The sequence below is a fragment of the Nicotiana sylvestris genome, chromosome 4 (genome assembly GCF_000393655.2).
Source record: "Nicotiana sylvestris chromosome 4, ASM39365v2, whole genome shotgun sequence".
NCBI classification, from domain to species: domain Eukaryota; kingdom Viridiplantae; phylum Streptophyta; class Magnoliopsida; order Solanales; family Solanaceae; genus Nicotiana; species Nicotiana sylvestris.
In genome coordinates this window covers 21,974,260-22,046,348 of record NC_091060.1, presented here as the reverse complement: position 1 = coordinate 22,046,348, position 72,089 = coordinate 21,974,260, and the positions used below count along the sequence as shown (strand labels likewise).

The window sequence follows — 72,089 nt, the reverse complement described above, 5'->3', positions numbered from 1 at the left end:
GTTCCGACTACGGTCAACTTTCCAACACTTAAGCTCTCATTTAGGGACTAAGTGTCCCAAAACTCTCCGAAAACTTAAAATCGAACATCCCGGCAAATCAAAATAGCAGAATTAAACTTGGGGAAATCAATTAATAAGGGATTGAGGCGTAAATTCTTAAGACGACCGGCTGGGTCGTCACATCAAAGTCAGTTTTTTGTATAATTATGTATAATCTTGTATAATAGTGTATATGAGTGTATAATTACATCTTATACACTATTATACACCTTTATACAAGCGTATATAGATGAACTTCTTCCTCGATTTTCAGTTGCAATTCTTGTTCAAAACCAGTCCAAATCTCCATTAAATGACTTCAAATTTTATATACAATCTCCTTATATTATTTCTAACAAGTCTAAATAACACTCACTCCCAATTTCTCACAAAATCAAATTCAAAATTTAAACCCACATGTTTAAGCTTGTTGAAAATTTAATTTTCACCATCCAAATGAATTTGGTTTGTTGAACTAATGTTTGAGTCACAGTTGCTGATTCGAAAATTAACTTAAAAGCTTGAGAAATCTTTTTTTAAAAATTAAATAGTAATTTCTAAAACCTATTGGAGTTGGATCTTGAATCTTAGCCTATTATTTTTTGGCTAGTTGGTTGTAAATTGAAATATAGACTATAAAATTAAAAAGTAGGGAGCTCAATTGTTGTTATGTGAAATTTATAAATATATTTTTATTATAACATTGTTTGCTAGATTTGATATTTCAAAAGGACAAAGTACAAATATTAAAATACTACAATATGAATAGAGTGCATCGTCTTATCATTGAAAAACCATATGTACTTCTCAACAACAGTGGGGTATTCCAATCTTCTTCAAAATCAACTTCTTGCTCAATATGAGAGATTCTGGTGCCTATCTTATGGATATTATACATCTTTCACTTTTAAATTTTTATTCTAAGAATATTTGTATTATGTGTATTGGTTCTTAAGTGGGTAATTTTCCAACTTTCCAATCCTATGTCTTCTTCCTCTTCATTAATCGTCATGGTGGAATTCGTGTCTTTTTAATCTAACAGCAAGAACTTTCCAATCCTATGTCTTATTATACAGTATAATTTTTGTTGAGGCATCTTTTGTTAGTGCCACTTTAATTTGTTGATCTATGGTTATGATAAGCATTGTGTTCTACAGTCCTTTGACTCACTTTTCTTTGTTTGATTTCTAGTAAAGAATGGCTGGAAGTTAGCTTTCATCTAGAAGCAGCAACACCACAAAAGATTGTCCTAAGGATTTTAGTCACACTCCTATATTTAATCAAGATTAGTTAATGTGTAAACAAAATCAAGAATAAACAAGAGTTGTTTTTTCAAAAGAAGAAGAAGAAAAAGAAAGCTAATCGGAAAAAGAATACACAAGGGTGTTCCCGCTCCCACAAAAGGTAAGGGGTATCCTTTCCAACTTATAATGATTAAGGAGGTAAACTGACTTTTATTCTGTCATATATAACTACATATTACCATTCATAACAACCTGAAAAAATAAGGCAAGCTATTACAACAAGTTACAGCCAACAACAACAACCCTTACATACTTAGTGTGATACCACAAGTCGGGTCTGGAAAGATTAGATGCATACAGACCTTATCCAACCTTGTGTGAAGTAGAAAAGTTATTTCTGATAGACCTTCAGCTGAAGAAAAACGTATTTTGATTGTTGTTTTTTCAAAATAGATTTAAAAGATATAAAAGTAAACGATGAAAATAGTGAAAAAAAGAAAAATATTGCTAGAAAAAATAGTACAAAAAGTTACACTCATAGTATACAAAACCAATTGCCATGCCTGTGGGGAAAAATTCATCTGTTGTCGTCCGAGTAAAGGTTTATCACACAAAAATCACTATTTTAATTTTGTCACTTAAAAGATCATCCTACTAAATCCCTATTAACTCAAAAATAAAATAGGAATTTTGGAATATGGTGAGCACAACCATTACAGATTACAATTCAAAAGTGCATCATGTAGCCTAACCCCCCTCCCCCCTCCAAACCCAAAACCCACCTCCAAAGTGCATTATGTTCTCGCAACACTACTATATATTCGTGTGGCATATTGTCAGGCTTCTCAATTCTACTTATCAATAACAGCAGGTCCAATTGCAGGCAAGGGCGGAGGTAGAACACATATTACGGGTTTAGTCGAATGCAGTCACTTTAATCCAAACTCTATATTGTCTTAAAAAATCTATTGAATATGTGCAAGTCATTAATCTAGAACCCAGGCTTCTCAAGGCCGCGTCCGAAAGCTTTGTTTGTAGAGTCTCTTTTAGCTCAGGTCTTGAATCATTCGATTTGAAAAAAAAAAAATTGGACGGAAAAAAAACCTTTCCGCAAGGTTCGGAGAGCACTGAATTAGAACGAGAGGTTTACCACCACATCATTGCATGGAAAGGGAGCTCGCTCGATTCGCAGATTGGTCCGACTCATAATTCATTTCTGCCCCGTGTTCGATAGCCCGACTGTAGCGCAACAATTTAAACGGACTAGATTCTCTAACTCATAAACTTCAAATTTTAGCTCTGTTTTTTATTGCAGGCCTTCGCTCTTAGCTTCTTCTGACAAAATAGCCTTCTGTAGTGACAAAGCAAGAAAGTGAAAAAATAGAAGCCATCACAGAAGTACTTGCAATTAGTTGTAGAAGATAAGTTTGAGTTTTGCCACCAGACATCCTTGAATAGGAGTACATATTCTACCAATTTTGTAACTTCCGCTTTTTATATTGTTCATTTCTTGATTGTTTTTTTTTTTTAAAAAAAATCCATTGAGACGAGAAAGGAATAAAAAAAGAAAGAGGAAACTAAAGACCGTAACACATTATTGAAAAAAAATGATGCATCTATCATCTATGAGCTTTAAATCTAAGATTCTCAAATGATCTTATATCAAAATTTTAAAATACTAAGCTTTATCGAGTCAATTACGCAAATGGTCACTCAAATATTCCAAATTATCTCCTAAAGTCACTTTTCTTTCGTTTGTAACAACAAAGTCATTGAACTATGCCTATTGCACTCAGAAGGTCACTCAACTAGATTTTTCAAATTTTGGATTGCTAAATACCTATTTTACCCTCTAAATTATAAACATCTATCTTCTTTTTATTTTTTATAAAACTTTTTAGTATTAACAATAAAATTCAATAATTTATTTACACAATTCAGAATGAAAGAAAATAAAGGTTGGAAAATTTACATCTCATGCACATAATATAAAAATAATTATTTAAATAAAGGTATTTTTTATAATATACATTATATATTCTTAAAAATTATGCTAAATTATATTATTATTGGACAAAAGGGGTTGCTTTGATGGTAAGCAACCTCCACTTCCAACCAAGAGGTTGTGAGTTCGAGTCTCTCCAAGAGCAAAGTGGGAAGTTCTTGGAGGCAAGGATACCGAGGGTCTATTTGGAAACAACCTCTCTATCCCAAGGTTGGGGTAAGGTCTGTGTACACACTACCTTCTCAGACCCTACTAAGTGGGATTATACTGGGTTGTTGTTGTTATTGTTGTATATTATTATGTTTCTACCAACTTTCCGACGACACAAAGTATGTCACGGGAAAGTAGAGGGACAATCTGTATAGGGTAAAATATGTTATGTTAAGTCGTTCATGGAATATATATAATATAATTGAGCATAATTTTCAAGAATGCATAATATATTATAAAATACCTTTATTTAAATAATTATTTATATATTACGTGCATGAAATATATATTTTACAACCTCTATTTTCTTTCATTCTACAACAACAATAACTAACCCAGTTTGATCCCATAAATAGGGTCTGGGGAGGATAGTGTGTACACAGACCTTACCCTTACCTCATTTTTTTCATGAATTGTGTAAATATATTTTTGAATTTTTGTTGTTAATACTAGAATTATTATTACTAACAAATTATTCTAATTAATTTTTTTACTATGCTCATTATTTTGTTATACCAGCATCATGTATGCTTAAATACTTTTTATTGTTTAATTTATAAATAATATTTATTATTCTATAGTAAGTCAATAATGTAAAAAGGGAAAATCATAATATTAAAAAGTTTTAAAAAATAAAAAGAAGATAAATATTTATAATTTAGAGGGTAAAATAGGTATTTGGCAATCCAAAAATTGAAAAATCTAGTTGAGCGACCTTCTGAGTACAATAGACATAGTTCAGTGACTTTGTTGTTACAAACGAAAGAAAAATAACTTTAGGTAATAATTTGGGATAATTGAGTGACCATTTGAGTAATGGACTCAAGCTTTATCTCATTTAATAAATTGGCAAGAGAAAAGGAACCACTTTTAAAATTGTGAAAAGATCATTCAAGATGTGTGGAAAAGGAGACAATTTGAAAATGACGGGGTTATCTCTCCCAAAGAAAACAAGTTTGTTGTAATATCCTTAGTAAAGTGTTAACAAAACAATAAAATTGTAATCATTAGTCTGCAATCTCAACTCAATCAATATTTGGAATTTTTTTATTTTGCGTCTCACACACAACTGACATTAGTTGTGTGAGACCTTCTTTTTGTCTCATAATTTTGTGGATTCAGAAATTTGTGGAATCAAATAGGTAAGATACAGGTCCACTTTGTGAGACAAAAAGAAGCCTCACACAATTAATGTCAGTTGTGTCAAGCGCATCATAAAACTTTTCCAATATTCGTATTGAAACCCCCAATATATAGAGTGTTTCCTATCCGATGTTTGATATTTGTATTGAGACTGAACTAAAAGTTGAATTTACACCAGAAGGTTTCATATTTGAGGGTAAAGTAATCCATAATAAAGGCGACTTTACACCAAAAACTCAACCTCGAATTTAAGGATGAATGAGTACTTACCACTCTATCACAATTCATATTGTTATGCATGTTCACGTGTATATATCTAGCAAGTAGTAACATAAGAGAGCACGGGACTCATCCCCCAAGCCTCCAAAGTCGAAAAAATAATAATTATAAAATCTATTAAATTATGAATTAATAACTATCTCCTGTGACACTTCTGTATCTCTATTCTCGTTTTGTACATAATAGATGTTTATTTCATATTATTTCAAGTTTTGAGTAACTTACACATTCGATAAAAGTTTCACCAACTAGCTTGTTGGATAACACATAATTCGAAAAAACAAATCCAAACACATGGCAAAACATTAAAAGTACTTTTAAAATAACTTATTAATTATTCCGAAGAAGCGTAGGAAAATGCATCAGAAAATATAATTATTTTTTGTGCATAAAGTTCATCTTTAAATACTTTTTGTTTCTTTAGATTCTTCAAATTATTGTCGGGTGGATCAGCACAATAACTACGGGTTTCCGCAAACTCAATAATTTTTGTCTAGATCCTGTATTTGTATTGAAAAATTCATTAAATGTATAAGAATATTATTTAGCTTGGAACCGAACCCGATAATTCAGTTATTATTATATATTAACTTAAGATTTCTATAGAAACTCATAAACTTAAATTCTGAATTTCGTCCAAAGGCAAAAGTTGGTTAAATTACGAAGCATTACTCAAAAATTTCAAATCATTTGTCATGCGTACGTGGTGTGTTCAACATAAAGTCAGCGTAAAATGGCCTACAGATCTGCCTTTACACCTCAAGATGAGATGAAAAAAAAGGCAAGATAAGGTAACTGAATGCCTTAAAAGAGAAGTTAATATAATCCAGACAAGCACAAGATCTGGTGGCCCTATGCACAGATTGAAATCTTTGAATAGCTACTTTGAGGTAAGGATAAGGATTAACGATCACAAATACGTGTCATGTATTCATCGGATTGTTGTAAATACTTAAGTTTTGCCGGATAAAATAACTAGGGGTGTATTTATGTATTGGAGCATGGGATGCGTACGTGAACCCATGCTCCTTTCTCTATACTATGTATACTAATGTTACAGGTGTGCATTAATTAACTAAGATTTAACGATCACAACGTATGTGAAGACATGTATTATATATTCATTAGATTGTTATAAATACGGTGTGTGGATAAGTTTTACCGGATAAAATAACATCCAAATTGTAACAATCCAACAAGAACAACTTGCTTCTCAGTAAAGACAGTTCTTCCTACTAGCACTGTATGAAGTTAAACTTAGCTTTTTTGAGCCGAGAATTTATCGGAGATAACCTCTCTACATTTACAAGGTGAGATAAGATTTGCGTACATACTACTTTCCCAAGAACCTATTTGTGAAATTTCACTAGATTTTTTGTTGTTGTTGTAAATGCTTATTCAATCCTTTTACATATTAAAAATTATTAACTCGGAACCATAATTTTAAATTTTAGAAGAAACTAAATAAGATTATGGAAAAAGAGAGGCTTTTTTCACTTTTAGCCCGCGTTAGAAACTATTTACATTCGGCAGTTAAAAAAATAACAAAATTTGTATAATTTTTGTATATAACATACATAATGTATATATATACAAAAACAAATATATATTTTTTCGGCTTTTATTTTGAAAGCGGCCATATAATATCATTTTCTCAAAAAAATATTACATGCGACTGTAGAGAAATGGGTCCCATGAATGGAATTTACAAGTCGATTTGCATAAAAAGGTAAAAAGGGCGCTCATGTTTTGACAAGATGACATCAAAATGCATAGCTTTCTCTTACTTTTATTCAACTTACAAAAGTAGGTTGCATCACAAAGCAAATTTGCCTAATCAAAAGTTATAAACAGCACATGTGCACCCAAATCTTGATAACAAAATAAGTCAGATTAGTTTACTGTAATTGACCAGACAACTAAAAGAAAGACATCTTCAAAACCTTTGCACTAATAGTAAGACATATATAGGTTGAAACTAGTGGCGGCTAAGTGGATTAAAAAAATAGTTATCCACTTCAAAATAGGTTGGATAATGAAATTTTTAAAAATGTGTTCAAGATAAGAATATATTATCTATTTAAAAAATGAATGACAAATGTGCGTAACTTACTAACGCCGACACCACTGTTATTTGGGGGGGGGGGGAGACATAGATTAATGGACAGAAAGCAAAGGGAAAACAAAGAAAAGAAAGGAGAGGTTGAACATGCACTGCACTTAGATTTTTGAATATTTCCAATTACAATTAACAAAAAGATTATGGAAGACACTGAAACTTTTGAAAATCTCAGCCGACACCCCATCTCCCTGACAACCTTTTCTTCTTGGTACAAAAGAAAATTCTAAAAAAGCACATACATTATCTTTTATGGTTGTTGATGACCCAAAGGTGACTCATGCAACAATTAGTTAAAAGATTCATCAACTTCTCCTCAAACCCCTATATATAATGATACAAGAAATGTTTTTAAACCATCAACCAAAACTAAAAATATTTCTCACCATCACAATTCACAATACAACAATAATCTACTGCAGAATCAGAATCACAATGAAGAACTTACCCAGTGGAAATGTGGTGAATATTCCAACAAATTCAGCTGTATGCTCATTTGAAAAGCAGCCAAAAAAACTATTATTCCTATCTCCTTGCCAAGACCATATTCCATCTGCAACTTCAAAGATTTTATCTAAATTAAAGCAAAGTGAGTATTTCCGCAGTCTCTTGACGAAGAATAATCAACTTGCTCTTGTACTAATACTGAGTATTAATGACCCTTGAATGAAGAAATCTTAAAGATAAAAATACTCTTGAATATGCAGGAAAATCTGTGATTGGTAAGATGACCAAACTGGGAGAAAGGATGGAATGTCTTGCACAAGGCATTCGCGAACATGGTAAGCACTTATATAGTTATATTTTTTATATACAACATTCAAAAAAAGGGTTTGAAATTGAAGATGAAAAAGAGTATTTGATTCAGTTGTGTTTGGACATGAACGAACTTGGAAAAAAAAATGATGTTTAGGGTCTTAAAACCAATTTTCACTTGACATACTCATCAAACAAGTTTTTCAATATTGGAAATACTGGCAATCAAATTTCAATTTGCATATAATGATTTCAGTAGTTGGAAGTAAAGCATGGCCAAACGCAAAGAATGTAAATCTAAAGAACACAGATAAGTGAGTCATGATGTACAAAACCATGCAAAAAAGCACTATTTACATGTATATACGATAGAAAGTATTGATTGTAATGAAGTTAATGTTTCAACTTTAACTGTGCAGTGAGCCTTAGCCCGAAGCTAACAGAAACTGTGAAGGGAAAATTGAGCCTCGGGGCAAAAATACTTCAAGTAGGAGGGTTGGAGAGAATATTCAAGCAGAAGTTTAGTGTTAGAGATGATGAAAAGCTATTGAAAGTTTCTCAATGCTATTTATCGACGACAGCTGGTCCAATGGCAGGGCTTCTCTTCATCTCTACTGATAAGATTGCTTTCTGCAGCGATCGATCGATAAAGCTCTTATCTCCAACTGGAAAGTTGCTTAGAATCAGTTACAAGGTACCCCTCTGCTCTGGTTTTCTTTCATCTCTAATTTTCTAGCCATGTAAAGCATAATCTAATAGGCCGGTTAACAATTGCAGGTATTGATCCCAATAAGTAAGACAAAGAAAGCAAAAGAAAGTGGAAATATGGAAAAGCCATCACAGAAGTATATACAAGTAGTCACAGAGGATGATTTTGAGTTCTGGTTTATGGGATTCCTTAATCATCAAAAGACACTGAAATATCTACAGCAGGCAATTTTAAGTTCTTCAAGCAAGCTAAGAAGATAGTTTTTTCTCCTTTTTTTTCCTCATTTTGTTTCAAATTCGCCCAGTCATCAATGTAAAATGTTGATGCGGAAACGAATTACAGATCTGTTCAAACTTGTAACTAGCTCCATTGCTCAAAGGAGGTTTTAGGTTTTGTAGGCTTTGAGCCGTGGGAGTTAATACTGATGTACAGATTTATTGTAAAACTAATGTAAACAGAAGACTAATTCATGTCTTGGCCACAATTGTCCAACCAAAATTCTAAGATTTCAGAGTTAAATCATGTGTTATTATAGTAGTAATAGCTTAAATCAAGTTAAATACGACTTACCTTGAAATCGAGAAGAAGTGAGGAGTGATTTCATCTTCTTGGACCGAGTTTGAGGTGTGGGAGTTGAGAAATGTGATAAACTGTTATAGTTGCACATCTGAATAGCTTTGCTGCGATCGCAAGCCTTGTGCAGGGAACGCAGCACTGAAGATTTGGGAGCACAGGAAGAAAACCGTGATCCCGGTCCTTGGCGCACATTCGTAATTTTTTGAAGCTGAGCTCAATACCTCAACAGCCACATAGAGTGGTGGTTGCAGCAACTGGGCCCACGATCGCCATTTTTGAGCATGGGCTTACTGCCTCGCAGACTTGCCTTGCTGCGATCGTGAGCCATGTGTTGTGATCGCAACTTCCTTTGTTACAATGCAGAAATCACTAATGTTGTGATCGCGGCTCCCTTATTGCGATCATAGCACCAGTTCATTTTGAACAGTGTTTCGCCTTTCTCACCCACAGTATATTTTATCCCCATATCGAGCGAGTGAACAGCCTTAAGGCGACACTTACAGCCATGTTTTAAACACCCACACCACCTAACTAACTCAATTTAGTCCCAAGCATGCATTCCATCTCAAATGCCTCCTACATAGACATATACAATTAGCAACAAATACAGTTAATGCTTTTACACATCATAGGCATTAATTGAATGCACATAAGAAATAAAAAAGAAACAATTTCATTAAAATAGTAACATCCTGATGAAGGTATAACAATGGAGTAGGAAGCAACCTCAATCAAATCAAATTATCAAATTGAATTCACTGCTTCACGTGCTTCACATATGTATGTTCATATATATAGTCCTACAATCCAAAAAAAAAAAAACATAAGCCTTATTATATTTTTATTTAATTATAATACCTTTCTTGAGATTTTTTTTCCTGTAACATTTATGCTCTTCGTTTTGCACATAACAGGGGTTCATTTCATTTTGTTACTGTTTATGGGGAGATTATTCTTTCAATAATTTTTATATTTTCTTTTATATTAGTTTTATCATATATAGGTCAACTGACCAAAACACATTATAATATTCTCTTTAGAATAATTTTTTTTGTCGTCTGATTATCGTCACCAAGTGTCACGACCAGGATTTTTCACTCTCGGGAGTCGTGATGGCGCCTACTCATAGAAGCTAGGCAAGCCACAAAATGCGGAAAATTCAACCTCTTTCATGTTAGCCCTTTTTTTTAACCAATTAAATTAGCAAGTAATCAACGTTTAAATAATGACGAAAGATGAAATTTAAGCGGAAGACTTAGATAAATATTATACCAAAACCGATACGAATAAAAAATCCAACATATATCTCTACCCAGAAACTGGTGTCACAACATTCACGGACTGTCTAGGAATGCTACATACAAGTGTCTGAAAAAGAAAATAAGTCTATCTCGGATACAAAAGAAAACAGAACATCTAAATGGATAGAAGAGACGTCGGGCCTGCGAACGCCTGCAGGGCTACCTCGGTATCTCGGTGGACTGAAGGTTGGCTCCCCTACCGCTGCTAACCAAGCGTTGCTCATATATCTGCACATAAGTGCAGAGTGTAGCATCAGCACAACCGACTCCATGTGCTGGTAAGTGTTTGGCCTAACCCTGGCGAAGTAGTGACGAGGCTAGGACCAGACTCCAAATAAACCTGTGCAGTTATGTATATATATACAGCGGAAAGATAGATGGAAACAAACAATTAAAACTGAGGAGGGGAAACATGCTTCGAGAAATAACAGATAAGGCAGAATCTCAATAAAATTATAAGGAAACCAAAATTTAACTTTTAACAAGGATAAGAAAAATAAAGGCAAATTTCACTTTCAGTTTACATCTTGTTGCAGGCGTCCAACCCGATACCATTTCTCATATCTTGTGGTAGGCGTACCACCCGCTCCCATTTTATTAAATTTCGTGGTAGGCGTACCACCCGCTCCAATTTCATCAAACCTCGTGGTAGGCGTACCACCCGCTCCCATTTCATCATATATTGTGGTAGGTGTACCACCCGCTCCCATTTCATCATATCTTGTGGTAGGCGTACCACCCGCTCCCATTTACAAGCCATCACAAAATCACAAAGAATCCTGGCAAAGGAACAAAAACAATATAATAATTTCCCGGCAAGGAAGCAGCAATATCGAAACAATCATCCCGGCAAGGGGGAATCAGCTATAATCAATCCTAACTCAACTTCTACTCAGCTCAATTAATACAAATACTCAATCATAAAAAAAATCTACGAGGATAAACAAAATCTTTGCTCAATATCGAGAATCATCAATTAAAGCATCTGTAGTAACATTTAAGAATGCAACAACTATCAATTTAAGACTACGGTCATGCTCGAAACGTATAGATACCCGTCGCCATGCCTATACGTCGTACTCAACAAGAAGCAATTAACAAATAGGACTCAACTCCTAATCTTTCAAGCTAAGGTTAGACCGAACACTTACCTCGATGCTTCGAACACAACTCAAGTTTCAATTATAGCTTTACCCCTTGATTCCTACGCCAATTCGCTCGTACCTAGATACAAGTTACTTAATTACATCAATAAACGCTAAATGAATCAATTTGAATGCATGAAAATGAGTTTTCCAAAGTTTTACCCAAAAAGTCAAAATCGCCCCCGGGCCCACGTGGTCAAAACCCGAGGTTCGAACCAAAACCCGATTATCCATTCCCCCACGAACTCAAATATATAATTTGTTTTGAAATCGGACCTCAAATTGAGGTTCAAATCCCCAATTTTTGAAAAACCTAGGTTCTACCCAAAGCACTCAATTTCCCCCATGAACATCATTGATTTGAAGTTGAAATCATGTTAAAAGATATTAATGATTGAAGAAAACTAGTTAAAAATGACTTACAATTGATTTGGAGTAGAAATATTGTTTGAAAAATCGCCTCTTATGTTTTTGGGGTTTTGAAAAAAGATTGAAAATCCCGTCTATTTATACCCCTCTCATACCTCCTATGCGGACCACACAAAATGGACTGCGGCCGCACAGGCCTTCCTGAGGGTACTGCGGTCCAGTTCCCTGTACGGACCGCACGAAATGGAATGTGGCCGCACAGGCCTCCACCGCGCACCGCACAAAGCCGATCGCGGACCCCACTGACCCCCTTCCGCAGTCGCACAAATTTTGTGCGGACCGCACTGGCGGGTTCAGAGACCTGCAAGTTCTTTGAACCTGCAACAATTGTGTTTTTAGGCCTAAGGCAACCCGGAACCTACCCGAAACTCACCCGAGCCCTCGGGGCTCCAAACAAAATATACACAAAATCCTCAAAAACATCCTACAGACTTATTCGTGCAATCAAATCGTCAAAATAACATCATGAACATCAAATTAAATCTCGAGATCAATGAAATTTTTTCAAAATTCTTTATACATCAACTTTGCGATTTACGTCTGAATCACGTCATATGACATCCGATTTTCACCAAATTCCACAGAAACGTCTTAAATCATATATAAGACCTGTTCCGGGTGCCGGAACCAAAATACGGGCCCGATAACATCATGTTCTAAGCAAATTTCATTTTAATTTTCCTTAAACATTTTCAGAAAATAATTTCCTTTAAAAATTCATTTCTTAGCTTGGGACCTCGGAATTCGATTCCGGGAATACGCCCAAGTCCCATATTTTCCTACAGACCCTTCGGGAATGTCAAATCACAGGTCTGAGTCCGTTTACCCAAAACGTTGACCGAAGTCAAATTTATTCATTTTACAGTCAAAGCTTATCATTTTTCATAGATTTTCACATTTAAACTTTCCGGTTACGCGCCTGGACTGCGTACGCAAATCGAGGTGACTCTAAATGAGGTTTTTAAGGCCTCAGAAACACAGAATTTAATTTAAAGCAAGTGATGACCTTTTAGGTCATCACATTCTCCACCTCTAAAATAATTGTTCGTCCTCGAACGGACAGAAGAAGGAAGTACCTGAGTCGGGGAAAAGATGGGGATAATGGCTCCACATATCGGACTCAGACTCCTATGTCGATGCCTTAGGAGGATGACCTCTCCAATGAACACGAACAAAAAGAAAACTCTTCGACCTCAACTGACGAACTTGTCGGTCAAGAATAGTTACCGGCTCTTCCTTATAAGACAAGTCCTTGTCCAACTGGACAGTGCTGAATCTAACACGGGGAATGGATCGTCGTGATACTTCCGAAGCATGGACACATGAAACACTAGATGCACGACTGATAAGCTCGGCGGCAATGCAAGTTTATAAGCCACCTCTCCCACTCGATCAAGAATCTCAAACGGACCAATGAACCTAGGGCTAAGCTTGCCCTTCTTCCCAAATCTCATCACGCCCTTCATAGGCGACACTCGAAGCAACACCCGCTCACCGACCATAAAAGCCACATCTCGAACCTTGCGATCTGCATAATTCTTTTGCCTGGACTGAGCTGTACGAAGCCTATCCTGAATAATCCTGAACTTGTCCAAGGCCTCCTAAACCAGATCCGTACCCAACAACCGAGCCTCTCCCGACTCAAACCATCCAACCGGAGATCGACACCGCCATATAAAGCTCATAAGGAGCCATCTGGATACTAGACTGCTAGCTGTTGTTGTAGATAAACTCTGCTAAAGGCAAGAAATGATCCCACGAACCTCCAAAATCGATGACACAGGCTCGGAGCATATCCTCCAAAATCTAAATAGTTCGCTCGGACTGCTCGTCCGTTTGAGGATGAAATGTTGTACTCAACTCAACATGAGTGGCCAACTCTCGCTGAACTGCTCTCCAGAAATGTGAGGTAAATTATGTACCTTGATCTGAGATGATAGACACACGAACACCATGAAGACGAACAATCTCCCGGATATAGATCTCAGCTAACCTCTCGGATGAATAGGAGACTTCCACAGGAATGAAATGCGCTGACTTGGTCAACCTATCAACAATGACCCATACTGCGTCACACTTCTTTCGAGTCTGTGGGAGTCCAACAACGAAATCCATAGTAACCCGCTCCCACTTCCACCCGGGAAGCTCAATCCTCTAAAATAAACCACCAGGCCTCTGATGCTCATACTTAACCTGCTGACAATTCAAACACCAAGACACATTTGCAACGATGTCCTTCTTCATTCTACGCCACCAATAATGATGCCGCAAATCCTGATACATTTTTGCGGCGCCCGGATGAATAGAGTACCGAGAACTATGGGCCTCCTCTAAGATCAACTCTCAGAGTCCATCCACATTAGGCACACAAACTCGACCCTGCAATCTCAAAACTCCATCATCATATAAGGCAACCTGCTTGTCACCTCCGCGCTACACCGTGTGTCTAAGGACACACAAATGGGGATCATCATACTACCGATCAAGGATACGCTCCAATAACGTAGAACGAGCGACTGTGCAAACTAGAACACGGATGGGCTCAGAGACAACCAACCTCACAAGCTGATTGGCCAAGGACTAAATATCCAAAGCAAGCGGCCTATCACTGACCGGAATATAAGCAAGACTATCCATACTGGCTGACTTCCTACTCAAGGCATCGGCCACCACATTGGCCATTCCCGGGTGATATAAGATAGTGATATCATAATCCTTCAACAACTCCAACCACCTCCTCTACCTCAAATTCAACTCCTTTTGCTTGAACAAATACTGAAGACTTGTGATCCGTGAACACCTCACATGCCACTCCATACAGATAATGCCTCCAAATCTTCAATGCGTGAACAATGGATGCCAACTCCAAATCATGAACCGGATAGTTCTGCTCATGAATCTTCAACTGCCACGAAGCATAGGTAATGACCCTGCCCTCCTACATCAACACTACCCCAAGTCCAATACGTGATGCATCACAATAAACTGTATAAGGTCCTGAACCTATGGGCAAAACCAACACCGGTGCCGTAGTTAGAGCTGTCTTGAGCTTCTGAATGCTCGCCTCACACTCGTCCGACCATCTAAACTGGGCACCCTTCTGGGTCAACCTGCTCATCGGGGCTGCAATGGATGAAAACCCTTCCACGAACCGACGATAATAACCTGCCAATCCCAAGAAACTCTGAATCTTTGTAGCTGATGCTAGTCTAGGCCAGTTCTTGACTGCCTCAATCTTCTTTAGATCCACCTGAATACCCTCTGCTGATACAACATGACCCAGGAATGCAACTGAACTCAGTCAGAACTCACACTTTGAGAACTTAGCATATAGCTGACTATCCCTCAGAGTCTGAAGAACCACTCTGAGGTTCTGCTAGTGCTTCTCCGGGCTGCGAGAATATATCAAAATATCATCAATGAAGACTATCACGAACGAATTCAAATAAGGTCTGAACACTCGGTTCATCAAATTCATAAAAGTTGTTGGGGAATTTGTCAACCCGAATGACATAACCAAGAACTCATAATGTCCGTACCGAGTGCAGAAAGTTGTCTTAAGGACATCGGATGCCCTAATCCTCAACTGATGGTAGCCAGATCTCAAGTCAATCTTTGAAAATACCTTGGCACCCTGAAGCTGATCAAACAAATCATCAATCCTCGGCAATGGATACTTATTCTTGATCGTAACCTTGTTCAACTGCCGGTAATCAATACACATTCTCATCGACCCATCCTTCTTCTTAACAAACAACACCGGCGCACCCCAATGTGAAACTCTAGGTCTAATGAAACCCTTCTCAAGCAAGTCTTGCAACTGTTCCTTCAACTCTTTCAACTCAGGAGGGGCCATACGATACGGCGGAATAGAAATGGGTTGAGTGCCCGAAGCCAAATCAATGCAAAAGTCAATATCCCTGTTGGGTAGCATACCCAGCAGGTCTGAAGGAAATACCTCAGGGAACTTACGAACAACGGGCACAGAATCAATAGATGAAACCTCAGCACTGGAATCACGAACATATGCCAAATAGGACAAACACCCCTTCTAGACCATACACCGAGCCTTCACATACGAGATAACACTGCGGGTAGAATGACCAGGAGTCCCTCTCCGCTCTAAACGAGGCATACCTGGTAAAGCTAAGGTCAGAGTCTTGGCATGGCAGTCCAAGATAGCGTGGTAAGGTGATAACCAGTCCATCCCCAATATAACATCGAAATTGACCATGTCTAAAACAATAATTCTACACGAGTCTCAAGACCCCCAATCACCACAACACAAGAACGATGGACTCGATCGACCACAATAGAATCACCCACCGATGTAGACACATAAATAGGAACACTCAATGAATCACTAGGCATGATCAAATATAGTGCAAAATAAGATGACACATACGAGTATGTAGACCCTAGATCAAACAACATTGAAGCATCTCTATCACAAACCAGAATCGTACCTGTAATAACTGCATCTGAAGCCTCAGCCTTGGGCCTGGATGGGAGATCATAACATTGGGCTGGGCCCCACCACCCTGAACTACATCTCTGGGACGGCCTGCAGCTGGCTGGCCTCCACCTCTAGCACCTCTACCCCCACCTCTAGCTGGTTGGGCGGCCTGTGGGACACCTAGTGCCTGAACCATAGCACGGGAACCTTGATGCAGAGAAATTCTCGAAGCTCGAGGGCAATACCTAGCAATGTGCATCGTGTCGCCACAAGTAAAACAAGCCCTCGGCTGCTGGGGCTGATGACCCTGGAAACTCTGAAGCGGTGGTGCACTGATAGGTGTTGGTGGCGCATTGTAGGATTGCTGATCAGAATACTACATCTGAGGACCACGGCTATCTGATGCACCGTGAGAAACCTGGAGTGCTGACTGGAAAGGCCTACGGGGATGGCCTCTACCATATGAATCTCTACCTCCAAACGAGGTACCACTGAATCTGCCTGAATAACGGGGCCTCTTATCTGACCCATGACCACCTCCCTGTGAAAGGACCATCTTCACTCTCCTGGCCACATTGGCCGCCTCCTGGAAAGATATCTCACTACTAGTCTCCCTAGCCATATGAAGACGAATCGGCTGAATAAGATCATCAATAAAACTCCTCACCATCTCTCTCTCTCTCGGTAGGTAGTATGACAAGAGCATGGCGAGCTAAGTCGATGGACCTGGTCTCATACTGGGTAACAGTCAGGGAACCCTGCTGGAGGCGCTCAAACTGCCTTCGATAGGCCTCTCTCTGAGTAATGGGGAGAAACTTCTCCAGAAATAGCTGTGTGAACTGCTCCCAAGTCAAGGCTGGCGATCTAGCTGGTCTAGCTAACCAATAATCCCTCCACCAAGGCTTGGCGGATCTAGACAAGCGAAATGTAGCAAAATCGACCCCATTGGTCTCAACAATACCCATGTTCCTAAGGACCTCGTGGCAGTTGTCTAGATAATTCCGGGGATCCTCAGTAGATGCACCGCTGAAAGTAGAGGTGAAGAGCTTGGTGAACCTGCCCAGCCTCCAAAAAGCATTGGCAGACATAGCTGCTTCATCGCCGGTCTGAGCTACCACACCCGGCTAAACTGCTCCAACTGGCTAAACCGCTGGAGTCTGAATCTGGGGAGCTACCTTCTCCAGAGTGCGGGTAGCAGGAGTCTGGGCCCCTCCTCCAGCCTAAGAGACGGCTGGTACCACAGGAAGCAAGCCTGCTCGGGTGACACTCTCCATGAGACCCACTAATCGGACCAGAGCATCCTGAAGAACTAGGGTAGCAATAAACCCATCTGGGACCTGAGATAGGCCCACCAGAATTGCTGGGGCCGGAACCTCCTCATCAAAATCAACCTAAAGCTCGGTCACTGGTGCTGCTGCTCGGGGCTGAGCTCTGCCCCTACCTCGGCCTCTAGCACAGCATCGGCCTCGCCCTCTGCCCCTCGTGGAAGCTACTGTTGGTGGTTCGGGCTGTTGAGCGGTAGATGAGGAAGCACGTGTTCTCGTCATCTGCAAAAGAACAGAGTAGAAGTTCAATTATCATTGAGAAACAAAACCGCACGACAAGAAAGAACAAATGTGAAGTTTTCCCAACTCTGTAGCCTCTGGGGATAAATACAGCATCTCCGTATCGATCCCTCAGACTCTACTGAGTTTGTCCGTGAATTGTGAGACCTAGTAACCTAGAGCTCTGGTACCAACTTGTCACGACCCGTATTTCCACCCTCGGTAGTCTTTATGGCGCCTACTCATAGAAGCTAGGCAAGCCACGAAATGCGGAAAATTCAGCCTCTTTCATTTTAGCCATTTTTAACCAATTAAATTAACAGGTAATCATCGTTTAAATAATGACGAAAGATGAAATTTAAGCGGAAGACTTAGATAAATATTATACCAAAACCGATACGAATAAAAAATCCAACATATATCTCTACCCAGAAACTGGTATCACAATATTCACGGACTGTCTAGGAATGCTATATACAAGTGTCTGAAAAAGGAAATATAGTCTGTCTCGAATACAAAAAAAATAGAACATCTAAATGGATAGAAAAGATGCCGGGCCTGCGGATGCCTGCAGGTCTACCTCGGTGGACTAAAGGCTGGCTCCCCTACCGCTGCTGACCAAGCGCTGCTCCTGTATTTGCAAATAAGTACAGAGTGTAACATCAACACAACCGACCCCATGTGTTGGTAAGTGTCTGGCCTAACCCCGGCGAGGTAGTGATGAGGCTAGGACCAGACTCCAGATAAACCTGTGCAGTTATGTATATATATACAACGGAAAGATAGACGAAAACAAACAATTAAAATTGGGGACGGGAAACATGTTCAGGGAATAACAGATAAGGAAGAATCTCAATAAAATTATAAAGAAACAAAAATTTAACTTCTAACAAGGATAAGGAAAATAAAGGCAAATTTCACTTTCAGTTTACATCTTGTTGCAGGCGTGCAACCCGATCCCGTTTCTCATATCTTGTGGTAGGCGTACCACTCGTTCCATTTCATTAAACCTTGTGGTAAGCGTACCACCCGCCCTCATTTCATCAAACCTCGTGGTAGGTGTACCACCCGCTCCCATTTCATCTTATCTTGTGGTAGGCGTACCACCCGCTCCCATTTTATCATATCTTGTGGTAGGCGTACCACCCGCTCCCATTTCATCATATCTTATGGTAGGCATACCACCCGCTCCCATTTACAAGCCAACATAAAATCACAAGGAATCCAGCAAAGGAACAAAAGCAATATAATAACTTCCCGGCAAGGGAGCAATAATATCGAAACAATCATCCCGGCAAGGGAGAATCAACTATAACCAATCCTAACTCAACTTCTACTCATCTCAATTAATACCAATACTCAATCATAAGTAAAATTCACGAGGATAAACTAAATCTTTGCTCAATATCGAGAATCATCAATTAAAGCATTCGTAGTAACATTTAAGAACGCAATAACTATCAATTTAAGACTAACGGTCATGCTCGACTCCAACGTATAGATACCCGTCATCATGGCTATACGTCGTACTCAACAAGAAGCAATTAAAAAATAGGACTCAACTCCTAATCCCTCAAGCTAAGGTTAGACCGAACACTTACCTCGATGCCTCGAACACAACTCAAGTTTCAATTACAGCTTTACCCCTTGAGTCATCCGCCAATTCGCTCGTATCTAGCCACAAGTTACTTAATTACATCAATAAACGCTAAATGAATCAATTTGAATGCATGAAAATGAATTTTCCAAAGTTTTACCCAAAAAGTCAAAATTGCCCCCGGGCCCACGTGGTCAAAACCCGAATATCCATTCCCCCAAGAACTCAAATATATAATTTGTTTTAAAATCGGACCTCAAGCTTCGCAATCACGAACGCGTACCCTCTGTTTCCTAAAGCTTCGCAATCGCGACCAATACCACACGAACGCGTAGAACAATCCATAAGAGACCTTGTTGCTCCATTTCCTCTAAGCGAACACAATGCCATTCACGCGTTCCCGATATACTGATGGCCACCCCTTCGCGAATGCGTCCCATAATCGCGAACGTGAAGAGAAATTTATCTTCCTAACCCAGCTCTTCTTTGCGAACTCGAGCTCCTCTTCGCGAATGCGAAGAACAAACGTTGGCAACAAAAACCAGCAAAATCTGCTATCTCTCTAAGTCAAAAATGACCCGTTGAGCATTCGAAACACACCCCGAAGCCCACCGGACCTCAACCAAATATACCAACCAATACTAAAATATCATACGAACTTAATCGGGTGCTTAAATCATATCAAACAACGCTAAAATACAAATCACCCTCCAATCCAAACTTAATGAACTAGAAACTTCCAAATTCGACAATTGATGTCGAAACCAGCCAAACCACGTTCGATTGACCCCAAATTTTGCATACGAGTCATATTCAATACTACGGACCTACTCCAACGTTCGAAATCGGATTCCAACCCCAATATAAAAAATTCCACTACCGGCCCAAAACTCCAAAAATTTGACTGTCGCCATTTCAAGTCTAAATGAGCTACGGACTTCAAAAATACAATCCAGACACACCCTTAAGCCCAAAATTACCCAACGGATCTAACGGAATTGACGAAATTCCATTCCGGAGTCGTCTTCATACTGTTCTGACTACGGTCCAAATTCTAAGACTTAAGCTTCCATTTAGGGTATAAATGTCCCAAAACACTTTAAAATGCAAAATGAATCTTCCGGGAAAGTCACAATAGCAGAAAAAGATACAAGAAAAGCAGTTAATATGGGATCATGGCTCTAACTCTCAAAACGACCGGCCGTCATTAAATGAAATTTCTGACTTAATTAAAGAAGAAAATTCTAGAATTGATAAGTGAACTTAATAAAACCAATATTATATGAGAAAATAAACAAAAGAAAATTTAAAAAGAAACTTAAATTATCACATGGCCGACTAAATGCATCAAATACTAATTGTGCATTCTAGCCCTACAATTGATCTAGAATTAAATTGTTTTAATTTGAATTTAATTTTTTTGTAATATCTAGAACTTTAGTACAACTAAAAAACTTGTTCTTTGCCTGCAATTTGAAATGAGAATCCTGCTAATCTTTTTTCTCTAAGAAAGCATAAAAGACTTTTAAAACTTATAATTTAAAACAAATCATAAATATTTATATGACTATAGATTATTTCATTAAGGGTAATTTAAAGTTTAAAGTTACATTATTTCTAAATTTAGGAAGAGATTAATCTTTTCGAAAAGGACTAAAAAAGAAAGTGAATTCATTCTTTTTACTTTATTAATTTTTGATACATTTTTTCCCTTCTATTCTTGCTTCACCTTTTCTTTGTCCATTCTCTTTAAGTATAAATTAATAAAAATTTCTTTCCTACAAATTTTCTCTCTCATTTATTTATCAACTTAATACTTTCATGATGTAGTGCAAGGTGGTGTCCCAAATTTCCCAACTTGCCAAGGATTAGTGATTTGCCAAAAATATTGATTTACACAATTTTTTTTGGATATAAGTACTCACTTGTGAATAATGTTGTATTCTTGCCCGGGCCCGGGCCTTAGTGGGCCTAACGGGCCGGGCCTCGCGGTCCCGGGCTTCGTGGTCCTGGGCTCTGGCGGTCCCGGTCTTCGTGGGCTCAATGGGTGGAACCGGCCCGTGACGGGCCTAAGCCCACATGGTCCTGTGCTTAACGGGCCGGGCTCATGGGCTTCGCGGGCCTTGCGGGCTTTTTTTAAAAGGCAATTTCTTGTAGTATCATGGCTATATTAAATATATATATGTAGTATATATGTAGATCTAATTATTAAAGTGCTTGACGAAAAAGAAAATAACAAAACAATAGTAAAACACTAAATTGTCATGCATAATATATTTTCTTGTAGTATATTATATTGTATCTTATGTATATATATTCTCTTATATATTTTCTTGTAGTATATATATTGTATCTTATGTATATATATTCGCATAATATATTTTCTTGTAGTATATATATTGTATCTTATGTATATATGTTCGCATAATATATAATATATATTGTATATTATGTATATATTTTCGCATAATATATTGTCTTGTAGTATATATATTGTATCTTATGTATATATATTCGCATAATATATTTTCTTGTAGTATATATATTGTATCTTATGTATATATATTCGCATAATATATTTTCTTGTAGTATATATATTGTATCTTATGTATATATATTCGCATAATATATTTTCTTGTATATTATGTATATATTTTCCCATAATATATTGTCTTGTAGTATATATATATTGTATCTTATGTATATATATTCGCATAATATATTTTCTTGTAGTATATATATTGTATATTATGTATATATTTTCGCATAATATATTGTCTTGTAGTATATATATTGTATCTTATGTATATATATTCGCATAATATATTTTCTTGTAGTATATATATTGTATCTTATGTATATATATTCGCATAATATATTGTCTTGTAGTATATATATTGTATCTTATGTATATATATTCGCATAATATATTTTCTTGTAGTATATATATTGTATCTTATGTATATATATTCGCATAATATATTGTCTTGTAGTATATATATTGTATCTTATGTATATATATTCGCATAATATATTTTCTTGTAGTATATATATTGTATATTATGTATATATATTGGCGTAATATATTGTCTTGTAGTATATATATTGTATCTTATGTATATATATTCGCATAATATATTGTCTTGTAGTATATATATTGTATATTATGTATATATTTTCGCATAATATATTTTCTTGTAGTATATTATATTGTATCTTATGTATATATATTCTCTTATATATTTTCTTGTAGTATATATATTGTATATTATGTATATATTGTAGCTTATAAATAATTCTAAGTATAGACAAAGAAATATTGCGAAAAGAAGCTCATGGGTAGAAGCAATAAATTTTATTACCAAAAATGGCATATCTTTCTTAGTCATCCTTCCCCCAATGGAATGAGCACAACAAGGTACTAATACCACCATTAGAAGGAAAAAAAACTAAGGAAGATGTGCCAAAATACAAGTTACATATTAGTCTATGTATTATCTCTAACAAATCTCATAAATCCTTCAAGGTTCGGAGGAGGTTGCGTTGGTGGTGGTGGAAAAGAAGCTTGTTCATCACCACTTCCGGGCGAAGCCGAATCCTCCGCAAGTTCCGCTATCATTTCTTCATAAGCTTCATCTATCGCCGGTCCTACCCGAGAATTAAACGTTGCATTAATTGGGTTTCTATATTCATATGCTACTACTAAACTTTCGTACATACAATTCCATCTAGTCGGGCAAGGTTTAGGAACCTTTCTTTCTCTAAGGCCATATTCATCACATTTTTTAAAATACTCTCTAAGTCTACTTCTACGGTTTGAATAAAAAAGCCAATTAAGAGCCATTCTAACCTTTTCAATTTCTATGTTTAATATTCGCATACCATCACCGACAATTAAATGATAAATATGACAAATACATCTAACATGGAAAATATTAGTAAATGCAGGATTTAGTGTTGTTGTAAGCATGCCTATAGCACTGGTGTTACTACATATTCATGTTTGAATTTATAAATATCACTCTTAACTGTTGCGCGAGGCCAACCTTTATAAGTAGGATTAAAAACTCTTCTAATATAATGAACCCAATTAGGATTAGATGCAAAAGTATAAGGTAAGCACATAACAGTAATCATCTTTGCTAATTCTTCACGATCTCTATTTGGATCGTAATATAAAATACCTCCGGTGACAGTGTTAATTCCTGGTTGAACTAGATTTGAACCTGTACTAGGGTTAACCGCAGAATCTACACTTGTCCCCTCTAGTTGCGCTTTCATTTGAAAAAATCTAGCCTTATCTCTAGGGTGTGTTTTTATGTGCCTAGTCAAACTACCCGTGCCGCTACGGTCTCCAGTATATTTATGCACCATTAATTTCCCACAAGTTTTACACTTAGCCTTATTTTGTTCTCTTACTTGAGTAAAAAAATTCCAAACTAATGATGTTTCTAGGCGTTTAGCAGGTTCTCTATTAAAAGTAGGAGTTTCTACAGGTGGGTCGACCGGTGCATCAGTTGGGTTATTAAGAGGACTAGTAGGTGTATCATCTAAATCCGGTGCTTGGGTTTCATCATCATCCTCATTTTCCTCATTATTTTCTAAGATGGTTTCATTAGGATAAAGAGCATTCATAATTTCATCATCTAATCTTTCACCTGGTGCAACATTATGATAAAATTCACTATCGGTAAATTGAAAACAAGGGTGATCACTATCAAGAATTACGGAAGGAGGAGGACGTCTAGGTTGGCGACTACTTTCAACTTGCTTATCTTTTCTAGGTCGGGGAGCCGGGGGAAGGGTAGTTGGTTGGCCACTACTTTCACCGGTTTTATCTTTTCCTTTACCAAACATTTTTTTCAAAGTAAATGCCATATTAATTATAATTATGCAAACTAAACCACACAAAAATATATTCTAAAAACGTAAGAGTTGAAACGAGTTTACCGGATTGCCGAACAACTTCTTGAAAATTGAAAATCGTTGAACACTTGAAAACTTCAATTCAACAACTTCACAATTTTTAACGAAATTTCAACAATAAATTAAGTAATTGTGTAGAGAGATTGAGAGATATTGATGAATTGGTGAATAAAAATGAAAGAATGAGGGGGTATTTATAGTTGAGAAATGGGGAAAAGTGTAATTATATAAAGTTTGGGGGCCAAATGGCCATTTTTTAAACTTAAAAACGGTCATATTTTCAGCCCAAACGGCTAGATTTTAAATATGGCCGTTGGAGAATTTTAATTTTTTTAAAAAAAAATAGCCGTTGGGCCCGCCAGGCCCGGCCCAGGCCCGCCTGATGGTCCCGGGCTAAACGGTCCCGGGCTCGTGGGCTCATTTTAGAAGACCGGACCGTGACGGGCTTTGGAGGACCACCAGGATCGGCCCACCAGGCCCACCAGGCCCGTTAGGACCGCAGGCCCGGTCCGGTCCGATTCAGGCCCGGCCCACCGAGCAGCCTTACTTGTGAAGTTGACTGTAGGTTTATCCATTACTAATGAAAATGTAGAAAAAACATCATTATCAATGAAGCAGGAAAATAAATCGTGGAATAACACTAGTGTTAAGTATTTAAAGCATATTAATTCGAGTTAACCTATAAAACCTCCTTAATTTTTAAATTTTTTTTTTTATTATTTACTTTGCATTCACTTTTCTTCCTCATTTTTTTTCACTCGTCCTCATTTTTTCACATTTGTTCTTCATTTTTTCATCTTTCTTCAATTCTCCATATGGGTTCCCCCTGAATGTTTTCTCCCTCTCTTGTTTCTTTTGAAATAATTATTCTTTCTTGTTTTATATGTCTTTGTTAGGATCAAAAATCGGGTAGTGCAGAATTTAGCCAAATAATATTATAATAACAATAAGAAAGACAATGTAAGTTGATAACAACGACAATTAAAGCATATAAATAAGACGCAAATTTAATGTGGTTCGATCAAAGTGACCTACGTCCACAAGCGGAGATGAGAAAATTGTAATGACCCGACCGGTCATTTTGCTTTCTAGAACCCTGTTCCCCTAAATAAGACTTTCTGCACTTGCTTTTACTGATTTATGACTTGCGGGGATGGTCGGTTCGGGATTCTAAAGAGTTGAGGTATCAGAATCGGGATTTGACAGTTTCAATAGGTTCGTATGATGATTTCGGACTTGGGCGTATGTCCGGATTTGTTTTGGATGACCCGGTAGTGTTTTGGCGCCTAATAGTGAAAGTTGGTTCTTGAAGAACTTTAAAGTTCTTTAAATTTGGTTTGGAGCAGGTTTTGGTGATATCGAGGTCCGAATTGAATTCCGAGATCAGAAATAGTTCCATAATATCATTTAAGATTTTCACGCAAAATTTGGTGTCAGTCCGAGTAGTATAAGTACGTTTTGGCGCATTGGGAGTAAATTGAAGAACTTGAAGTTCATAAGTTTGATTCAATTGGTTTTAGGGTGTGATTCTTAGTTTTAATGTTGTTTCAGGCGTTCCGAGAGTTTGAGTGAGTCCGTTTTATGATTCCAAACTTGTTGGTATGTTCGGGCGGGCCCCAAGGGCCTCGAGCGTCAATCGGACGAGGCCAGAACTAAGTTGAACGTTTGAGCAAGAGCTGAAGCTCCGGCTGCTATCATAATCGCACCTGCAGTTGGTCGGCTGAAAGTGCGAGACCGCAGAAGCGGACAAAGCCTCGCAGATGCGGCCCAAGGATAGGAGGCCAGGTTCTGCAGATACGACTCCTTTTTCACAGAAGCGGGACTAGAGAAGTGGGAGCCCGTTCGCATAAGTGATCCCAATCGGACCAGCCCATACCACAGAAGCGGACACCCGGTCCGCAGAAGCAGAACCGCAGGTGCAACCCACACAGCATAGGTGCAAAAATTGTTGGGGCAGTGAGGTTCATTTAATACGGGAGTTAAGCCATTTGTACTCATTTTCTCTCATCACTCTTTGGGCGATTATTGGAGCTTTTTGAGAGAGATTTCCACCTAGATTTTGGAGGTAAGTATTTTCTACTTATTGTGAGTTAAATACATAAATTTCGGGTAGATTCCAACATGAAAATTGGTAGAAATCATGGGTTAGATGAAAAACCTAGGGTTTGATATGAATGAGATTTTTACCATGAAATTGGCCATGAAACTTAGTGATAATCATATATTCATGTTCCTTAGGTTATGGGTAACAACTTCCTTCGAAATGTTTTTCGGAGTTCGGGCACGTGGGCCTGGGGGTGAATTTTAGGAATCTTGCTTTTGGGGGTAAGTAATTACTTTAATAGTTAGAATATGAACTTTTGAACCTATAATGATTGGTTTTTATGCTATTGGAATAGTTTTGGATTGTTCGTCTCCGATTTGAAGGTTTGAGCGCATTCTTGAGATTGGAAGTAGGCTTTGAAGCAAGGTAAGTCTCTTTTCTAACCTTGTAAGAGGAAAATTTTCCCTATAGGTGAACTTAATTGATATGTGATTATTTGTGGGGGCTACATACGCACGCAGTGACGGGAGTCCGTACGTAGCTACTATTAGTGTTATGTACGGTTAGTTTTAGGTTTATACCATGCTTTGTGGACACCATTATTTGATTATATGTGCTAATTGTAACCAAAGGAATTAAGTTGAGGATTTTTAAGGATTTAAAGGCTTCGAGTTGAGTTGTCTTCATTTTTTTTAAGAATCAAGAAAGGGTTATGATTTAAATGATAAAATTATGTTTGACCGCATCACACATATGATCCGCGAGCGGGGTTATGTTTTGACCGCGTCGCATGTATGATTCATGAGCGGGGTGAATAGATGCATCTATGGTTTGCGCCTTTCGACCCTCGACAGTGCACAATTTATATTTATGTTGGATTTGGCTGAAAGTCCTCGGTAGTATTTGTGTGTTATAATAGAACTGGAACTCTTTATAGTTTGTATAATTTGCTGCTTGAAAGGCCACCCGTTGTTAAATGAAGAAAGTGCCTTGAATTCTCAAATATGATGGAAGGAATATCCAATTAAATTTCTTGTTTTGAGCTTATTGTTATCTACATACATTATGATTTAAAATTGGAACTTCATATTATTTATATTGTTGGCCTGTCACGACCCCAACCCTGGTCGTGATGGCGCCCAACACATTGCGAGGAAAGCTTGACCAACTAACCCCAATCCATTTTCTAATAAAAATCATTATCAGCTAACATAGTTAAATTGCTAAATTACCATAACAAGAGTTTAAGACAACGAGTTAAATATGCGGAAAATTCAGATGATAATACCCCTCCATAACCCATACAGATTCAGGTGTTCCAGAGGCTGAGTGAGGGTTTTTAGTCGATTAGTTCATATTCGGGAGCATTGAGGTAGCTGCACGGTGTCCACAACCTGAATCTCTCCTTTCTATCCTTTCATTTTATCTGTATTTCCTAGACTAATGATGTATTAGGCTGTTAAACTTGTACTAGACTTGTCACGACCCGAACCCCGATCCGGTCGTGATGGCACCTCTCGTGAAGACAAGGCTAGCCAACCAGCCCATTTCACTGGGCCCCAACAACCTGAACTAGATCTCTGGGACGGCCTGCAGCTGGCTGGCCTCCACCTCTAGCACCTCTACCCCCACCTCTAGCTGGTTGGGCGGCCTGTGGGACACCTGGTGCCTGAACCATAGCACGGGAACCTTGATGCAGAGAAATTCTCGAAGCTCGGGGGCAATACCTAGCAATGTGCATCGTGTCGCCACAAGTAAAACAAGCCCTCGGCTGCTGGGGCTGATGACCCTGGAAACTCTGAAGCGGTGGTGCACTGATAGGTGTTGGTGGCGCATTGTAGGATTGCTGATCAGAATACTATATTTGAGGACCACGGCTACCTGATGCACCGTGAGAAACCTGGAGTGCTGACTGGAAAGGCCTACGGGGATGGACTCTACCATATGAATCTCTACCTCCAAACGAGGTACCACTGAATCTGCCTGAATAACGGGGCCTCTTATCTGACCCATGACCACCTCCCTGTGAAAGGACCATCTTCACTCTCCTGGCCACATTGGCCGCCTCCTGGAAAGATATCTCACTCCCAGTCTCCCTAGCCATCTGAAGACGAATCGGCTGAATAAGATCATCAATAAAACTCCTCACCATCTCTCTCTCTCGGTAGGTAGTATGACAAGAGCATGGCGAGCTAAGTCGATGAACCTGGTCTCATACTGGGTAACAGTCATGGAACCCTGCTGGAGGCGCTCAAACTGCCTCCGATAGGCCTCTCTCTGAGTAATGGGGAGAAAATTCTCCAGAAATAGCTGTGTGAACTGCTCCCAAGTCAAGGCTGGCGATCTAGCTGGTCTAGCTAACCAATAATCCCTCCACCAAGTCTTGGCAGATCCACACAAGCGAAACGTAGCAAAATCGACCCCATTGGTCTCAACAATACCCATGTTCCTAAGGACCTTGCGGCAGCTGTCTAGATAATCCCGGGGATCCTCAGTAGATGTACCGTTGGAAGTAGAGGTGAAGAGCTTGGTGAACCTGTCCAACCTCCACAAAGCATTGACAGACATAGCTGCTTCATCGCCGGTCTGAGCTACCACACCCGGCTGAACTGCTCCAACTGGCTAAACCGTTGGAGTCTGAATCTAGGGAGCTACCTGCTCCGGAGTGCGGGTAGCAGGAGTCTGGGCCCCTCCTCCAGCCTAAGAGACGGATGGTACCATAGGAAGCAAGCCTGCTCGGGTGACACTCTCCATGAGACCCACTAATCGGACCAGAGCATTCTGAAGAACTGGGGTAGCAATAAACCCCTCTGGGACCTGAGCTGGGCCCACTGGAATTGCTGGGGCCGGAACCTCCTCATCAAAATCAACCTGAAGCTCTGTCACTGGTGCTGTTGCTCGGGGCTGAGCTCTGCCCCTACCTCGGCCTCTAGCACGGCATCGACCTCGCCCTTTGCCCCTCGTGGAAGCAGCTGTTGGGGGTTCGGGCTGTTGAGCGGTAGATGAGGAAGCGCGTGTTCTCGTCATCTGCAAAAGAACAGAGTAGAAGTTCAATTATCATTGAGAAACAAAACCACACGACAGGAAAGAACAAATGTGAACTTTTCCCAACTCTGTAGCCTCTGGGATAAATACAGCATCTCTGTATCGATCCCTCAGACTCTACTGAGCTTGTCCATGAATTTTGAGACCTATGTAACCTAGAGCTCTGGTACCAACTTGTCACGACCCGAATTTCCACCCTCGGGAGTCGTGATGACGCCTACTCATAGAAGCTAGGCAAGCCACAAAATGCGGAAAATTCAACCTCTTTCATTTTAGCCCTTTTTAACCAATTAAATTAGTAGGTAATCAACGTTTAAATAATGACGAAATATGAAATTTAAACGGAAGACTTAGATAAATATTATACCAAAACTGATACGAATAAAAAATCCAACATATATCTCTACCCAGAAATTAGTGTCATAACATTCACGGACTGTCTAGGAATGCTACATACAAGTGTTTGAAAAAGGAAATATAGTATGTCTCGAATACAAAAGAAAAACAGAACATCTAAATGGATAGAAGAGACGCTGAGCCTGCGGACGCCTGCAGGGCTACCTCGGTGGACTAAAGGCTGGCTCCCCTACCACTGCTGACCAAGCGTTGCTCCTGTATCTGCACATAAGTGCAGAATGTAGCATCAGCACAACCGACCCCATGTGCTGGTAAGTATCTGGCCTAACCCGGCAAGGTAGTGACGAGGCTAGGACCAGTCTCCAGATAAACCTGTGCAGTTATGTATATATATACAACGAAAAGATAGACGAAAACAAACAATTAAAATTGGGGAGGGGAAACATGCTTCGGGGAATAACAGATAAGGCAGAATCTCAATAAAATTATAAGGAAACAAAAATTTAACTTCTAACAAGGATAAGGAAAATAAAGGCAAATTTCACTTTCAGTTTACATCTTTTTGCAGGCGTGCAACCTGATCCCATTTCTCATATCTTGTGGTAGGCGTACCACTCGTTCCATATCATTAAATCTCTTGGTAGGCGTACCACCCACTCCCATTTCATCAAACCTCGTGGTAGGCGTACCACCCGCTCCCATTTCATCTTATCTTGTGGTAGGCGTACCACCCGCTACCATTTCATCATATCTTATGGTAGGCATACCACCCGCTCCCATTTACAAGCCAGCACAAAATCACAAGGAATTCCGCAAGGGAACAAAAGCAATATAATAACTTCCCAGCAAGGGAGCAATAATATCGAAACAATCATCCCGGCAAGGGAGAATCAGCAATAACCAATCCTAACTCAACTTCAACTCAGCTCAATTAATACTAATACTCAATCATAAATAAAATTCACGAGGATCTAAATCTTTGCTCAATATCGAGAATCATCAATTAAAGCATCCGTAGTAACATTTAATAACACAACAACTATCAATTTAAGACTCACGGTCATGCTCGACTCCAACGTATAGATACCCGTCACCATGCCTATACGTCGTACTCAACAAGAAGCAATTAACAAATAGGACTCAACTCTTAATCCCTCAAGCTAAGGTTAGACCGAACACTTACCTCGATGCCTCGAACACAACTCAAGTTTCAATTACAGCTTTACCCCTTGAGTCCTCCGCCAATTCGCTCGTATCTAGCCACAAGTTACTTAATTACATCAGTAAACGCTAAATAAATCAATTTGAATGCATGAAAATGAGTTTTCCAAAGTTTTACCCAAAAAGTCAAAAGCGTCCCCGGACCCACGTGGTCAAAATTCGAGGTTCGAACCAAAACCCGAATATATATTCCCCCAAGAACTCAAATATATAATTTGTTTTAAAATCGGACCTCAAATCGAGGTCCAAATCCCCAATTTTTGAAAAATCTAGGTTCTACCCAAAACATCCAATTTTCCCTATGAAAATCATTGATTTGAAGTTGAAATCATATTAAAAGATGTTAATGATTGAAGAAAACTAGTTAAAAATGACTTATAATTGATTTGGATAAGAAAGGTTGTTTGAAAAATTGCCTCTTATGTTTTTGGGGTTTTGAAAAATGACTGAAAATCCCATCTATTTATACCTCTCTCAGACCCCCTGTGCGGACCGCACAAAATGGACTGCGGCCGCACAGGAAGTCCTGAGGGTACTGCGGTCCAGTGCCCTATGTGGACCGCACGAAATGGACTGCTGCCGCACATGCCTCCACCGCGTACCGCACAAAGCCGACCGCGGACCGCACTGGCGGGTTCAAAGACCTGCAACAACTGTGTTTTTAGGCCTAATGCATCCCAGAACCTACCTTAAACTCACCTGAGCCATCGGGACTCCAAATCAAATATACACATAATCCTCAAAAACATTCTACGAACTTATTCGTGCAATCAAATCGTCAAAATAACATCATGAACATCAAATTAAATCTCGAGATCAATGAAATTTTCTCAAAACTTCTTTAAACATCAACTTTGCGATTTACGTCCGAATCATGTCATATGACATCCGTTTTCACCAAATTCCACAGAAACGTCTTAAATCATATATAAGACCTGTACCGGGTGCCGAAACCAAAATACGGGCCCGATACCATCATGTTCTAAGCAAATTTTATTTCAATTTTCCTTAAACAATTTCAGAAAACAATTTCCTTTAAAATTTCATTTCTCGGGCTTGGGACCTCGGAATTCGATTCCGGGCATATGCCCAAGTCCCATAGTTTCCTACGGACCCTCCGAAACCGTTAAATTACGGGTCTGAGTCCGTTTACCTAAAATGTTGACCGAAGTCTTTTCATTTTACAGTCAAAGCTTATCATTTTTCACAGATTTTCACATTTAATCTTTCCGGCTACGCGCCCGGACTGCGTACGCAAATCGTGGTGACTCTAAATGAGGTTTCAAGCCTCGGATATACAGAATTTAATTTAAAGCAAGTGATGACCTTTTGGGTCATCACACCAAGAATTGCTTTATTAGCTTCCGGATGACGCCTTGTTATTTCGATTCCAACATTTATGTGGTGAGGTTTGACTCGACATAATGTTTAAGAAAAGAACGAACTTTTGAACTTGTTGTCCTATACGTAGCATAAGATTTTTTTCACTATAAAAGTGTATTGCCATTTAGGATAAAATGAAAGTTTCTACGTTAAATTACTTCCTAAAATGTGTTATTCTTTTGGAATAGACTAATTAGAATAATGCCACATAATATGGAGTGGAGGGAGTATTAAAAATAACTTCTTAATAACTTGCTAAGTATTTTGAAAGAAACATATGAAAAATGCATCAGAAAATATTGTTATTTTTGTGCCTCATTTTGAATTTTTTTATTTTTACTGATATTTCAAACTAATGTTGTCCAAAAACAAAAGTTGGTCAAACTACGGAAAAAATAAGTTAGTTTACTTAAGACCTTTAAATCACATGTCTGTGCATGTTGCATTTCATATAGAGTCGGCATGAACGCCTATCCTGCCTTTACACCTCATGATGAGATTAAAAAACTAAAACAAATAAACACAAAGCAAGATAACTGCCTTAAAAACAGACACTATACAAATCACCAGAATTGCTGACCCTACATAACAGATTGAAATATTTGAATGACTACTTTTTTCCTTTGCCTGATTTATTAAGCAACAATTCTAAATGGATGACTCACTCATGTTTCAAAAGGGGACTTGAGTCAAGTGGTGGTGATCCACTAAACTGTTATCTTGTCAACTTTAATCACATAAAACTAATCAAACTAACTTGAGATAATTTTACTATGCAGTAAAAGCTTTTAAAAGAGATAATTTTGTATACTTTTGAGTATTCAAGAAGGCTTTTTCTAGCCTGTTCACCTCAAGGATTTTGTTTATAAAGCCTGTTTACCTCAAGGGTTTTGTAATTATAAGAAAGAATTTTGACCAACTTTAAAATTAAGGGAAACTGGAGGGGACATTAATTAGGTAGATATAATCATTACAGTTCAAGTTACGACAGCTAGCCTAACAGAAACAATGTGCTTCTCAATAAAGACATGTCACTCCTACTAGGAATTTCAAGTTCAGAGTAATAACAACATCCCTCTAGGGAGTAAAAACTATTAATTTTAGTTTAACAAATGCTTACTCATAAATCCTTATCTATATAAAAATGATAAATCGATTTGTATGGAAAAGAAGTATGTCATTAGGGTGAATTAAGCTACTTACTAGTTACGACAAGATGACTTCCATATGCAAAACTCTCCTACTTTTGCTCAACTTACAAAAGTAGGTAGCATCATAAAGCAAATCTGCCAACTCAAAAGTTAAACACACCACATATGCACACAAATCTTGATAAAGAAATAAGTCAGCAATGACATTAGTGTACTGTAATTGAGCAGACAGCTAAAAGAAGACATTTTCAATACCTTTAGGAGCAAGAGAAAAAGATATATATTGATGGACTGATGCAAGCAAAGGGATAAAAATGAAAATAAAGGGAGAGGTTGAACATGCATTGCACTTTGATTTTTGAATATATTTTCAAATTTCAATCCACAAAAAGATATCATCCTGACAACCTTTTTCTTCTTGGTACAAAAGAAAAGTCTAAAAAGCACACACATGATCTTTTTTGGTTGTTTCTTCTGACCCATATCTGACTCATGCAACAATCGGTTAAAAGTCATCAACTCCTCCTCAAACCCTTATATATAATGCTACAAGGAATGTTCTTAAACCATCAACCAATACATAAATATATCACAATACAACAATATTCCTGCACAAAATCAGAATCACAAAGAAGAACTTACTCAGTGGAACTGTGATGGGTATTCCCATGAGTTCAGCAGTATGCTCACTTGAAAAGCAGTATGCTCGCTTACTCAGTGGAACAAATGAAGACCATATTATTCCATATGCAACTTCAAAGAACTTATCTAAAATAAATCAAAGTGAGTATTCTCCGTCTCTTGATGAAAATCAACTTGATCTTGTAAGTATGACCCTTGTATGAAGAGATCATAAAAAAAGAATCTTGAATATGCAGGAAAATCTGTCATTGGTAAGATGAACGAATTGGGGAAAAGGATGGACTGTCTTGCACAAGGAATCCGTGAGCATGGTAAGCACTTATTGTATTCATAAAAGACATGAAAAGATTTATTGAAAATATTACTAAAGACAATATCTTGTTTAAGTTGAAACAAAAAGTATTTGTAGCTGAAGCTGAAAAAGAGTATTTGGAAATTGAAATTGAGTGCGGACAAGAGTCCTACTTGAAAAAATATTCAAGTTTTGTGAGTGAAACTATTATTTACTTGAAATGCTACTCAGACAATTTTTTTCAATATTTCACCTGTATTTCAAATGCTAAAAAGTTCACTATCTGCGAACACTAGTGTAAATCTAGAGAATACTCATAAGTGAGCCATGAGGTATAAATTTCATGCAAGAAGCACAATTTACATGTATATCTGATATGAAGTATTGATTGTAATGTCCTTTAATTGTGCAGTGAGCCCAAGCCCGAAACTAACAGAAACTGTGAAGGGAAAATTGAGCCTTGGGGCATAAATTCTTCAAGTAGGAGGGCTGGAAAGAATATTCAAGCAGAAGTTTAGTGTTAAAGATGATGAAAAGCAATTGAAGGTTTCTCAATGCTATTTATCAACGACAGCTGGTCCAGTGGCAGGCCTTCTCTTCATCTCTACTGATAAAATTGCTTTCTGTAGTGAGCAATCAATAAAGCTCTTATCTCCAACTGGAAAGTTGCTTAGAATCTGTTAGAAGGTACCCTGTTATGGTCCCTAATTTTGGATCGAGTCACTGGACGATTAACAGGAAAGTCAGGCCTAACACAAAGGTCTAAGCCCTTGTTCTTGTTCCTAGACTTGCCTATGATTGCCGTATTTGCAATTCAATCAGGGAATTGCACACCTGAGAACTTGTTTGAGAAAAGTTCCAAATCTCTGTGACTTGAAGAAATTCAACCTACTTTTTTTCATAAGCGTCAACTCTCTTAAATAGAGGTTACAAAGCAAGAGTCCTATCAAATAAGAAATAGCAAGAATCCTAACTTAGAAAAGAGTCCTAACTAAAAGAGATAACAAGAGTTCTAAATCACTAAGGGAAGTTTTATTCAAAGCTGACAAAATAATTCAGAAAATATCAATCATTATCTATCCTATTAATTCTTGCGTCTAGTAAATTGTCTGCCAACAAATGCATCCATAACATTACTCCCTTCCTAGAGAAAAAGCTTGTCCTCAATCTTGAAGTCTGGAAAGGCAGATTTGAAATGATCTACATTCTCCCAAGTGGAATCCTCAACAGAGAAACCACACCACTGAACCAAAAGTTCCCAATTACCACGATTCAGACGGGAGCGAAGCACAGAGCAAGGGGTAGGAACAATGCGTCCTTCTTCAATTGGTGGAAAAGTAGGTAGAGTTGCAGGTATCTCACCCTTGAATGGCTTAAGAAGTGACACATGAAACACATTATGAAGCTTGCAACGTGCAGGTAGATCAAGTTGATAAGCTACAGATCCTATGCGCCTCAAAACTGCAAAAGGGCCATAAAATTTTGGTGCAAGTTTATGATAGACACGGCTAGCCAGAGGTTTTTGGCAATATGGATGTAAACGTAACCAAACATACGATCCCGGAGAGAATTCCACATCACGATGTCCTTTATCATAAACAGTCTTCATCTTATGTTGCGATGAAGTTGCGAAATTGGTATCAGAGCTTGTCACGATGGACGAAAAATCTGTAGAAGCAAAGTTGCGAAATCTTTTCGAGGAAGCCCAAGCTGAAGCTGAAGCAAAAGTATCAGCTTCAGATGCGAGGACAGACGCCAAATTCCAGCAACTATCGCAACAGATTGAAGCCTTAATCCGCACCGCGACGTGTATGAAGGGAGTTGAAGTTGGAGATAATAGTGTTGTTGCTGCCCATCGAACTACTAATGCAGGTGAACATTCAGATCTTCATCTAGGGAGAAGAAACAACATCAATTCTGGTATTGATGACAGCATCGGAGGAAGAGGTATAGTACCTAGATATACTAAATTAGATTTTCCTACTTATGATGGAATTGAAGATCCTCTTATTTGGCTTCACCGTTGTGAGAAATTCTTTGCTAACCAGCATACTGCCAACCAAGAAAAAGTAGGGTTAGCTTCTTTTCACATGGTCGGGGAGGCCCAATTATGGGTTTATCAACTAGAATTGGAGGAACCCAATTTAACGTTGGGTGTGTTCAAAGAATATTGTACCCTTCGATTTGGCCCACCAATGAAAAGTAACCCATTAGGAGAGTTGATCAACTTGAAACAAACCAGTTCTGTGGAAGAATATTAGAGAAACTTCCAAAACCGGTTGGCTCATGCTTCATCTGTGCGCATAGACCAACAAGTTGATATGTTTACAGCAGGGTTAGTTGATTCAATTCGTCTTGATGTTGAAATGCATAATCTATCTAACTTAGTGCAAGCAATGAGTCTGGCAAGAGCATTTGAGAAGAAAATACAGATTTCTTCTGCAACACAAAGGGGCAATGGGTCAACCTCAAACGACAGTGTTAAAGTTGCCGGTACAGCAATGACCCCAACTGCTAAGACTACTGCTTCTTCTTATCCTTTTGTGAAAAGGTTGACTCGCACCGAGATGGCTGCCCGGCGTGCAAAAGGATTGTGCTACAATTGCGATGATCCTTAAGTTGCAGGCCATCAATGCAAAAAGTTATTTTGGCTGGAAATAGAGGATGGAGAATCTGAGGATATAACAACGGAAAACGAAGAGCCTGCCATCTCACTGCATGCTATCACAGGCAAACAACATGCAAATACTATGCAATTGCAAGTTGTAGTTGATATGAAGTTGTTGCTTAACTTAGTGGATTCAGGCAGCACACACAATTTTATTAGCTCTGATACCAAATTGTTATGGTCCCTAATTTTGGATCGAGTCGCTAGACGATTAATAGGAAAGTCAGGCCCAACACGAAGGTCTAAGCCCTTGTTCTTGTTCCTAGACTTGCCTACGATTGCCGGATTTACAATTCAATCAGGGAATTGCACACCTGGGAACTTGTTTGAGAAAAGTTCCAAATCTCTGTGACTTGAAGAAATTCAACCTACTTTTATTCATAAGCGTCAACTCTCTTAAATAGAGGTTACAAAGCAAGAGTCCTAACAAATAAGAAATAACAAGAATCCTAACTCAGAAAAGAGTCCTAACTAAAAGAGATAACAAGAGTTCTAAATCACTAAGGGAAGTTTTATTCAAAGCTGACAAAATAATTCAGAAAATATCAATCATTATCTATCTTATTAATTGCGTCTAGTAAATTGTCTGCCAACAAATGCATCCATAACATACCCCTCCTCTGGTTTTCTTTCATCTTTAATGTTTCTAGCCATGTAAAGCATAATCTAATAGGTTGGTTAACAATTGCAGGTACTGATCCCAATAAGTAAGACAAAGAAAGCAAAAGAGAGCGAAAATAGGGAAAAGCCATCACAGAAGTATATATAAGTAGTTACAGAGGATGATTTTGAGTTCTGGTTTATGGGATTCCTTAATCATCAAAAGACTTTGAGATATCTGCAGCAGCAGGCAATTTCAAGCTCTTCAAGCAAGCTAAGAAGATAGTTATTTCCTTCTTTTTTTTCATTTTGTTTCCAAATTCACCCATTCATCAATGTAAAATGTTGATGCAGAAACGAATTTACAGATCTGTTCAAACTTGTAACTAGCTCCATTGCTCAAAGGAGGTTTTAGGTTTTGTAGGTTTTGAGCCTTGGGAGTTAATACTGTACAGATTTATTGTAAAACTAATGTAAAGAGAAGGCTAATTCATGTCTTGGCCACAGTTATCCAACCAAAATTCTAGCATTGAGAGTTAAATCACGTGTTATTAATTTATTATAGTAGGAATAGCTTAAATCAAGCTAAATAAGACTTACCTTGAAATCGAGATGAAGTGGGGAGTGATTTCATCTTCTTGGACCGAGTTTGAGGTGTGGGAGTTGAGAAAAGTGATAAATCGTTGTAGTTGCACATCCGAATAGCTTAGCTGCGATCGCAGGCCTTGGGCACTGATCGCAACACTGAAGATTTCAGATCCCAGAAAGAAAGCTGTGATTGCGGTCCTTGGGGCCGTGTTCACAATTTATGAAGTTGAGCTCAATATTTCAGCCAGCTCATAGAGTGGCGATTGCAGCAACCGGCTCAGGATCGCGATTTTTGAGCTTGGGCTTACTACCTCCCAGACCTTGCCTGGCTGCGATCGTGAGTCATGTGTTGTGATCCCAACTTCCTCTGTTACCATGCAACAAAAAAAAAAAAACTAATGTTGTGATCATGGCTCCGCAATTGTGATCATAGCATCAGTTTATTTTGACCATTATTGCCATTTTCTCACCCACAGTCCGTTTTGATCCCTATAGCGAGCCAGCAAACAGCCTTAAGGCAAAACTCATACGCATGTTTTAAACACCCACACCATACAACTAACTCAATATAGGGCCAAGCATGCATCGAACATCTCAAATGCCTCTTACATAGACAGATACAATTTTGAACAAATACAATTAACACTTTTACACATCATAGGCATTAATTGAATGCACATACAGAAATAAAAAAGAAACAAGTTCATTATAATAGTAACATCCTGATGAAGTTATAATAGTTAGGAAGCAACCTCAATCAAACCAAATTATATTGTTCATTTCTTGATTGTTTTATTTATCCATTGAGATAAGAAAGGATAAAAAAATGGGAAACAAAAGACGATAACATATTACTGAATAAAATACGTTGCATCTGTCATCTATGAGCTTTAAATCTAATATTCTCAAATGATCTTATATCAAAATTTTAAAACATTAAACTAGCTTTATCTCATTTAATAAATTGGTAAGAGAAAAGGAACCACTTTTAAATTGTGAAAAGATCACTCAAGATGTCTGGAAAAGGTTTGAAAAAGACGGGGTGGTCTCTCCCAAAGAAAACAAGCTTGTTGTAATATCCTTAGTAAAATGTCAACATAATAAAATTGTAATCGTTAGACTGCAAACCCCAATTCAATCAAAGTATGAGATTTGACCCATTGTTATATATATATATATATATATATATATATATATATATATATATATATATATATATATATAAGTTGAAGTTGAGCCACAAGGTTTCACATCGGGGTGAAGTGCTCCCTAATAAAGTCGACTCTACATCCAGAGCTCGAACTCGAAACATCCAATTAAGGATGACAAAGTACTTACCACTCCATCACAGCCCTAGTTGGTTATACATATATCTACATGTTCATGTGTATATATCTATCCAGTACTGACATAAGAGAACAGGGTACTCATCCCCCAAGTCCCCATGGTCGAAAATAAATAATTGTAAGATCTATAAAATTATGAATTAATAACTATTTCCTGTGCATAAAATTCATCTCTAAATACTTTTTGTTTCTTTAGAATCTTCAAAGGGTGGTGGATTTGTGTCTTAGGTCACAGGTTCAAGCCCCCACACCATGCAAAGCAAAACCTGGTATTTAAGTGGAGAAGGGTAGAGGGGCGGGCCCATTATCCACCGAGTTTTGAAGGTTGCAGTTGGTCCAAAGGATCAGCCCCCGACGGATTTATCGGTATCAAAAAAAGAATTTTCAAAGTATTGTCATCCAACAGGAAAGGTTGGTCAAATTATGGAGCAAGAAGTTAGGTTACTCAAGAATTTCAAATCATTTGTCATGCGTGCGTGGTGTGTTCAACGTAAGGTCAACATAAAATGGCCTACAGATCTGCCTTTACACCTCAAGATAAGGTAACTGCTGCCTTAAAAGAGAAGTTAATATAATCCAGACAAGCACAAGATCTGTTGGCCCTACCCACAGATTGAAATCTTTGAATAGCAACGTTGAGGTAAGGATACGGTTTAACTATAACAACATATGTGAAGACGTGTGTTATGTATTCATTGGATTGTTGTAAATACCATGTGCGGGTAAGTTTTACCGAATGTAACAATCCAACCAGAACAACTTGCTTCTCAGCAAAGACGGTTCAACTTCAGAGCCATGACAATATCCCTGTATGAAGTCAAACTATTAGTTTTATTTAAACTAAATGCTTATTAAATCCTTTTACATATAAAAGATTATAGCCATAAAGAAGTACCATATGATTATACCAAGTGAAATTTTAAGTTTTAGAAGAAACTAAATAAGATTATGGTTAGAAAAACAAATATTACATGCGACTATAGAGAAATGTGGCCCACGAATGGAATTTATGAGTCGATATGCATAGAAAGGTACAAAAGGTCTTTTAGGTTTTGATAAGATGACTTCAAAATACATAGGTTACTCTTACTTTTACTCAACTTGCAAAGGTTGCATGACAAAGCAAATCTGCCAACTCAAAAGTTAGAAACACCACATGTGCCCCAAATCTTGATAACAAAATTAGTCAGCAATGAGATTAGTTTACTGTAATTGCCCAGACAACTAAAAGAAAGACATTTTCAAAACCTACGCAGCAAAGTAAGACATAGATTAAAACCATGAGAGACCAGGGTTTAATTCACAGCAAACACTAAAAACACTAGGTGATTTCATCTCATCTACCTTAGTTTTGGTGAGTAGCATTACTTAGAACTTGTGTTGATGGAGGTCGCAGGTACCAACCGAAGGAATAGTTGAGGTGCCCACAAACACACCACCTTTATGTGTGCGTGAGAGAGATAGATAAATATATATAGAGAGATAGATAAATATATAGAGAGATGGACACAAAGCAAAGGGAAAACACAGAAAAGAAAGGAGAGGTTGACCATACACTTCACTTAGATTTTGAATATTTCAAATTACAATTTACAAAAAGATTATGGAAGACACTGAAACTTTTGAATCTCAGCCGACACCCCATCTCCCTGACAACCTTTTCTTATTGGTACAAAAGAAAATTCTAAAAAAGCACATGCATTATCTTTTATGGTTGTTGATGGCCCAAAGGTGACTCATGCAACAGTTAGTTAAAATTCATAAACTTATCCCCAAACCCCTATATATAATGATACAAGAAATGTTCTTAAACCATCAACCAAAACTTAAAATATTTCTCACTGACCATCACAATTCACAATACAACAATATTCTACTGCAGAATCAGAATCACAATGAAGAACTTACTCAGTGGAAATGTGGTGAATATTCCAACGAATTCAGCTGTATGCTCATTTGAAAAGCAGCCAAAAAAACTATTATTCCTATCTCCTTGCCAAGACCATATTCCATCTGCAACTTCAAAGATTTTATCTAAATTAAAGCAAAGTGAGTATTTCCGCTGTCTCCTGACGAAGAATAATCAACTTGCTCTTGTACTAGTACTGAGTATTAATGACCCTTGAATGAAGAAATCTTAAAGATAAAAATACTCTTGAATATGCAGGAAAATCTGTGATTGGTAAGATGACCAAACTGGGAGAAAGGATGGACTGTCTTGCACAAGGCATTCGCGAACATGGTAAGCACTTATATAGTTATATTTTTTATATACAGCATTAAAAAAAAGGGTTTGAAATTGAAGATGAAAAAGAGTATTTGATTCAGTTGTGTTTGGACATGAACGAACTTGGAAAAAAAAATGATGTTTAGTGTCTTAAAACCAATTTTCACTTGACATACTCATCAAACAAGTTTTTCAATATTGGAAATACTGGCAATCAAATTTCAATTTGCATATAATGATTTCAGTAGTTGGAAGTAAAGCATGGCCAAACGCAAAGAATGTAAATCTAAAGAACACAGATAAGTGAGTCATGATGTACAAAACCATGCAAAAAGCACTATTTACATGTATATACGATAGAAAGTATTGATTGTAATGAAGTTAAACCTTGTCTGTGAAACCTTACTCTTTCTTTCTCTCTTTGTTGGTGTGAAGAAATGAGAGTGAGCGATATTGTAGTGAGGTGGGAATATCAAAAGAGGGTTATTTCTTTTGAGTGTTGTAGTGGTCTTTGGAGTATTTACCTCCGACCTACAAAGTTGTAAAATTCCTTACTATAGTGATATCAGTTGCTCCTCTCGGGGTCGTGGTTTTTTTTCCCTTATTCAGAAGGGTTTTCCACGTAAAAATTTTGGTGTCATTGTTACTCTTTTATTCTTGTTAATTACCGTATCTCGGTGCTACATTATTATTCCGCTTTATTACCGTGAATATTATTTTGGTAAGGGGTTTATTCCCAACAACTGGTATCATCTCATTGAAGAAGTATTAGGCATGTGCCTAATAAGAGTTTTCTTTGGTTTGGTAGCCAACCTTGTTGACTTGGTTTGGTTGGTAGCCAACCTTGTTGAATTAGTTTGGTTTGGTAGCCAACCTTGTTGAATTTCTTTGGTTTGGTAGCCAACTTTGTTGAATTGTGAAAAGTGTGTGTAAATTGTCAAATATTGTAGGCTTTAGAGGGTGAAGCTTTGGCTATAAAAGGAGAGCTTCAACTCTCATTTCTACACACCAACAAAGAGAGAAAGAAAGAGTGAGGTTTCACAGACAAGGTATAAGAAAATAGTCTGTGAGGAAAATAGAGAGTGAGCGATATTGTAGTGAGGTGGGAATATCAAAAGAGGGTTATTTCTTTTGAGTGTTGTAGTGGTCTTTGGAGTATTTACCTCCGACCTACAAAGTGTAAAATTCCTTACTATAGTGATATCAGTTGCTCCTCTCGGGGTCGTGGTTTTTTTTTCCCTTATTCAGAAGGGTTTTCCACGTAAAAATCTTGGTGTCATTGTTACTCTTTTATTCTTGTTAATTACCGTATCTCGGTGCTACATTATTATTCCGCTTTATTACCGTGAATATTATTTTGGTAAGGGGTTTATTCCCAACAACTGGTATCAGAGCACAGGTTCTGCTCGTTCACTGAAATACTATTCACTGTCGGTAGTACTATACTTGGTGAAAAATAAAAATGTCCGGAGTAAAGTACGAGGTAGCAAAATTCAATGGAGATAACGGTTTCTCAACATGGCAAAGAAGGATGAGAGATCTGCTCATCCAACAAGGATTACACAAGGTTCTAGATGTTGATTCCAAAAAGCCTGATACCATGAAAGCTGAGGATTGGGCTGACTTGGATGAAAGAGCTGCTAGTGCAATCAGGTTGCACTTATCAGATGATGTGGTAAATAACATCATTGATGAAGACACTGCACGTGGAATTTGGACAAGGTTGGAAAGCCTATACATGTCCAAAACGCTGACAAATAAATTGTACCTGAAGAAGCAGTTATACGCCCTACACATGAGTGAAGGTACGAATTTTTTGTCACATTTAAATGTGTTTAACGGACTAATCACACAGCTTGCCAACCTCGGAGTGAAAATCGAGGAAGAAGATAAAGCCATCTTGCTATTGAACTCGTTGCCATCTTCGTACGATAATTTGGCAACAACCATCCTGCACGGTAAGACTACTATTGAGTTGAAAGATGTCACATCGGCTCTTCTACTCAATGAGAAGATGAGAAAGAAGCCTGAAAATCAAGGACAGGCTCTCATCACAGAAGGTAGAGGCAGGAGTTATCAAAGGAGTTCGAACAACTATGGTAGATCCGGAGCTCGTGGGAAGTCAAAGAACCGATCCAAATCAAGAGTCAGAAATTGCTACAACTGTAATCAACCAGGTCACTTCAAAAGAGATTGCCCAAATCCAAGGAAGGGCAAAGGTGAAACCAGTGGCCAGAAGAATGACGACAACACAGCCGCCATGGTGCAAAATAATGATAATGTTGTCCTCTTTATAAATGAGGAAGAGGAATGCATGCACCTGTCAGGTTCAGAGTCGGAATGGGTGGTTGACACAGCGGCATCTCACCATGCCACACCGGTAAGAGATCTTTTTTGCAGATATGTAGCAGGTGATTTCGGCACAGTGAAAATGGGTAACACAAGTTACTCAAAGATTGCGGGGATTGGTGACATTTGTATCAAGACAAATGTCGGATGCACATTGGTTCTAAAGGATGTGCGGCATGTACCTGATTTGCGGATGAACTTGATCTCGGGAATTGCTTTAGACCGAGATGGATACGAGAGTTATTTTGCAAATCAAAAGTGGAGACTCACTAAGGGATCATTGGTGATTGCAAAGGGAGTTGCTCGTGGCACGTTGTACAGGACAAATGCAGAAATATGCCAAGGTGAATTGAACGCGGCACAAGATGAGATTTCTGTAGATTTATGGCACAAAAGAATGGGTCATATGAGCGAGAAGGGATTGCAGATTCTTGCCAAGAAATCACTCATTTCTTATGCCAAAGGTACAACTGTAAAACCTTGTGACTACTGTTTATTTGGTAAGCAGCATAGAGTCTCATTTCAGACATCGTCTGAAAGAAAATTGAATATACTTGATTTAGTATATTCTGATGTTTGCGGCCCAATGGAAATTGAATCAATGGGCGGTAACAAATATTTTGTTACTTTTATTGATGATGCTTCACGAAAATTATGGGTTTATATTTTGAAAACCAAAGATCAGGTGTTTCAAGTTTTCCAGAAGTTTCATGCTCTAGTAGAAAGGGAGACGGGTCGAAAGCTAAAGCGTCTCCGAAGTGACAATGGAGGTGAGTACACTTCAAGGGAATTTGAAGAGTATTGTTCAAGTCATGGGATCAGACATGAAAAGACAGTTCCTGGAACCCCACAGCACAATGGCGTAGCCGAGAGGATGAACCGCACCATTGTGGAGAAGGTGAGAAGCATGCTCAGAATGGCTAAACTGCCTAAGTCATTCTGGGGTGAAGCAGTTCAGACAGCCTGTTACCTGATCAATAGGAGTCCATCAGTTCCGTTGGCGTTTGAAATCCCAGAGAGAGTCTGGACCAACAAGGAGGTGTCCTACTCGCATCTGAAGGTGTTCGGTTGCAGAGCTTTTGCACATGTACCAAAAGAGCAGAGAACAAAGCTGGATGATAAATCTATTCCCTGCATATTTATCGGATATGGAGATGAAGAGTTCGGGTACAGACTGTGGGATCCTGTAAAGAAGAAGGTCATCAGAAGTAGAGATGTAGTCTTCCGAGAAAGTGAAGTTAGAACTGCTGCTGATATGTCAGAAAAGGCGAAGAATGGTATAATTCCTAACTTTGTTACTATTCCTTCTACTTCTAACAATCCCACAAGTGCAGAAAGTACGACCGACGAGGTTGCCGAGCAGGGGGAGCAACCTGGTGAGGTTATTGAGCAGGGGGAGCAACTTGATGAAGGTGTCGAGGAAGTGGAGCACCCCACTCAGGGAGAAGAACAACCTCAACCTCTGAGGAGATCAGAGAGGCCAAGGGTAGAGTCACGCAGGTACCCTTCCACAGAGTATGTCCTCATCAGTGATGAGGGGGAGCCAGAAAGTCTTAAGGAGGTGTTGTCCCATCCAGAAAAGAACCAGTGGATGAAAGCTATGCAAGAAGAGATGGAATCTCTCCAGAAAAATGGCACATACAAGCTGGTTGAACTTCCAAAGGGTAAAAGACCACTCAAATGCAAATGGGTCTTTAAACTCAAGAAAGATGGAGATGGCAAGCTGGTCAGATACAAAGCTCGATTGGTGGTTAAAGGCTTCGAACAGAAGAAAGGTATTGATTTTGACGAAATTTTCTCCCCCGTTGTTAAAATGACTTCTATTCGAACAATTTTGAGCTTAGCAGCTAGCCTAGATCTTGAAGTGGAGCAGTTGGATGTGAAAACTGCATTTCTTCATGGAGATTTGGAAGAGGAGATTTATATGGAGCAACCAGAAGGATTTGAAGTAGCTGGAAAGAAACACATGGTGTGCAAATTGAATAAGAGTCTTTATGGATTGAAGCAGGCACCAAGGCAGTGGTACATGAAGTTTGATTCATTCATGAAAAGTCAAACATACCTAAAGACCTATTCTGATCCATGTGTATACTTCAAAAGATTTTCTGAGAATAACTTTATTATATTGTTGTTGTATGTGGATGACATGTTAATTGTAGGAAAAGACAAGGGGTTGATAGCAAAGTTGAAAGGAGATCTGTCCAAGTCATTTGATATGAAGGACTTGGGCCCAGCACAACAAATTCTAGGGATGAAGATAGTTCGAGAGAGAACAAGTAGAAAGTTGTGGCTATCTCAGGAGAAGTACATTGAACGTGTACTAGAACGCTTCAACATGAAGAATGCTAAGCCAGTCAGCACACCTCTTGCTGGTCATCTAAAGTTGAGTAAGAAGATGTGTCCTACAACAGTGGAGGAGAAAGGGAACATGGCTAAAGTTCCTTATGCTTCAGCAGTCGGAAGCTTGATGTATGCAATGGTATGTACTAGACCAGATATTGCTCACGCAGTTGGTGTTGTCAGCAGGTTTCTTGAAAATCCTGGAAAGGAACATTGGGAAGCAGTCAAGTGGATACTCAGGTACCTGAGAGGTACCACGGGAGATTGTTTGTGCTTTGGAGGATCTGATCCAATCTTGAAGGGCTATACAGATGCTGATATGGCAGGTGACATTGACAACAGAAAATCCAGTACTGGATATTTGTTTACATTTTCAGGGGGAGCTATATCATGGCAGTCTAAGTTGCAAAAGTGCGTTGCACTTTCAACAACTGAAGCAGAGTACATTGCTGCTACAGAAACTGGCAAGGAGATGATATGGCTCAAGCGATTCCTTCAAGAGCTTGGATTGCATCAGAAGGAGTATGTCGTCTATTGTGACAGTCAAAGTGCAATAGACCTTAGCAAGAACTCTATGTACCATGCAAGGACCAAACACATTGATGTGAGATATCATTGGATTCGAGAAATGGTAGATGATGAATCTCTAAAAGTCTTGAAGATTTCTACAAATGAGAATCCCGCAGATATGCTGACCAAGGTGGTACCAAGGAACAAGTTCGAGCTATGCAAAGAACTTGTCGGCATGCATTCAAACTAGAAGACAGTGCTACCTCCTCTGGATGAATGAGACTGGAGGGGGAGATTGATGATGTCCATCTCATTGAAGAAGTATTAGGCATGTGCCTAATAAGAGTTTTCTTTGGTTTGGTAGCCAACCTTGTTGACTTGGTTTGGTTGGTAGCCAACCTTGTTGAATTAGTTTGGTTTGGTAGCCAACCTTGTTGAATTTCTTTGGTTTGGTAGCCAACTTTGTTGAATTGTGAAAAGTGTGTGTAAATTGTCAAATATTGTAGGCTTTAGAGGGTGAAGCTTTGGCTATAAAAGGAGAGCTTCAACTCTCATTTCTACACACCAACAAAGAGAGAAAGAAAGAGTGAGGTTTCACAGACAAGGTATAAGAAAATAGTCTGTGAGGAAAATAGAGAGTGAGCGATATTGTAGTGAGGTGGGAATATCAAAAGAGGGTTATTTCTTTTGAGTGTTGTAGTGGTCTTTGGAGTATTTACCTCCGACCTACAAAGTGTAAAATTCCTTACTATAGTGATATCAGTTGCTCCTCTCGGGGTCGTGGTTTTTTTTCCCTTATTCAGAAGGGTTTTCCACGTAAAAATCTTGGTGTCATTGTTACTCTTTTATTCTTGTTAATTACCGTATCTCGGTGCTACATTATTATTCCGCTTTATTACCGTGAATATTATTTTGGTAAGGGGTTTATTCCCAACAAATGTTTCAACTTTAATTGTGCAGTGAGCCTTAGCCCGAAGCTAACAGAAACTGTGACGGGAAAATTGAGCCTCGGGGCAAAAATACTTCAAGTAGGAGGGTTGGAGAGAATATTCAAGCAGAAGTTTAGTGTTAGAGATGATGAAAAGCTATTGAAAGTTTCTCAATGCTATTTATCGACGACAGCTGGTCCAATGGCAGGGCTTCTCTTCATCTCTACTGATAAGATTGCTTTCTGCAGCGATCGATCGATAAAGCTCTTATCTCCAACTGGAAAGTTGCTTAGAATCCGTTACAAGGTACCCCTCTGCTCTGGTTTTCTTTCATCTCTAATTTTCTAGCCATGTAAAGCATAATCTAATAGGCCGGTTAACAATTGCAGGTATTGATCCCAATAAGTAAGACAAAGAAAGCAAAAGAAAGTGGAAATATGGAAAAGCCATCACAGAAGTATATACAAGTAGTTACAGAGGATGATTTTGAGTTCTGGTTTATGGGATTCCTTAATCATCAAAAGACACTGAAATATCTACAGCAGGCAATTTTAAGTTCTTCAAGCAAGCTAAGAAGATAGTTTTTTCTCCTTTTTTTTCCTCATTTTGTTTCAAATTCGCCCAGTCATCAATGTAAAATGTTGATGCGGAAACGAATTACAGATCTGTTCAAACTTGTAACTAGCTCCATTGCTCAAAGGAGGTTTTAGGTTTTGTAGGCTTTGAGCCGTGGGAGTTAATACTGATGTACAGATTTATTGTAAAACTAATGTAAACAGAAGACTAATTCATGTCTTGGCCACAATTGTCCAACCAAAATTCTAAGATTTCAGAGTTAAATCATGTGTTATTATAGTAGTAATAGCTTAAATCAAGTTAAATACGACTTACCTTGAAATCGAGAAGAAGTGAGGAGTGATTTCATCTTCTTGGACCGAGTTTGAGGTGTGGGAGTTGAGAAATGTGATAAACTGTTATAGTTGCACATCTGAATAGCTTTGCTGCGATCGCAAGCCTTGTGCAGGGAACGCAGCACTGAAGATTTGGGAGCACAGGAAGAAAACCGTGATCCCGGTCCTTGGCGCACATTCGTAATTTTTTGAAGCTGAGCTCAATACCTCAACAGCCACATAGAGTGGTGGTTGCAGCAACTGGGCCCACGATCGCCATTTTTGAGCATGGGCTTACTGCCTCGCAGACTTGCCTTGCTGCGATCGTGAGCCATGTGTTGTGATCGCAACTTCCTTTGTTACAATGCAGAAATCACTAATGTTGTGATCGCGGCTCCCTTATTGCGATCATAGCACCAGTTCATTTTGAACAGTGTTTCGCCTTTCTCACCCACAGTATATTTTATCCCCATATCGAGCGAGTGAACAGCCTTAAGGCGACACTTACAGCCATGTTTTAAACACCCACACCACCTAACTAACTCAATTTAGTCCCAAGCATGCATTCCATCTCAAATGCCTCCTACATAGACATATACAATTAGCAACAAATACAGTTAATGCTTTTACACATCATAGGCATTAATTGAATGCACATAAGAAATAAAAAAGAAACAATTTCATTAAAATAGTAACATCCTGATGAAGGTATAACAATGGAGTAGGAAGCAACCTCAATCAAATCAAATTATCAAATTGAATTCACTGCTTCACGTGCTTCACATATATATGTTCATATATATAGTCCTACAATCCAAAAAAAAAAAAAACATAAGCCTTATTATATTTTTATTTAATTATAATACCTTTCTTGAGATTTTTTTTCCTGTAACATTTATGCTCTTCGTTTTGCACATAACAGGGGTTCATTTCATTTTGTTTAAGTTTCTCTTTAACTAAACTCATTTTCCTACAAAAAATGACCAACTAGCTTGTTGGATCGTAAAATTCGGAAAACGAAAGGAAACACATTGCAAAACTCTAAAATAATTCTCTCTTGGCCAATTTATTGTTAGGGGTTTGCCCTTAATTTCTAATATATAAGGACTCTTTCTCTGGAAGGAAGTGAAAAAGACTCCTAAAAGGAACAAATCTCCTTCGTATGCATTAAGTTTTACACTTCTACAAATTGAAGATACCTCCTCACAACAATAATAAGACATCCTCCACAGTGTAGTCATTAAAAGAGTTCTGTTTAGGGGGAGATTATTCTCTCAATAATTTTTATATTTTCTTTTATATTAGTTTTATCATATGTAGGTCAACTGACCAAAACACATTATAATATTCTCTTTAGTATAATTTTATTTTTGTCGTCTGATTATCGTCGCCAAGTGTCACGACCAGGATTTTCCACCATCGGGAGTCGTGATGGCGCCTACTCATAGAAGCTAGGCAAGCCACGAAATGCAGAAAAATCAACCTCTTTCATTTTAGCCCTTTTTTAACCAATTAAATTAGCAGGTAATCAGCGTTTAAATAATGACGAAAGATGAAATTTAAGCGGAAGACTTAGATAAATATTATACCAAAACCGATACGAATAAAAAATCCAACATATATCTCTACCCAGAAACTGGTGTCACAACATTCACGGACTGTCTAGGAATGCTACATACAAGCGTCTGAAAAAGAAAATAAGTCTGTCTCGGATACAAAAGAAAACAGAACATCTAAATGGATAGAAGAGACGTCGGGTCTGCGGACGCCTGCAGGGCTACCTTGGTGTCTCGGTGGACTGAAGGCTGGCTCCCCTACCGCTGCTGACCAAGCGTTGCTCATGTATCTGCACATAAGTGCAGAGTGTAGCATTAGCACAACCGACCCCATGTGTTGGTAAGTGTTTGGCCTAACCCCGGCGAGGTAGTGACGAGGATACGACAAGACTCCAAATAAACCTGTGCAGTTATGTATATATATACAGCGGAAAGATAGACGGAAACAAACAATTAAAACTGGGGAGGGGAAACATGCTTCTGGAATAACAAATAAGGCAGAATCTCAATAAAATTATAAGGAAAACAAAATTTAACTTCTAACAAGGATAAGAAAAATAAAGGCAAATTTCACTTTCAGTTTACATCTTGTTGCAGGCGTGCAACCCGGTCCCATTTCTCATATCTTGTGGTAGGCGTACCACCCGCTCCCATTTCATTAAATTTTGTGGTAGGCGTACCACCCGCTCCAATTTCATCAAACCTCGTGGTAGGCGTACCACCCGCTCCCATTTCACCATATCTTGTGGTAGGTGTACCACCCGCTCCCATTTCATCATATCTTGTGGTAGGCGTACCACCCGCTCCCATTTACAAGCCATCACAAAATCACAAGGAATCCCGACAAGGGAACAAAAACAATATAATAACTTCCCGGCAAGGAAGCAACAATATCAAAACGATCATCCCGGCAAGGGAGAATCAGCTATAATCAATCCTAACTCAACTTCTACTCAGCTCAATTAATACCAATACTCAATCATAAATAAAATCTACGAGGATAAACTAAATCTTTGCTCAATATCGAGAATTATCAATTAAAGCATCTGTAGTAACATTTAAGAACGCAACAACTATCAATTTAAGACTCACGGTCATGCTCGAAACGTATAGATACCCGTCACCATGCCTATACGTCGTACTCAACAAGAAGCAATTAACAAATAGGACTCAACTCCTAATCCTTCAAGCTAAGGTTAGATCGAACACTTACCTCGATGCCTCGAACACAACTCAAGTTTCAATTATAGCTTTACCACTTGATTCCTCCGCAAATTCACTCGTACCTAGTCACAAGTTACTTAATTACATCAATAAACGCTAAATGAATCAATTTGAATGCATGAAAATGAGTTTTCCAAAGTTTTATCCAAAAAGTCAAAATCGCCCCCGGGCCCACGTGGTCAAAACCCGAGGTTTGAACCAAAACCCGATTATCCATTCTCCCACGAACTCAAATATATAATTTGTTTTGAAATCGGACCTCAAATCGAGGTCCAAATCCCCAATTTTTGAAAAACCTAGGTTCTACCCAAAGCACCCAATTTCCCCCATGAAAATCATTGATTTGAAGTTAAAATCATGTTAAAAGATGTTAATGATTGAAGAAAACTAGTTAAAAATGACTTACAATTGATTTGGAGAAGAAATGTTGTTTGAAAAATCGCTTCTTATGTTTTTGGGGTTTTGAAAAATGATTGAAAATCCCGTCTATTTATACCCCTCTCAGACCCCCTATGCGGACCGCACAAAATGGACTGCGGCCGTATAGGCCTTCCTGAGGGTACTGCGGTCCAGTGCCCTGTGCGGACTGCACGAAATGGACTGCGGCCGCACAGGCCTCCATCGCGCACCACACAAAGCCGACCGCGGACCCCATTGGCTCCCTTCCGTGGTCACACAAGTTTTTGTGCGGACCGCACTGGCGGGTTCAGAGACCTGCAACTTCTCTGAACCTGCAACAAATGTGTTTTTAAGGCTAAGGCATCCCGGAACCTACCTGAAACTCACCCGAGCCCTCGGGGCTCCAAACAAAATATACACAAAATCCTCAAAAACATCCTACAGACTTATTCGTGCAATCAAATCATCAAAATAACATCATGAACATCAAATTAAATCTCGAGATCAATGAAATTTTCTCAAAACTTCTTTAAACATCAACTTTGCGATTTACGTCCGAATCACGTCATATGACATCTGATTTTCACCAAATTCCACAGAAACGTCTTAAATCATATATAAGACTTGTACCGGGTGCCGGAACCAAAATACGGGCCCGATAACATCATGTTCTAAGCAAATTTCATTTCAATTTTCCTTAAACAATTTCAAAAAATAATTTCCTTTAAAAATTCATTTCTTGGGCTTGGGACCTCGGAATTCGATTTCGGGAATACGCCAAAGTCTCATATTTTCCTACGGACCCTTCGGGAATGTCAAATCACAGGTCTGGATCCGTTTACCTAAAATGTTGACCGAAGTCAAATTTATTCATTTTACAGTCAAAGCTTATCATTTTTCACAGATTTTCACATTTAAACTTTCCGGCTACGCGCCCGGACTGCGTACACAAATCGAGGTGACTCTAAATGAGGTTTTCAAGGCCTCAAAAACACAGAATTTAATTTGTCATCACATTCTCCACCTCTAAAACAATTGTGCGTCCTCGAACGGACAGAAGAAGGAAGTACCTGAGTCGGGGAAAAGATGGGGATAATGGCTCCGCATATCGGACTCAAACTCCTAGGTCGATGCCTTAGGAGGCTGACCTCTCCAATGAACACGAACAGAAAGAAAATTTTTCGACCTCAACTGACGAACTTGCCAGTCTAGAATAGCTACCGGCTCTTCCTTATAAGACAAGTCCTTGTCCAACTGGACAGTGCTGAATCTAACACGGGGGATGGATCGTCGTGATACTTTCGAAGCATGAACACATGAAATACTGGATGCCCGGCTGATAAGCTCGGCGGTAATGCAAGTCTATAAGCCACCTCTCCTACTCGATCAAGAATCTCAAACGGACCAATGAACCTAGGGCTAAGCTTGCCCTTCTTCCCAAATCTCATCACGCCCTTCATAGACGACTCTCGGAGCAACACCCGCTCATCGACCATAAAAGCCACATCTCGAACCTTGCGATCTGCATAATTCTTTTGCCTGGACTGAGCTGTACAAAGCTTATCCTAAATAATCCTGACTTTATCCAAGGCCTCCTAAACCAGATCCGTACCCAACAACCGAGCCTCTCCCGACTCAAACCATCCAACCGGAGATCGACACCGCCTACCATATAAAGCCTCATAAGGAGCCATCTGGATACTCGACTGGTAGTTGTTGTTGTAGGCAAACTCTGCTAAAGGCAAGAACTGATCCCATGAACCTCCAAAATCGATGACACATGCTCGGAGCATATCCTCCAAAATCTGAATAGTCCGCTCGGACTGCTCGTCCATCTGAGGATGAAATGTTGTACTCAACTCAACCTGAGTGCCCAACTCTCGCTGAACTGTTCTCCAGAAACGTGAGGTAAATTGCGTACCTTGATCTGAGATGATAGACACAGGCACACCATAAAGACGAACAATCTCCCGGATATAGATCTCAGCTAACCTCTCGGATGAATAGGAAACTGCCACAGGAATGAAATGCGCTGACTTGGTCAACCTATCAACAATGACCCATACTGCGTCGAACTTCTTTCGAGTCTGCGGGAGTCCAACAACGAAATTCATAGTAACCCTCTCCCACTTCCACCCGGGAAGCTCAATCCTCTAAAATAAACCACCAGTCCTCTGATGCTCATACTTAACCTGCTGATAATTCAAACATCAAGTCACATATGCAACGATGTCCTTCTTCATTCTACGCCACCAATAATATTGCCGCAAATCCTGATACATTTTTGCGACGCCCAGATGAATAGATTACCGAGAACTATAGGCCTCCTCTAAGATCAACTCTCGAAGTCCATCCACATTAGGCACACAAACTCGACCCTACAATCTCAAAACTCCATCATCATCTAAAGCAACCTGCTTGGCACCTCCGCGCTACACCGTGTGTCTAAGGACACACAAATGAGGATCATCATACTGCCGATCACGGATACGCTCCAATAACGAAGAACAAGCGACTGTGCAAACTAGAACACGGTTGGGCTCAGAGACAACCAACCTTACGAACTGATTGACCAAGGCCTGAATATTCAAAGCAAGCGGCCTCTCACCGACCGAAATATAAGCAAGACTATCCATACTGGCTGACTTCCTACTCAAGGCATCGGCCACCACATTGGCCATTCCCGGGTGATATAAGATAGTGATATCATAATCCTTCAACAACTTTAACCACCTCCTCTACCTCAAATTCAACTCATTTTGCTTGAACAAATACTGAAGACTCTTGTGATCCATGAACACCTCACATGCCATGCCATACAGATAATGCCTCCAAATCTTCAATGCGTGAACAGTGGCTTCCAACTCCAAATCATGAACCGGATAGTTCTTCTCATGAATCTTCAACTGCCGCGAAGCATAGGTAATGACCCTGCCCTCCAACATCAACACTACCCCAAGTCCAATACGTGATGCATCACAATAAACTATATAAGGTCCTGAACCTGTGGGCAAAACCAACACCGGTACCGTAGTTAGAGCTTTCTTGAGCTTCTGAAAGCTCGCCTCACACTCGTCCGACCATCTAAACTTGGCACCCTTCTGGGTCAACCTGGTCATCGGGGCTGCAATGGATGAAAACCCCTCCACGAACCAACGATAATAGCCTGCTAATCCGAATAAACTCTGAATCTCTGTAGCTGATGTTGGTCTAGGCCAGTTCTTGACTGCCTCAATCTTCTTCGGATCCACCTGAATACCTCTGCTGATACAACATGACCCAGGAATGCAACTGAACTCAGCCAGAACTCACACTTCGAGAACTTAGCATATAGCTGACTATCCCTCAGAGTCTGAAGAACCACTCTAAGATGTTGCTCGTGCTCCTCCCGGCTGCGGGAATATATCAAAATATCATCAATGAAGACTATCACGAATGAATCCAAATAAGGCTTGAACACTCGGTTCATCAAATTCATAAAAGCTGCTGGGGCATTTGTCAACCCGAATGACATAACCAAGAACTCATAATGCCCGTACCGAGTGCAGAAAGCTGTCTTAAGGACATCGAATGCCGTAATCCTCAACTGATGGTAGCCAGATCTCAAGTCAATCTTTGAAAATACCTTGGCACCCTGAAGCTGATCAAACAAATCATCAATCCTCGGCAATGGATACTTATTTTTTATCGTAACCTTGTTCAACTGCCGGTAATCAATACACATTCTCATCGACCCATTCTTCTTCTTAACAAACAACACCTGCGCACCCCAATGTGAAACACTAGGTCTAATGAAACCCTTCTCAAGCAAGTCTTGCAACTGTTCCTTCAACTCTTTCAACTCAGGAGGGGCCATACGGTACGGCGGAATAGAAATGGGTTGAGTGCCCGGAGCCAAATCAATGCAAAAGTCAATATCCCTGTCGGGTGGCATACCCGGCAGGTCTGAAGGGAATACCTTAGGGAACTCACGAATAATGGGCATAGAATTAATAGATGAAACCTCAGCACTGGAATCGCGAACATATGCCAAATAGGACAAACACCCCTTCTCGACCATACGTCGAGCCTTCACATACGAGATAACACTGCGGGTAGAATGACCAGGAGTCCCTCTCCACTCTAAACGAGGCATACCCGGTAAAGCTAAGGTCACAGTCTTGGCATGACAGTCCAAGATAGCGTGGTAAGGTGATAACCAGTCCATCCCCAATATAACATCGAAATCGACCATGTCTAAAAACAACAATTCTACATGAGTCTCAAGACCCTCAATCACCACAACACAAGAACGATGGACTCGATCGACCACAATAGAATCACCCACCGGTGTAGACACATAAACAGGAACACTCAATGAATCACTAGGCATGATCAAATACGGTGCAAAATAAGATGACACATATGAATATATAGACCCTAGATCAAACAACGCTGAAGCATCTCTATCACAACCCAGAACCGTACCTGTAATAACTACATCTAAAACTTTAGCCTCGGGCCTAGATGGGAGAGCATAACATTAGAGCTGGGCCCCACCATCCTGAACTACATCTCTGGGACGGCTTGCAGCTGGCTGGCCTCCACCTCTAGCACTTCTACCCCCACCTCTAGCTAGCTGGGCGGCATGTGGGACACCTGGTGCCTGAACCATAGCACGGGAACCTTGATGCGGAGAACTTCTCGAAGCTCGAGGGAAATACCTAGCAATCTGCCTCGTGTCGCCACAAGTAAAACAAGCCCTCGGCTGCTGGGGCTGATGACCCTGGAAACTCTGAAGCGGTGGTGCACTGATAGGTGTTGGTGGCGCATTGTAGGACTGCTGATCAGAATACTACATCTGAGGACCACAGCTACCTGATGCACCGTGAGAAACCTGGAGTGCTGACTGGAAAGGCCTAGGGGGATGGCCTCTACCATATGAATCTCTACCTCCAGACGAGGTACCACTGAATCTGCCTGAATAACGGGGCCTCTTATCCGACCCATGACCACCTCCCTGTGAAAGGACCATCTCCACTCTCCTGGCTACATTGGCCGCCTCCTGGAAAGATATCTCACTCCAGTCTCCCTAGCCATCTGAAGATGAATCGGCTGAATATGACCATCAATAAACCTCCTCACCCTCTCTCTATCTCTCGGTAGGTAGTATGACAAGAGCATGGCGAGCTAAGTCGATGAACCTGGTCTCATACTAGGTAACAGTCAGGGAACCCTGCTGGAGGCGCTCAAACTACCTCTGATAGGCCTCTCTCTGAGTAATGGAGAGAAACTTCTCCAAAAATAGCTGTGTGAACTGCTCCCAAGTCAAGGCTAGCGATCTAGCTGGTCTAGCTAACCAATAATCCCTGCACCAAGTCTTGGTGGATCCAGACAAGCAAAACGTAGCAAAATTGACCTCATTGGTCTCAATAAAACCCATGTTCGTAAGGACCTCATGGCAGCTGTTTAGATAATCCCGGGGATACTCAGTAGATGCACCACTGAAAGTAGAGGTGAAGAGCTTGGTGAACCTTTCCAGCCTCCACAAAGCATTGGCAGACATAGCTGCTTCATCGCCGGTCTGAGCTACCACACCCAGCTGAACTGCTCTAACTGGCTAAACCGCTAGAGTTTGAATCTGGGGAGCTACCTGTTTCGGAGTGCAGGTAGCAGGAGTCTGGTCCCCTCCTCCAGCCTGAGAGACTGCTGGTACCATAAGAAGCAAGCCTGCTCGGGTGACACTCTCCATAAGACCCACTAATCGGACCAGAGCATCCTGAAGAACTGGGGTAGCAATAAACCCCTCTGGGACCTGAGCTGGGCCCACCGGAACTGCTGGGGCCGGAACCTCCTCATCAAAATCAACCTGAAGCTCTGTCACTGGTGCTGCTGCTCGGGGCTAAGCTCTGCCCCTACTTCGGCCTCTAGCACGGCATCGGCCTCGCCCTCTGCACCTCGTGGAAGTTGCTGTTGAGGGTTCGGGCTGTTGAGCGGTAGATGAGGAAGCGCGTGTTCTTGTCATCTGTGAAATATCATAGTAGAAGTTCAATTAGCATTGAGAAACAAAACCGCACGACAGGAAAGAACAAATGTGAAGTTTTCCCAACTCTCTAGCCTCTGGGGATAAATATAACATCTCCGTATCGATCCCTCAGACTCTACTGATCTTGTCCGTGAATTGTGAGACCTATGTAATCTAGAGCTCTGGTTCCAACTTGTCACGACCTGAATTTCCACCCTCGGGAGTCGTGATGGCGCCTACTCATAGAAGCTAGGCAAGCCACGAAATGCGAAAAATTCAGCCTCTTTCATTTTAGCCCTTTTTAACCAATTAAATTAGCAGGTAATCACTGTTTAAATAATGATGAAAGATGAAATTTAAGCGGAAGACTTAGATAAATATTATACCAAAACCGATACAAATAAAAAATTCAACATATATCTCTACCCAGAAACTGGTGTCACAACATTCACGGACTGTCTAGGAATGCTATATACAAGTGTCTGAAAAAGGAAATATAGTCTGTCTCTAATACAAAAAAACAGAACATCTAAATGGATAGAAGAGACGCCGGGCTTGCGGACGCCTGCAGGGCTACCTCGGTGGACTGAAGTCTGGCTCCCCTACCGCTGCTGACCAAGCGCTGCTCCTGTATCTGTACATAAGTGTAGAGTGTAGCATCAGCACAACCGACCCCATGTGCTGGTAAGTGTCTGGCCTAACTCCGGCGAGGTAGTGACACCAGACTCCAGATAAACCTGTGTAGTTATGTATATATATACAGCAGAAAGATAGACGAAACAAACAATTAAAATTGGGGAGGGGAAACATGCTTCGGGGAACAACAGATAAGGCACAATCTCAATAAAATTATAAGGAAACCAAAATTTAACTTCTAACAATGATAAGGAAAATAAAGGCAAATTTCACTTTCAGTTTACATCTTTTTGCAGGCGTGCAACCTGATCCCATTTCTCATATCTTGTGGTAGGCGTACCACTCGTTCCATATCATTAAATCTCGTGGTAGGCGTACCACCCACTCCCATTTCATCAAACCTTGTGGTAGGCGTACCACCCGCTACCATTTCATCATATCTTATGGTAGGCATACCACCCGCTCCCATTTACAAGCCAGCACAAAATCTCAAGGAATCCCGCAAGGGAACAAAAGCAATATAATAACTTCCCAGCAAGGGAGCAATAATATCGAAACAATCATCCCGGCAAGGGAGAATCAGCAATAATCAATCCTAACTCAACTTCTACTCAGCTCAATTAATACTAATACTCAATCATAAATAAAATTCACGAGGATCTAAATCTTTGCTCAATATCGAGAATCATCAATTAAAGCATCCGTAGTAACATTTAAGAACGCAACAACTATCAATTTAAGACTCACGGTCATGCTCGACTCCAACGTATAGATAATCGTCACCATGCCTATACGTAGTACTCAACAAGAAGCAATTAACAAATAGGACTCAACTCTTAATCCCTCAAGCTAAGGTTAGACCGAACACTTACCTTGATGCCTCGAACACAACTCAAGTTTCAATTACAGCTTTACCCCTTGAGTCCTCCGCCAATTCGCTTGTATCTAGCCACAAGTTACTTAATTACATCAATAAACGCTTAATGAATCAATCTGAATGCATGAAAATGAGTTTTCCAAAGTTTTACCCAAAAAGTCAAAATCTCCTCCGGGCCCACGTGGTCAAAACCCGAATATCCATTCCCCCAAGAACTCAAATATATAATTTGTTTAAAAATCAGACCTCAAATCGAGGTCCAAATCCCCAATTTTTGGATAACCTAGGTTCTACCCAAAACACTCAATTTCCCCTATGAAAATCATTGATTTGAAATTGAAATCATGTTAAAAGATGTTAATGATTAAAGAAAACTAGTTAAAAATGACTTATAATTGATTTGGAGAAGAAAGTTTGTTTGAAAAATCGTCTCTTATGTTTTTGGGGTTTTGAAAAATGACTGAAAATCCCATCTATTTATACCCCTCTCAGACCCCCTATGTGGACCGCACAAAATGGACTACGGCCGCACAGGCCTTCCTGAGGGTACTGCGGTCCAGTGCCCTGTGCGGACCGCACGAAATGGACTGCGGCCGCACAGGCCTCCACCGCGTACCGCACAAAGCCGACCGCGGACAGCACTGGCCCCCTTCCGCGGTCGCACACGTTTTTGTGCGGACCGCATTGGCGGGTTCAGAGACCTGCAACATCTCTGAACCTGCAACAACTGTGTTTTTAGGCCTAAGGCATCCCGGAACCTACTCGAAACTCACCCGAGCCCTCGGGACTCCAAATCAAATATACACAAAATCCTCAAAAACATCCTACGGACTTATTCGTGCAATCAAATCGTCAAAATAACATCATGAACATCAAATTAAATCTCCAGATCAATGATATTTTCTCAAAACTTCTTTAAACATCAACTTTGCGATTTACGTCCGAATCACGTCATATGACATCCATTTTTCACCAAATTCCATAGAAACGTCTTAAATCATATATAAGACCTGTACCGGGCGCCGAAACAATTTCCTTTAAAAATTTATTTTTCGGGCTTGGGACCTCGGAATTCGATTCCGGGCAAACGCCCAAGTCCCATAGCTTTCTACGGACCAAATCACGGGTCCGAGTCTGTTTACCCAAAACGTTGACCAAAATTAAATTTATTCATTTTACTGTCAAAGCTTATCATTTTTCACAGATTTTCACATTTAAACTTTCCGGCTACGCGCCCGGACTGCGTACGCAAATCAAGGTGACTCTAAATGAGGTTTTCAAGCCTCAGAAATATAGAATTTAATTTAAAGCAAGTGATGACCCAAAGGGTCATCACACCAAGGATTGCTTTATTTGCTTCCGCATGACGCCTTCTTATTTCGATTCCAACATTTATGTGGTGAGGTTTGACTCGACATAATGTTTAAGAAAAGAAAGAACTTTTGAACTTGTGGTCCTATACCTAGCATAAGATTTTCGTCACTATAAAAGTGTATTGCCATTTAGGATAAAATGAAAGTTTCTAGGTTAAATTATTTCCTAAAATGTGTTATTCTTTTGGAATAGACTAATTAGAATAATGCCACATAATATGGAGTGGAGGGAGTATTAAAAATAACTTCTTAATAACTTGCTAAGTATTTTGAAAGAAACATATGAAAAATGCATCAGAAAATATTGTTATTTTTGTGCCTCATTTTGAATTTTTTTATTTCTACTGATATTTCAAAGTAATGTTGTCCAAAGACAAAAGTTGGTCAAACTATGGAAAAAATAAGTTAGTTTACTGAAGACTTTTAAATCACATGTCTGTGCATGTTGCATTTCATATAGAGTCGGCATGAACGCCTATCCCGCCTTTACACCTCATGATGAGATTAAAAAACTAAAACAAATAAACACAAAGCAAGATAACTGCCTTAAAAACAGACACTATACAAATCACCAGAATTGCTGACCCTACATAACAGATTGAAATATTTGAATGACTACTTTTTTCCTTTGCCTGATTTATTAAGCAACAATTCTAAATGGATAACTCACTCATGTTTCAAAAGGGGACTTGAGTCAAGTGGTGGTGATCCACTAAACTGTTATCTTGTCAACTTTAATCACATAAAACTAATCAAACTAACTTGAGATAATTTTACTATGCAGTAAAAGCTTTTAAAAGAGATAATTTTGTATACTTTTGAGTATTCAAGAAGGCTTTTTCTAGCCTGTTCACCTCAAGGATTTTGTTTATAAATCCTGTTTACCTCAAGGGTTTTGTAATTATAAGAAAGAATTTTGACCAACTTTAAAATTAAGGGAAACTGGAGGGGACATTAATTAGGTAGATATAATCATTACAGTTCAAGTTACGACAGCTAGCCTAACAGAAACAATGTGCTTCTCAATAAAGACATGTCACTCCTACTAGGAATTTCAAGTTCAGAGTAATAACAACATTCCTCTAGAGAGTAAAAACTATTAATTTTAGTTTAAACAAATGCTTACTCATAAATCCTTATCTATATAAAAATGATAAATCGATTTGTATGGAAAAGAAGTAACGTCTTTAGGGTGAATTAAGCTACTTCCTAGTTACGACAAGATGACTTCCATATGCAAAACTCTCTTACTTTTGCTCAACTTACAAAAGTAGGTAGCATCATAAAGCAAAACTGCCAACTCAAAAGTTAAACACACCTCATATGCACAGAAATCTTGATAAAGAAATAAGTCAGCAATGACATTAGTTTACTGTAATTGAGCAGACAACTAAAAGAAGACATTTTCAATACCTTTAGGAGCAAGAGAAAAAGATATATATTGATGGACTGATGCAAGCAAAGGGATAAGAAATGAAAATAAAGGGAGAGGTTGAACATGCACTGCACTTTGATTTTTGAATATATTTTCAAATTTCAATCCACAAAAAATATCATCCTGACAACCTTTTTCTTCTTGGTACAAAAGAAAAGTCTAAAAAGGACACACATGATCTTTTTTGGTTGTTTCTGATGACCCATATCTGACTCATGCAACAATCGGTTAAAAGTCATCTACTCCTCCTCAAACCCCTATATATAATGCTACAAGGAATGTTCTTAAACCATCAACCAACACATAAATATATCACAATACATCAATATTCATGCGCAAAATCAGAATCACAATGAAGAACTTACTCAATGGAACTGTGATGGGTATTCCCATGAGTTCAGCAGTATGCTCGCTTGAAAGGCAGCCAAAAAGACTACCGGCCCTAAAATCTGTCATTGGTAAGATGAACAAATTGGGGAAAAGGATGGACTGTCTTGCACAAGGAATCTGTGAGCATGGTAAGCACTTATTGTCTTTATAAAAGACATGAAAAGATTTATTGAAAATATTACTAAAGACAATATCTTGTTTAAGTTGAAACAAAAAGTATTTGTAGCTGAAGCTGAAAAAGAGTATTTGGAAATTGAAATTGAGTGCGGACAAGAGTTCTACTTGAAAAAATATTCAAGTTTTGTGAGTGAAAACTATTATCTTACTTGAAATGCTACTCAGACAATCTTTTTCAATATTTCACCTGTATTTCAAATGCTAAAAAGTTCACTATCTGCGAACACTAGTGTAAATCTAGAGAATACTCATAAGTGAGTCATGAGGTATAAATTTCATGCAAGAAGCACAATTTACATGTATATCTGATATGAAGTATTGATTGTAACGTCCTTTAATTGTGCTGTGAGCCCAAGCCCGAAACTAACAGAAACTGTGAAGGGAAAATTGAGCCTTGGGGCATAAATTCTTCAAGTAGGAGGGCTGGAAAGAATATTCAAGCAGAAGTTTAGTGTTAAAGATGATGAAAAGCTATTGAAGGTTTCTCAATGATATTTATTAACGACAGCTGGTCCAGTGGCAGGCCTTCTCTTCATCTCTACTGATAAAATTGCTTTCTGTAGTGAGCGATCAATAAAGCTCTTATCTCCAACTGGAAAGTTGCTTAGAATCTGTTAGAAGGTACCCTGTTATGGTCCCTAATTTTGGATCGAGTCGCTGGGCGATTAACACGAAAGTCAGGCCCAACACGAAGGTCTAAGCTCTTGTTCTTGTTCCTAGACTTGCCTATGATTGCCGGATTTGCAATTCAATCAGGGAATTGCACACCTGGGAACTTGTTTGAGAAAAGTTCCAAATCGTTGTGACTTGAAGAAATTCAACCTACTTTTATTCATAAGCGTCAACTCTCTTAAATAGAGGTTACAAAGCAAGAGTCCTAACAAATAAGAAATAGCAAGAATCCTAACTTAGAAAAGAGTCCTAACTAAAAGAGATAACAAGAGTTCTAAATCACTAAGGGAAGTTTTATTCAAAGCTGACAAAATAATTTAGAAAATATCAATCATTATCTATCCTATTAATTCTTGCGTCTAGTAAATTGTCTGCCAACAAATGCATCCATAACATTACTCCCTTCCTGGAGAAAAAGCTTGTCCTCAAGCTTGAAGTCTGGAAAGGCAGATTTGAAATGATCTACATTCTCCCATCCTCAATAGAGAAACCACACCACTGAACCAAAAGTTCCCAATTACCACGATTCAGACGGGAGCGAAGCACAGAGCAAGGGGTAGGAACAATGCGTCATTCTTCAATTGGTGGAAGAGTAGGTAGAGTTGCAGGTAGCTCACCCTTGAATGGCTTAAGAAGTGACACATGAAACACATTATGAAGCTTGCAACGTGCAGGTAGATCAAGTTGATAAGCTACAGATCCTATGCGCCTCAAAACTGCAAAAGGGCCATAAAATTTTGGTGCAAGTTTATAATAGACACGGCTAGCCAGAGTTTTTTGGCGATATGGATGTAAACGTAACCAAACATACGATCCCGGAGAGAATTCCACATCACGATGTCCTTTATCATAAACAGTCTTCATCTTATATTGCGATGAAGTTGCGAAATTGGTATCAGAGCTTGTCACGATGGACGAAAAATCTATAGAAGCAAAGTTGCAAAATCTTTTCCAGGAAGCCCAAGCTGAAGCTGAAGCAAAAGTAGCAGCTTCAGATAGGAGGACAGACGCCAAATTACCGCAACTATCGCAACAGATTGAAGCCTTAATCCGCATCGCGACGTGTATGAAGGGAGTTGAAGTTGGAGATAATAGTGTTGTTGCTACCCATCGAACCAGTAATGCAGGTGAACATTCATATCCTCATCTAGGGAGAAGAAATAACATCAATTCTGGTATTGATGACAGCAACGGAGGAAGAGGTATAGTACCCAGATACACTAAATTAGACTTTCCTACTTATGATGGAACTGAAGATCTTCTTATGTGGCTTCACCGTTGTGAAAAATTCTTTGCTAACCAGCGTACTGCCAACCAAGAAAAAGTAGGGTTAGCTTCTTTTCACATGGTCGGGGAGGCCCAATTATGGGTTTATCAACTAGAACTGGAGGAACCCAATTTGACGTGGGGTGTGTTCAAAGAATACTGTACCCTTCGGTTTGGCCCACCAATGAAAAGTAACCCATTAGGAGAGTTGATCAACTTGAAACAAACTAGTTCTGTGGAAGAATATCAGAGAAACTTCCAAAACCGGTTGGCTCGTGCTTCATCTGTGCGTATAGACCAACAAGTTGATATGTTTACAACAGGGTTAGTTGATTCAATTCGTCTTGATGTTGAAATGCATAATCCATCTAACTTAGTGCAAGCAATGAGTCTAGCAAGAGAATTTGAGAAGAAAAGACAGATTTCTTCTGCAACACAAAGGGGCAATGGTTCAACCTCAAACGGCAGTGTTAAAGTTGCCGGTACAACAATGACCCCAACTGCTAAAACTACTGCTTCTTCTTATCCTTTTGTGAAAAGGTTGACTCGCACCGAGATGGCTGCCCGGTGTGCAAAAGGATTGTGCTACAACTGCGATGATCCTTATGTTGCAGGCCATCAACAAAAAGTTATTTTGGCGGGAAATAGAGGATGGAGAATCTGAGGATATAACAACGGAAAACGAAGAGTCTACCATCTCATTGCATGCTATCACAGGCAAACAACATGCAAATACTATGCAACTGCAAGATGTAGTTGATATGAAGTTGTTGCTTAGCTTAGTGGATTCAGGCAGCACACACAATTTTATTAGCTCTGATACTAAATTGTTATGGTCCCTAATTTTGGATCGAGTCTCTAGACGATTAACAGGAAAGTCAGGCCCAACACGAAGGTCTAAGCCCTTGTTCTTGTTCCTAGACTTGCCTATGATTGCCGGATTTGCAATTCAATCAGGGAATTGCACACCTAGGAACTTGTTTGAGAAAAGTTCCAAATCTCTGTGACTTGAAGAAATTCAACCTACTTTTATTCATAAGCGTCAACTCTCTTAAATAGAGGTTACAAAGCAAGAGTCCTAACAAATAAGAAATAGCAAGAATCCTAACTCAGAAAAGAGTCCTAACTAAAAGAGATTACAAGAGTTCTAAATCACTAAGGGAAGTTTTATTCAAAGCTGACAAAATAATTCAGAAAATATCAATCATTATCTATCATATTAATTCTTGCGTCTAGTAAATTGTCTGCCAACAAATGCATCCATAACATACCCCTCCTCTGGTTTTCTTTCATCTCTACTGTTCTAGCCATGTAAAGCATAATCTAATAGGCTGGTTAACAATTGCAGGTATTGATCCCAATAAGTAAGACAAAGAAAGCAAAAGAGAGCGGAAATAGGGAAAAGCCATCACAGAAGTATATATAAGTAGTTACAGAGGATGATTTTGAGTTATGGTTTATGGGATTCCTTAATCATCAAAAGACTTTGAGATATCTGCAGCAGGCAATTTCAAGCTCTTCAAGCAAGCTAAGAAGATAGTTATTTCCTCCTTTTGTTTCATTTTGTTTCCAAATTCGCCCATTCATCAATGTAAAATGTTGATGCAGAAACGAATTTACAGATCTGTTCAAACTTGTAACTAGCTCCATTTCTCAAAGGAGGTTTTAGGTTTTGTAGGTTTTGAGCCTTGGGAGTTAATACTGTACAGATTTATTGTAAAACTAATGTAAAGAGAAGGCTAATTCATGTCTTGGCCACAGTTATCCAACCAAAATTCTAGGATTTGAGAGTTAAATCACGTGTTATTAATTTATTATAGTAGGAATAGCTTAAATCAAGCTAAATAAAGAGTATTCAATCATTGATCAGTTGAACAAAACGCCGGCCCAGATCTCTATCTTAGCTCTGTTACAAAGCTCTGACGCACATAAGAATGCCTTATTGAAGGCGCTGAGTGAGGCGTATGTACCAAGCAACATCACCAGAGGAGAAATGGCTAATATGGTGGGATAGGTATTGGAGAGTCACAAAATTACTTTTCATGAAGATGAGTTGCCACCAGAAAGGCGGAGCCACAACAAGGCGTTGTATATCACTGTGCAATGCGAGGATTATTTTATCACCAGGGTCATGATCGATGGAGGGTCCAGCCTCAACATTTGTCCGCTGGTAACACTCAGAACATTAGGTAAAGAGATGTATGAGATCAAAGACGAAGTCATTAATGTCAAAGCCTTCGACGGTTCCCAAAGGTCCACTATTGGGGAAATCAACCTGTGTTTATAGATAGGGACTACTTGGTTTGATGTTGACTTTCAAGTAATAGACGTGTCGGCATCTTACAACTTGCTCTTGGGACGACCATGGATTCATGCCGTTGGAGTTGTAGCATCAACCCTACATTAGGTAGTGAAATTTGAGTGGAATCACCAAAAGGTGATCATCCACGGCGACGGTAGCAATCCCATATACAGTCGCCAAACCATCCTAGCGATCGGAGGAAGAAGGAAGATAGGCGGAGAAACCTATCACCACATCGAGCGAGTCAACGTCATTAGTAAGGATAAATGGTGGGACAACAAAATCGAAAGCATATTGAACTGGTGCGGATATGAGCCAGGCAAGGGACTTGGCAAGAACCTCCAAGGAATCGCTAAGCCTATCAAGCTGAAGAAACATGGCACCACCTTCGGTCTGGGATACGAGTACACCTGGAAAGAGTTCAATGAATGGTCGCCGCCATGGCGCGCGCCTTATTATCCACTAGATCATCTGATACCTCGCTTGGAGCAGATTTTCCTGCCAGTTGATGTTATATATGGGTCAAAAGAAGAGGAAGCACTGGCAGCGATGAGGGATTTGTTTTTGGAAGAGGATGACATGGATTGCTGTGTCATTTTCGAGGAGGAGGAGGAGGAAGGACCTTCCATACAAGCCATGAGCCGAGGAGCGCGCCTCAACAATTGGTCCATCAGAACCACCAGAGCTCGGAAAGCCTCGGGGTAGCAAGGCTCAACAAGCATCATGCACTATTTTTCATTTTTTACTAGTTGACTTTCCTTTTGCCTTTTAATTTTGCAATAAGATCTTCAATGTTCAAAACAGTTATGGAATTTTTCAAAGCATTTCGATTTTTTCTTATGAATCTTACTCTTATTACTTTCTCTCATTTACTTTATTTACAGTATTACTATTACTTATCTTGATGAACCAACGACTGTGACATGTAACGAGATAATGCGACAAACGGATTTCAGATCGAGATTGTTAGCCTGGGAGATGCAGAAAATGTCAAAGAAACTCGGATCAACGTTCATTTGTCACCAGCAGAAAAGGAAGAATACACAGAATTTCTGAAGGAATATGAGGACATATTCACCTGGTCGTATGACGACATGACTGGTTTAAGTACATCTATTGTGGCGCACAAGCTACCAACTGATTCGACATGCCCACCGGTAAAGCAGAAGCCCAGGAAGTTCAAGCTTGACATGAGTTTGAAAATCAAGGAAGAAGTCACCAAGCAATTCAAAGCTAAGGTTTTCAGAGTAGTAGAGTATCCAACATGGTTAGCCAACATCGTGCCAGTACCAAAGAAGGACGGGAAGGTCAAAGTTTGTGTCGACTACTGGGACCTCAACCGGGCCAGTCCCAAAGATGACTTCCCCTTGCCAAACATACACATTCTAATTGACAATTGTGCCAAGCATGAGCTGCAATTGTTTGTTGATTGTTTTGCTGGGTATCATCAGATCTGGATGGATGAAGAAGATGCTGAGAAAACAGCTTTCATTACGCCGTGGGGAATGTATTGTTACAAGATGATGCCGTTTGGGTTAAAGAATGTTGGGGCCACCTACATGAGGGCCATGACTACCATTTTCCATGATATGATACACAAGGAGATCGAGGTATATGTAGATGACGTCATCATCAAGTCCAAGAAAGCCACTGATCACATGAAAGATTTGAGGAAGTTCATTAATACACTAAGAAGGTACAACTTGAAGCTGAATCCCGAAAAATGTGCATTTGGGGTTCCTGCCGGAAAACTACTTGGGTTCATTGTGAGTCACCGAGGAATAGAACTAGATCCATCAAAGGTCAAAGCCATTCAAGAGTTGCCACCGCCAAAGAATAAGAAGGACATAATGAGTTTCTTGGGAAGACTTAACTACATCAGCCGGTTCATAGCACAATCTACTATCATCTGTGAGCCAATCTTTAAGATGTTGAAGAAGGACGTCGCTGCCAAATGGACTGATGACTGTCAAAAATTCTTCGATAGAATCAAAGAGTACATGTCCATACCGCCAGTCTTGGTCCCGCCCGAGCTAGGCAGACCTCTATTGCTCTACCTTGCAGTATTGGATGGAGCATTCGGTTGTGTTCTGGGGCAACATGATGAAACGGGAAGGAAGGAGCAGGCCATCTATTATCTCAGCAAGAAGTTCACCCCATACGAGGCCCGGTATTCTCTGTTGGAACGCACCTGTTGTGCTCTGACTTGGGTAGCCTAGAAGCTGAGGCACTATTTCTGTGCCTACACTACATACCTCATATGCAGAATGGATCCGTTGAAGTACATCTTGCAAAAGCCCATGACCACTAGCAAGCTGGCCAAGTGGCAGATTCTGTTAAGTGAAATTGACATTGTCTATGTGACTCAGAAAGCAGTCAAGGGACAGGCATTGGTGGATCATCTTGCTGAAAATCCCGTGGAGGGAGAATACGAACCCCTAGGAATGTATTTTCCTGACGAAGAGGTATCCTTCATAGGATAAGACATTGCATAATCCTATCATGGTTGGAGAATGTTTTTTGATAGAGCAACAAATTTCAAAGGAGTTGGCATAGGAGCAGTTCTACTATCAGAAACCGGTCAACATTATCCGGTGTCCGCCAAATTCAGATTCCCATGCACCAACAACATGGCCGAGTATGAAGCCTGTATCTTAGGGCTCAAGATGTCCATTGACATGAACATTCAGGAATTGCTAGTGATCGAGAATTCATACTTGCTTATACATCAGGTCCGAGAAGAATGGGAAACTAAGAACTCCAAGATACTCCCGTATTTGCATCATGTATAGGAGTTGAGGAAGAGGTTCACAAAGACAGAGTTCCGGCATGTTCCCAGAGTCCAGAATGAGTTTGCTGATGCATTGGCTACCCTATCATCTATGATTCAACATCCAGATAAGAACTTCATAGATCCTATTCCGGTGAAGATTCATGATCAGCCAGCTTACTGTGCTCATGTCGAGGAAGAAGCGGATGGAAAGCCTTGGTTTCATGATATCAAGGAATACTTGGAAAAGGAGAATACCCAGAGCTCGCAAATCCCACTCAGAAGCGCACACTTTGGAGGTTATCTAACAATTTCTTTCATAGCAGAGGGATCCTGTATAGGAGGACTCCTGATTTGGGGTTATTAAGGTGTGTCGGCGCAAGGGAAGCATCCAGGCTACTAGAGGAAATCCATGTTGGGACCTGCGGTCCACATATGAACGGTTTTGCCTTAGCCAAGAAGATACTCCGGGCTGGTTATTTTTGGATGACTATAGAAACATACTGCGTCCAGTATGTCCGAAAGTGCCATCGCTGTTGTCACACCTCCTTTTTCCGTCCCGCGAGGGGACAAGGGAGTTTTTTCCAATTAAAGGACAATCGAAACGGGATTGGTTTATTTATTTCAGAGTCGCCACTTGGGAGATTTATGGTGTCCCAAGTCACTAATTTTAATCCCGAATCGAGGAAAAGAATGACTCCATATTACAGTCTGCGTACCAGAAATTCGGATAAGGAATTATGTTAACCCGGGAGAAGGTGTTAGGCATTCCCGAGTTCTGTGGTTCTAGCACGGTCGCTCAACTGTCATATTCGGCTTGATTATCTGATTTAATACATGTTAAACCTATGTGCAAAAATTTAACTTTTAATCGCTTTTATCATTTACTGTTATTTTTATCAAGAATTGCAACATCGTGGAAATACATCTCGAACCACGTCACAATCAATGTACCCATGGTTAGAGCTACATTTCAACTCTGTTGAGATTGGGATTTGGGTCACATACATGTGCACCCGAGTTTAGGAAGATAACATTATTAAATACGCTCCTAAAGCGACTAGCGCATCGTTATTTTGGGTAGGGCCATGGAATTTTGCTAAACGGTCCATCCCGAAGTCTAAGCAATCTTAAAGTAAGTATTTACTGAGGGCCCCGCAATTTTATATTGTTATTCGGCGAGCCTCATATCATTCTTATTTTTAAAAGGAGTTTGCAACGTCATGGACACGCATCTCGAACCACGCCACAATCAATGTACCCGTGATTAGAGACACATTTCGACTCCGTTGAGATTTGGATTTGGGTCACATAAATGTGCACCCGAGTTTAAGAAGGTAAGATTTATTAGGGCGCGTCCTAAAGAGACTAACGTATTGTTATTTTAGGAAGAGGCCGTGAACGTTCATTAAACAGCCAAATCCAAAGTTTAGTCAATGGTTATGTATTTATTGAGGGCCCCAGCGATGTGTGATTTATTTGGCGAGGCTCGTCTCATTTTATTTTAAGGATAAACCTACAGTGACTACATTTCTTCTATTAAGTTTGTCTCTAAAAGCAAAAGAAAATTTCTTAATTAATTACATGCTGAAAAACGTAACTTATCAGTTATTAAGTTACGACTAATGTGAACGGAAAATTGCGATCGCGTTTGTACAAGGAAAACTGCTTTAATTCTACATTCTATTATTTACTAATGCTAGAACATGAGATAGATACACAATAATATCAAAAACAGATTAATTATTCTCCGATTAATTTAAACTAACATTATTAGATGAAGAAATTATACATATGCAACCTCATTACTCATTAATCATTCAACTACATCTTTATACAAAGAAAGAAAAATTATATTCAACCACAAATCTAAACAGGAGGAATTCAACAGGAACAAAGCCTGATTAATATTTCATTTTTTTTGCTTCAAGCCGAGATTGTACAAATG

At 39.3% G+C, this 72,089-nt stretch overlaps 2 protein-coding genes, 1 long non-coding RNA gene and 2 pseudogenes across 4 annotated transcripts; 4 read left to right on the top strand and 1 right to left on the bottom strand.

Moving 5' to 3' along the window:
- Positions 1 to 7,352: 7,352 nt before the first annotated feature.
- LOC104223579 (putative GEM-like protein 8) lies at positions 7,353 to 9,023 on the top strand. The gene is made up of 4 exons (XM_009775038.2): positions 7,353 to 7,628; positions 7,747 to 7,821; positions 8,215 to 8,489; positions 8,573 to 9,023. Exons 1-4 carry the CDS (start codon positions 7,373 to 7,375, stop codon positions 8,762 to 8,764), a joined length of 798 nt encoding a protein of 265 aa, XP_009773340.2. The 5' UTR covers positions 7,353 to 7,372; the 3' UTR covers positions 8,765 to 9,023.
- Positions 9,024 to 29,898: 20,875 nt separating this feature from the next.
- On the bottom strand, positions 29,899 to 40,622 carry LOC138889128 (uncharacterized). Of its 2 annotated transcripts, XR_011406702.1 has the most exons (4): positions 40,529 to 40,616; positions 38,482 to 38,836; positions 31,108 to 31,180; positions 29,899 to 30,185 (listed from the first exon to the last, which is right to left on the bottom strand). It is a non-coding gene; the product is annotated as an uncharacterized lncRNA (long non-coding RNA). The 2 variants fall into 2 exon arrangements; XR_011406703.1 differs by lacking the exon at positions 31,108 to 31,180 and having other exon boundaries at positions 40,529 to 40,622.
- LOC104223580 (putative GEM-like protein 8) lies at positions 34,336 to 38,485 on the top strand (annotated as a pseudogene).
- Positions 40,623 to 41,612: 990 nt separating the features above from the next.
- On the top strand, positions 41,613 to 49,010 carry LOC138889127 (putative GEM-like protein 8). Its single transcript, XM_070171818.1, has 4 exons — positions 41,613 to 41,864; positions 41,983 to 42,057; positions 48,202 to 48,476; positions 48,560 to 49,010. The coding sequence occupies exons 1-4, from the start codon at positions 41,711 to 41,713 to the stop codon at positions 48,749 to 48,751; spliced, it is 696 nt and encodes a 231-aa protein (XP_070027919.1). The 5' UTR covers positions 41,613 to 41,710; the 3' UTR covers positions 48,752 to 49,010.
- Positions 49,011 to 62,916: 13,906 nt separating this feature from the next.
- On the top strand, positions 62,917 to 66,643 carry LOC104237130 (putative GEM-like protein 8; annotated as a pseudogene).
- The last annotated feature ends 5,446 nt before the right edge of the window (positions 66,644 to 72,089 follow it).

Bases quoted from the DNA above. Each gene is read 5' to 3' on its own strand.
- LOC138889127 (XM_070171818.1), top strand. From the start codon at position 41,711: ATGAAGAACTTACTCAGTGGAAATGTGGTGAATATTCCAACGAATTCA. The intron at 41,865-41,982 runs GTGAGTATTTCC...TTGAATATGCAG, and splicing joins TTTATCTAAATTAAAGCAAA to GAAAATCTGTGATTGGTAAG. The intron at 42,058-48,201 runs GTAAGCACTTAT...TTAATTGTGCAG, and splicing joins ACAAGGCATTCGCGAACATG to TGAGCCTTAGCCCGAAGCTA.
- LOC104223579 (XM_009775038.2), top strand. From the start codon at position 7,373: ATGATACAAGAAATGTTTTTAAACCATCAACCAAAACTAAAAATATTT. The intron at 7,629-7,746 runs GTGAGTATTTCC...TTGAATATGCAG, and splicing joins TTTATCTAAATTAAAGCAAA to GAAAATCTGTGATTGGTAAG. The intron at 8,490-8,572 runs GTACCCCTCTGC...TAACAATTGCAG, and splicing joins TGCTTAGAATCAGTTACAAG to GTATTGATCCCAATAAGTAA.